Here is a 72,089-nt window from a genome sequence, read left to right on the forward strand (position 1 = left end):
CTTGGAAGGTGAGGGAATAGGCTTCTTCAATGGCAGCTGCATAAAGAAGTACTTTCCTCCCATGCACCCATTACATGAGTCCCCAATGCTAGCACCCCCTGTCCATGTATGAGTAGCCACTATCACTAAGATGTACGCTGAGGATGAGGAAGCAGTAGCACCAGATTACCTAAGCATGATGATCACTGCTAAGCACACATGCACCATCAATGCATTGATCGATGAGGGAGCTGATTTTAATAACTTAACCCATGACTATTGGACCCAAATCGGCAAACTGCAATCGCAGTTGCAACCCATTAATGCTAAGCTTAGCCCTTAGGCCAACCCTACATACTTGTCGGAAAGTGCAAGGTTGTAGTTTCTATCGAGTCTGAAAACATGCCGATAATCTTCTATGTGTTTCCCAACACTAAGAATGCACGCACAAAATCATTGTTAGGATGAACTTTCAAGAAGCAAGCTCATTATAATGTCGACTTACGAGTCATAAGGTATTCGCCTAGAGATAGGTGACATCTGAATAGTTGCATCTTTCAGCAAGGGCAGTGTTACTCCTTCCAAGTCCGCAAAGCCACCGGTAGAGAACCCCACCATCAAGCCTAAGGACGGGGGGTCGTGACTCATCACAACCCACCAAACCTCAAAGCTAGCAACCCGTTGAACCCAACACACTGATGCTAAGAATCCCTAGTTCAAATGGGTACCTAAGCGTCAAGGACTACCACCTTAAAGTAGACACCCACACCCTCGCGGCATTAAGGCCCACACTTGAAACCTAGGAAGCCAAGACAAAGTTGTAAATAGTGACACATGTCCCCAAAATCTTGTTGCAAGCGCAAGGCTACTATGAGGGTAATCCTTAGATTTGGCTACCTAAAGCCAAAACAACCAAAACTGCTACTCAAACGCAATTTTTGAGCTTGGACACATGAAATTGTGAGTTGAAGACACTTAGACCACGAGAGAAGTGGGCCACCAAGTCCATAGAATCGCTAAAACCTAGCTTAGCAATGCCTAAACCAATATGTTGCCCGAAATTGTAGCCTGCTACTAATAAAACAACCAAATCTCGCGCTGATGATACCCCTCAAATCTCAAACATATCTAATAGCACGACAACCACAACTACAACCCAACCCATCGAACATGAGGCCAAGCTACAACCTAAGCAACAAACCAAGTTGCAACCATTAGCTCTGCTCTGCTGAACTCTCTAGTGTTGTCAAACCTCAACCACTTGCCAGGCTTAGATCCTCTTATGAGCGGCGATTCTAACATTGGCCGTACACTTAGCTGAAAATACTAGGGATGACTTGGTTGATTGCTTAAGATGCTTGGATGCTACTTTCATTGCATTGGCTAAAAGCTACGATTGACTAGACTTAGGTCTCTTGGAAGAACCTATAGTAATGAAAGTATGAATACTCCCTTTGCTCATGGGAGGAGTTGGAATTTGCATTCGTTAAGGCTTCTGAAGCAGCTGAGGATTCGATTGAAACTGAGATATCCAAGGAACAAGCAATCAAACAGCATCTCATTATGTCGTATAACAAGAACAGGATCATGGCCACAGACCAAGAAATCGAGAAGTTGAAACAGCTTGTTGACAATGACTCCTACTTCTTACGAAAATGATATGCTCTACGACTGCAATGGGAGCTAGAGGGGTGCCAAATAATGACCAAAGTTGAGCACCAATGCACAATCAAGGCATTGGAATATGACCCAACCTATGTAGCTCCAACTTCATATATGGTGTTGACTACCCTTCGTAATCGACCCTTTGAAGAACACATTAAGGGACATCCTTATTTAGATTGCATCCCCATTGAGGAGGAGTTGCATATTGCTAGCCGAATGGACTCCGGTTGCTTAATGTACACACTTACATTATGCATGTAGGCATCTACCCTTTCGATATGGATAGCTATGCCAATTTAGAATATAATCCAATTTCTATGCCTAGCTCATGCAAAAGAAAAACACTAAGACTATGTGTTGAGGACCCTTCATCCTCTAACCCTTTAATCCGAGGAAGGATTCTTCTCATTTTAGAAGGGGAAGGGGGTAAGGTGAATCAAACCAAACATACAAGAAAAACAATAAAGGAAAAACACACATTGCAAGGGTAGGATGCAACAACTTGTGATTGAGGAAAATGTCAATAAAATTTGAAATCAATAGACTACTGGGAGGAAAAAGTCTACTTTTGCACTCAAGCATTTCAGTTCAGCAAGTATGTAGTTGTTTCTTATTGCTTGTAATTATTTTGAAAAACATTAATGGTGAATATGGCTTTATGAAAGGCACCCATCATGGTAGGCCAAGAAAAGGCTAGCAAATTGCTTTTTTCAGAAGAAGAACAAGCAAAATACAGACTTTCAGTGGAAACATGAGCCTTCAACTAGCATATCTTCAACTTAGAAGACGTGGCCATTGAAGAACCGGATTGTGAGGTAGATCATTGAGCAATGCAATCTACAGAAATATGTGGAAGCAGTAAGCCAGGGGGTGGACTATGTCCACTGTGCAAAGTTCCTGAGGACTTTCCACAAGAACCGCGGCACCGTAACTGTGTATGAGAAAGAGGAAACTTATCAAGTGCAGATTGAACTGACCCCAGAGCTGGTGGAAAAGGCATTGGGTTTGGTGAACAAAGTAGAGAGAAAGCTGAAGAGAGATGTATATGCCTTGCTAGGAATGGATAAGGTAAAGGTCCATGTCAAGAATCGCGTGGTGGGGGACTTTGCTTGAGCTGCTGCGCCAAACACACACTGTATATACAAGAGAAAGCTCACTCAAGAACACAAGGAGAGAGATGGAGGCCAAAACGTTTTCTTGCTAGTTTCTTTTTCTTTTTTCACACATTATACAATGTACACAAAGTATAGATAAGATACAACATAAAGGAAAGTGTCCTTCTAAGTCAAACAATGCATAATTGACTACACTAATCGACTGGCGTTACATTTTTGCTAGCTGTAGGTAGGTGTAACAAACTAAATATAATAAGTAATAAGTCAGTGGCCTTGTGAGTATCATAATGACCACCAACGTGCTAAGTGTAGACGTGTGGACTCATCTAGCTAGGCGGTCCATCATCAATATTTGCACGTGTTGAGCTTGCCATCTCAAAAACTCCCCCTCAAGCTCAACTCTATCTCTGCAACTCCAAGTAAGCTTCGTAACTTTCGAAACTTCTTTGCACCCAATGCCTTTGTGAAAATGTCAGCTCTCTGATCCTGTGTGCTGACGTATACCAAGTCAATCTCTCCTACAAGTACCTTCTCTATCACAAAGTGGTAGTGCACCTCAATGTGTTTTGTCCTAGCATGGAACACTGGATTCCTAGCTAGCTCTATGTTGCTCATATTGTCACAATGAATGACAATTGGACTATCTCCCTGCATGACTTTTGCAGCCATACCACCTCACATGCTGCCATAGCAGCACCTCTATACTCAGCCTATGTACTCGATAAAGCAACTGTAGGTTGCTTTTTGCTGCTCCATGTAACTGTTGCACTACCAAGGGAAAACATGAATCCACTTGTAGATCTTCTGTTTGACATGCTACTAGTGCAATCTGCATCTATGTATCCAAAGACCTGTACGTCCTTACTTGCCTCATAAAAAAGTCCATAATGTAAAGTGGACTTCACATACCTCAATATACGTCTAATTGCATCCAAATGAGGCTTTCTAGGCATCTGCATAAACTGAATGACAAGGCCAACAGCATAGCTCAAGTCTGGCCTTGTGATAGTCATGTAAATCAAACTCCCTACTATCCTCGTGAACATAGTAGGGTCTTCTATCTCATCCCCAACGTCAGCACTCAACTTCACATTTTGCTCCAATGGTACTGAAAGAGGCTTGTATGCTGTCATACCATACTTGGATAACATATCCAAGCCATACTGCCTTTGGGATAGCCATATACCATCATCACATTTGATCATCTCAGTACCAAGAAAGTATCTCAGCTCCTAAATATTTAATCTCAAACTTCTTCTTCAAGAAGTCCTTAACTTCAGCAATCCCATTCTCACTATCACATGTAATAATCAAGTCATCCACATAGATGACTATGATGACCAAACCTGCATCTCCCTTTCTCACATAAAGTGAGTGATTAGCATCAGAAATATAAAATCCAATATTGACAAGATATGCTCCAATATTGTCAGACCATGCTCTAGGTGCTTGCTTGAGCCCATAGAGCGCCTTCTTTAACTTGCACACATATGTAGGATACTCTAAATCCTCATAACCTGCTGGCTAGTCCATATAGACTTCTTCTTGCAATTCACCATGCAAGAAGGCATTCTTAACATCCATTTGCTGCAAACTCCAACCTTTGGATGCTGACAAGGCAATCACACACCTAACAGTTGCTATCCTAGCAACTGGACTGAATGTCTCGTCATAATCTATGCCATATGTTTGAGTATAGCCTTTTGCAACCAGCCTAGCCTTATACCTACTAACTGAACCATCTGCATTATTCTTGACTTTGAAAACCCACTTACAGCCAATAGCTTTCTTACCTTTAGGTAAGGGTATCAAATCCCAAGTCTTATTAGCTTCTAATGTAGCCATCTCCTCATCCATTGCTGCATCCCAATGAGCATGACCAACAACATCCTCAAAACAAGTGGGCTCAACATCCTCAACTAGTTTCACCATATAAGTATAATGGTGAGCTATAACCTTCAAAACCAAATCTTTTAATAGGATATCTGACCTTGCTAGATCTGCGTACCACCGGATCACTCAATGGAGCCTTTACATTACTATGAGCTCTTTGTACACCTGGCGTCCTGACTCAAGGAATGCCAAACTCATAATCCAAACTCTCCGAACCACTAGAATCTCCATCCAATCCCAAATGACTAGTAGATGCATCATTACCATCCAACACTTTCTTCTTTCCTTTGTCCTTCCCTGCAACACTTATAGATCCACCTGAAGATGTGGGGCTACTCCTTAGTCTCCCAAACCAAGGGCTCACTGTAGGTGTAGTACCAGATGATGTTTCTGGTCCACTAAGACTCCGTGATTCTTGTTTATCTTTCTGCACATAGCTGTCCTGATCATTATCATCATCCAAAACATCACCAACAGGTTTATACCAACTTCCCATCTCATCAAAGATAACATCCCTGCTTACTCTGAACTCACTTGTGAGTGACAGGGTTATAATAGTGATACCCTTTCTATTGGAGATGGTGCTATTGTAGCCACAAATCAATGTGAGTCCAAAAGGGAGGCTATAGAGGCTTATGGAAGATGAGCTCCACCACAAGCTTCTCCATGTAAATAGCCTCAAGCTAGATTTGTTGATGTAGCTAGTTCCATTTGAGGTGATCTAGACAAGGCTTTAGGAGGGTGTGGATGTTGAGTCATATTTATTGACGAGACTTAGCACTTAGGAGGGCGTGGATGTGGTGCCAATGCTTTAGGAAGAGGGCCTCAGATTGAGTCAGCAGAGGCATGCTCAAAGTTGGGAAATATTGGCCAACTTCATGATGTTAGAGGTGCAGGTGGAGGTGTTTTCAAAGAGTGGATCATTAGGATTGGGATCACTACCTCCTTGATCTTGGCCTGGATCATCAAGGTTGGGGGATTTGGCTCTCGAGTTCTAGTGTAGTTCTTCCAACCTTGGGGCGCGAGCACTTCATCGATGCTTTGGAGCAAGGCGTGGGTCTATTGAATCTTGGCTGGAATGGGGAATGCTAGCCTTCTTCATATTCTAGGCCACTCTAGCCTATTCTTCCTCTGGAATGTGTTGCGAGAGATGGTCAAATTCTACCTTCTACTCCCAGTTCAGGTCTAATACCACTTGTTGAAGAACTTAGATTTGATCATATGCCTCTATAGTTCATTGCTCTAGCACCTAGTAGTGTTCCACTTCATGAGTTGCCACTTGGGGTAGGTGGAACTAGTGCCTATGGAGAAGTTGAGGAAGTCTGAAGCCAGGGTTGGTGGTGATGTGTCTTTCTTGCTCAGGGTTATGGTGGGCTCCTCATGGTGACTTGTTTACTTTGCCAATGGGCAGGGGCCACTTGGTCTTGCCTCTGCTTGGTCATTTGGGTGGCCAGTCTCACAGATGGATAGGATCTACATAGTAGTGTGGGTAGTCAAGTGGCAAGTTTGAACTTGGCCACTAAGCTAGTGGGAGTGAGATGGGGTGGAACTAATAGGGGTACTATTGACTTGCTATGATGGATAGGATAGAGGGGCCAGGATCAATGGGTGAGCAGGGGGAGTGGTCTGGGTTATCCAGTTTGCTGGGCAAAGGTGGAAGCTGGGAGTAGGAGTTGATCATGGTGGCCCAGAGTTCTCAACGAAGCTTTTTCCATTGCTCTGGCCATTTTTCTTTGTAGTCATGGTGCAATTTCTCAATGATCTCCATTGCGAGTGGGCTCGCGCCATCTGGGTGTTGAGATAGGAAGCTCAACATGTTCAGACATTGATGATGGACCACCTGGCTAGATGGTTTTTCACATCTACACTTAGCACGTTGGTGGTCGTTATGATACTCACATGGACACTAACTTATCACTTATTATATTTAGTTTGTTATGTCTGTCTACAGTTGGCAAAGATATAGTGCCAACAACCGATTAGTGTAGTCGGTTATGCACTGTTTGACTTAGTAGGCCACTTTCCTTTATGTTGTATCTTATCTATACTTTGTGTATATTATATAGTATGTGGAAGAATAAGAAGAAATCAACAAGAAAACGTTTTGGCCTCCATCTCTCTTCTTGTGTTCTTAAGTGAGCTTCCTCTTGTGTATACAATGTGTTTTGGCGCAATAGCTCAAGCAGGTTCCCCCGCCACACGATTCTTGACATAATATCAGAGCTAGCTGTGCCATTGAGAGAGGCTGATTTTGAAGGCTGAAGTGAAGAAAAAGAAGCAAGGTTCGAGAAAGCAATCAACATGTAAGAAGCTCTCCCATTCTTCCACTCTTTCTCTTGGATAGTGCATGTATAGTCACCGGAAGCAGGGGGTAGAGTGAAAATCTCAGATTGCTGTGAGATTTGGTGTCCGAGAAAAGCAATGTATATTTTACAGATAAAATCTTTAGGGTTTGTCACAAATTTTTTGGACATCTAAGACCATTTCTAGCCCCGTTTTAGAGCCACAAGGTTGTGGAGAGCAGTTTCAGGGTATAATGAGATTTCAACTGTATTGATCGAAAGTGAGTGCATAGGTTATAGATTTTGAATCTGTAATTTTTGAAGTGTTTGTGCTAAGAAGCAAACATAAGGTTTATTTGCAAAAAGGTTACAGATTACATGTACTATTGAGCAATCAGTGAAAAAGATTGCTTAGTGTATTGATCTGCACTTATTGTGAAAGGTTGTAGAAGGCTAGCTTACTGTGTCGTGTCATTTTTTGTGATAATGGCATAGAACAGTGAGAATACCATTATTGAGAATATCAACAAGAACAACTACCCTTCATGGAAGTTTTGTGTGATGAAATTCCTCATTGGAAAGGGCATTTATGAGTTTGTTTTAGGTGAAGAAAAGGAGGTAGAGCCGATCTCTCCAACTATAGATGAATTAAAGGCATGAAAAGAATGAAATGCAAAAGACAAAAAGGTGATGTATTGGCTATTTGCAGTCATTGATAATACTATGGTGGAATATATTAGGAATGTAGAAACTTCACATACAGCTTGGACAAATTTTGAGAACATGTTTTTGGGAAATACAAAGACACGAAAGATTCAACTTAAGCAAGAGTTGAATACCTTGAAGAAAGGAAAAATGTATGTCAATGAGTATGTTTTGAAGGTGAGGAGCATTGCAGATGCTTTAGTAGCGATTGATGCAATGCTTGATGATGATGATTTGGTTTCATTCACTTTGAGTGACCTTAATAATGAGAAGGCATGGAAATAATTTGTCACTTTTGTATACGTACGGAAGCCATTTCTAGATTTTGATGAGTTGGTCTCTCTCACGATTACCAAAGAGATCAATATGTAGGGTGACTCATCTAAAAGAAATAGTGAATAGGTCATCCAAGCATTTTACTCAAGTTCAGGAAGGGGGTGTGATAGATCCTCTTTGAGAGACAGTGGTATGGGATGTGCTGGCATAACCAACAAAACATGTTAAATTAACAATTTGGTGAAATGCAAGTTTTAGGAGGCTGAGGAAACTTTAGAGGTTAGGGAGCTCTAGATGAAGAGGTGGATGGCAGAACAGAGGTTTTGAAAATTCTGCTATTGTTTGCCATTATTGTGGTAAAAAAGGTCATATTGCAACCCATTGTTATGCTAAGAAGGATGATATTCACAGTGGTAAATTGCAGTAAGGAAACTATGTATCGTCTTCACGATAGAATGAATACAAAAATGAGTGTCTATTTGTTATGCATCATATGATGAATGCAGTTATAGGAAAAATGGGACACATGATGATGTATGGTATGTCGATTCAAGTGTATCTAATCATATGACCAACCATGTTGAATGGTTTGGAGAGATGCAGGACTTACAAAATCTAGGTTATGTGTAGATGGGTGATGATTCATGCCACCTAATTTCACACATTGGAAAGGTTACCTTGTCCTTGCATGATGGCCAGACAAAGAGTCCTGACAGATGTATTACATGTGCCATCAATCACAAAGGATCTAGTGTCTATTAGCCAAATGGTAGAGCAAGGGTTGTAGGTTCGATTCAATATAAAAGGTTGTTTTGTAGAAGACTTTAATGATAAGTATAGGAGGTTGGTCGTAAAAGGAAGTAGAGTTGGTCGCATGTTCACTTTAGATGTGCTAAAATTCCTGCAATGGATGTTGTTATGTATGCTAAAGGAAAAGGAGTGGTTGTCGACATTGAAATATGATATAAATGTATTGGACATGCAAATGTGCAAAAGCTGAAATCAATGCAATCCAAAGGATTGGTTACAGGGTGGTCTTCTTTTAAAGTTAAGAAATTTCATAAAGTGTGTGAAGCATGCTAGTTTGGTAAGTAGGTGAGATAACCTTTTTTGCATGACAGAGAAGTGAGCAAAAATATAGATGTAGTGCATACATATGTTTGGGGGCCTACACAGAATGTATCTCTTGGTAGCAAAAATATGTTGTCACATTTATTGATGACTGTTCAAGGAAGCTATGGATATATTTCATGAAGGAAAATAGTGATGTATTTGAGCACTTCAAATCTTTCAAGGCAACTATTGAAACTGAAACATGCTTGAAAGTCAAGTGTTTGAGATCAGATGGAGGGGGAGAGTACCTCTCTAATGAGTTTAGTGGCTTCTTGAGGACTCACAGGATAAAAAGGCAATTCACTTGCAGGTATACCCCACAACAAAATGGGATTGTAGAAAGAAAAATAAGGCATATTATAGAAGTTGCATGGGCATTGAAAAGAATATGCCAAAACATTTTTGGTCTGAAGCTATTCATATTGTTGTCTATATTACGAATAGAAGTCCCATAGCTGCAGTTCATGGGATGATCCCCGAAGATTGCTTTGTAGGCAAGAATCTCGATGTATCACACTTGAAGGTATTTGGCTATGTTGCATATGTTCATGTGCCAGATGAGCTATGGAAGAAGCTTGATACAAAGGCTGAAAAATGTATTTTTATTGGATACTCTTTAGAGCAGAAAGGGTATTGTTGTTATAACCCTATCATAGGTGAGTTCAGTGTGAGCATGGATATTATTTTTGATGAGATGAGTAATTGGTATGCACCTACTCGATCTATTATAGATGATGATAATGATCATGATAGCTATGTGGAGAAAGGAAAGCAAGAATAGCAGAGTGTTAATGGACCAGAAACATCATCTGATACTACACCTACAATGAGTCCTTGGTCTGGGAGACTAAGGAGTAGCCCCACATCTTTAGGTGGATCTATAAGTGTTGTAGGCAAAGACAAAGGAAATAAGAAAGTATTGGATGGTAATGATGTATCTACTAGTTATTTGGGACTTGATGGAGATTCTAGTGGTTCAGAGAGTTTGGATGATGAGCTTGGTATTCCTTTAGTCAGGACACTAGATATACAGAGAGCACATAGTAATGTAAAGGCTCCACTGAGTGATTCAATGGTACGTAGGTCTAGTAGGGTTAGATACCCTATTAAAAGATTTGGTTTTGAAGGTTATGCATCTCACCATTATGCTAATATGGTGAAGGTAGTTGAGGATGTTGAGCCCACTTGCTTTGAGGATGCTATTGGTCATACTCATTGGGATGCAGCAATGGATGAGGAGATTGCTGCATTAGAAGCCAATAAGACTTGGGATTTGGTACCCTTGCCTAAGGGTAAGAAAGCTATTAGTTGTAAGTGGGTTTACAAAGTTAAGCATAATGTAGATGGTTCCGTTAGCAGGTATAAGGCTAGGCTGGTTGCAAATGGCTATGCTCAAACATATGGCATAGATTATGAAGAGATATTCAGTCTAGTTGCTAGGATGGCAACTATTAGATGCGTGATTGCCTTGGTAGCAACCAAAGGTTGGAGTTTGCAGAGAAAGTGGATGTTAAGAATGCCTTCTTACATGGTGAATTGCAAGAAGAAGTGTATATGGAGCTAATAGGTTATGAGGATTTTGAGTATCCCACATATGTGTGCAGGTTAAAGAATGCGCTCTATGGGCTGAAGCAAGCACCTAGAGCATGGTCTGACAAGATCAGAGAGTATCTTATCAATGTTGGATTTTTTATTTTAGATGTTGATCACTCACTTTATGAGATGCAAGTTTGGTCATCATAGTCATCTATGTGGATGACTTGATTATTACAGGTGATAGTGACAATGGGATTGCTAAAGTTAAGGACTTCTTGAAGAAGAAGTTTGAGATGAAGGATTTGGGTGAGCTGAGATACTTTCTTGGTATTGAGGTGATCAGATGTGATGATGGTATATGGCTATCCCAAAGGCAGTATGGCTTGGATATGTTATCCAAGTATGGTATGATATCATGTAAGCCTCTTTTAGTACTATTGGAGCAAAATGTGAAGTTGAGTATTGACGTTGGGGATGAGATAGAAGACCCTCCTATGTTTAGGAGGATAGTAGGGAGTTTGATTTACATGACTATCACAAGGCCAGACTTGAGCTCTGTTGTTGGCCTTGTCAGTTAGTTTACGCAGATGCCTAGAAAGTCTCATTTTGATGCAATTAGACATATATTGAGGTATGAGAAGTCCACTTTACATTATGGACTTTTTTATGAGGCAAGTAAGGATGTATAGGTCTTTGGATACATAGATGCAGATTGGACTAGTAACATGTCAGACATAGTAGTGCAGGAGTTACATGGAGCAACAAAAAGCAACCTATAGTTGCTTTATTGAGTATAGAGGCTGAGTATAGAGGTGCTGCTATGGTAGCAAGTGAGGTGGTATGGCTGCAAAAGTTATTAGGTGATTTGGATGTGCATGGAGATGGTCCACTTGTCATTCATTGTGACAAGATGAGCAACATACAACTAGCTCTAGGAATCCACTATTCTATGCTAGGACAAAACACATTGAGGTGCACTACCACTTTGTGAGAGAGAAGGTACTTGCAAGAGAGATTGACTTGGTATATGTCAGCACACAAGATCATATAGTTGACATTTTCACAAAGGCATTGGGTGCAGAGAAGCTTCGAAATTTTTGAAGCTTAATCTGAGTTGCAGAGATAGAGTTGAGCTTGAGGGGGAGTGTTGAGATGGCAAGCTCAACACGTGCAAACATTGATGATGGACCGCCTGTTTGCTAGATGTGTCTGCACATCTACACTTAGCATGTTGGTGGTCATTATGATACTCACATGGCCATTAACTTATCGCTTATTATATTTAGTTTGTTACACCTACCTATAGCTCTAGCAAAGATATAGCGCTAGTCGATTAATGTAGTTCGTTATGCACTATTTGACTTAGTAGGCCACTTTCCTTTATGTTGTATCTTATCTATACTCTGTGTATATTGTATAGTGTGTGGAAAAAGAAGAAGAAGAAATCAACAAGAAAATGTTTTGGCCTCCATCTCTCTTCTTGTGTTCTTGAGTGAGCTTCCTCTTATGTATACAGTGTGTTTTTGGCACAACAGCTCAAGCAAGTCCCCCACCACACGATTCTTGACATTGGGTTCTCCCATCTTGCTGCTTGGGACTAGAGGAAGAAATTCTCCTGCTCTAATCGCTGCACTCTATTTTTGATGTTGTTAACAAAGGATAATTGTGCATGTTAGCATGCATTCAGCCTTTGGTGGTGCTCCGAGAGAGCAATGTCCTTTTGTCAGAGTTACTTGGAGAGAGTGATATTGGCTTGCTTGCGGCGATCCATAAGCACTACTAGGTCCTCTATTGATGTTGTTTCCTTGTCAAGAATCCATTGATTAAGTTTAATCACTGGTGGGCCATCTCCCAATTGAATTCAGGTGGGATGATGATGATGATGAGCTCTTGGGACAAGTTGGCAAGGAGAGGTGTGGCTGCAAGGGATGTTGAGGAAGAAGTGGGGACAAGGGGCTTGGTGTCATGTGTGGTCTCCTCCTCCCTTGGGCATTTGTGCCCCTTCAATTTGGGGAGAGCGAGTTTGGCAAAGGAGGAAAGCTTTTGTGGATCTTGTTACTCTAGTGGCCAACTAGTACATAATATGATTCTCCTATGAAATAGGTTTTCTCCTTTAATTATTGGCATTCTAGAACCTTATGAGAATCCTAAGAGGATAATTATTCTACATGTATGCAAGATAAACACAATCCCAAGTTGTTCTACATGCATGCAAGATAAACATAATCCTAATTGTTTTCAATGGGAGATTTATACCCTAAAGGTAATAACTTTAACTAGAGTTACAATGCCCTAGTTGATTTATTAGATATACATTGCAAATAAAGTTTGTAAATAAAAATCCTTTCAAGATTATAAATTCTTTCTTGTTTCAAAATGAACATCAAAACATTCTTCTCCAATTACAAGGGTTTGTACACAATTAGAAGAACCTAGAATTGGTTTGGCAGGATTGGTGCATTGTTGATGTTTGCTACTATATTTCCTGCTCTCGCACTTGTAGTTCCCAAGTTTCTTATCTTGGGTGCCATCACACATCTCTCCTTATCTTTGGCAGGCTTGAAAGAGAATCACTAATTGAAACCAAGACTATGGAAGTAATGTGACTTTGAGAGTTTCCTTCGCTAAGTATGGAGAAGAAGAGAGAAAGTACTTTGACCTTGATGAAGAAGAGGGGTCCTCCAATGGAACTTAGAAGCTTTCTTGATCTTCTTTTCTTCTTTTAATATCTCTATCTCTCTCTACCCTTCTCTATGCTCTCTCTCTCTCTCTCTCTCTCTCTCTCTCCCCCTCTCTATCTCTATCTATCTCTCTATTTCTCTATCCCTTTATCTCTTTCTCTTTCTATCTTTACTTGTCTCTCTAACTCTCACTCACTCACTCTCCGCCCTCTATCTCTATCTCTATCTCTATCTCTATCTTCAACTTCTTCTCTCTCTGTCTCTCTCTTTGACTCTTCTTCTCTCCCCCTCTATCTCTTCACTAACTCACTCGCTCACTCACTCACTCAAAGTAGCATCTCATTAATAAGCACAAGACTAATGCCAACAACTAATTTCTTTCTTTTAAATCCCCCCAAGCCACCATTTGCACATGATGAGGGGGTGGAATGCATGATATTACATCCTTTTCCTCAGAATCGAGATGCCCTCATCTTGAAAGAGACTCCAGGTATTTCTTACATAGTAGTTCCTTATCAATCTCATGGCACCTTCTGTAGAATAATCTTTCCACTAGATGAGGTATTATTTAAGGGTTTTGCTTCTCATGTTTCTCTCTTTTACATCAAGTACCCTATCAGGTTGAAGCTTAAGGACTCCTTGATTTGGCATTAGAACTTGTTGATCACCAAAAACATGATCAAGATTGGCTACATAACCTTTCAATAGGTCAATATGAAATACATTGTGAACTTTCAAGTGTTTAGGGAGTGGTAACTTCTACACATTTGATCCAAGACACTTGATAACCTTATAGGTGTCACGATATCTTTGACTCAACTTCTTGAACTATCCCAAACACAATGAGCTCTTCTTAAGGTAGACATGTACAAAGACCATATCTCCTTCCTTGAAGATCCACTCTTGCATTTTTAGATCAACATATGATTTCTATCGATCCACTCCTGCATTTTTAGATCAACATATGCTTTCTATCAATCCTTAGTAGCTTGGATAAATTGTATGATGGCCTTAACTTGCTTATGCATTTCTTCTAATATCTTTTTAGAAGCTTCCACCATTAGGGTAGGATCAGAAAAGTTGCAACCTTTGTTAACATATCCACAATCACTAAGATTTATTGTATCCTCTTTGAACTGAGGGTAACCCAACTAGATGGGATTAGCCAATTCATTCCTAATAGGCACTTATAGATTCCTAAGATCATAACCTGAACCTCATAGGATTACCTCCCAGGTTAAATTCCACTTCACTAAATTAGTGTGCAAAAATAACTTATTTTCCATTGGCTAATTCTACTAGGATTTGGATGCAAGTGCAGTGTTTATCCCTAATTTTCTTGCACGCTTTGTTGAAGTGAATGAGTGATTGCTTTCGTAGTCAATCAAAATTTTGTAAGCTTTGCATTGGTAAGTTGTAAGTGTTTGAATCAATGAGAATGGGCAATTTGGCCCCTTTTCGTTGAGGGTAGCATAGACAATTGCTCTTTCCATCTCTAACTCCAATGCAATATCTTCATCTTCCTCCAAATTTTTATGTTACATTGACACCTTTCCCTTTGCCCCTCTAGCCACTTTAGACCAATTTTTGCCTATGAAATAACCCTTGGGAAAAAAACTAGTTAAGCTTTCGAGATTGCCTCTTGGTAGCATTTTTGCATGTCATTGTTACTAGCAGTTGGCACAAAATTTTCAATTACATTTGTCTTGGCCTTCTTCCTTTGGTTACTCTAGTATTGGCCTTGTGCTCTTTTGATGAAGTCGTTTGGTCCTTTGTTTGGAGAACCTCGTTCCCAAAATCTACCACTTCTAGGCTTTGAGTAAAGCTCTTGGATAATTGGCCTTGCCCAAATTAATGTGTCTTGAAGGTTAGATGGATGGATTACCTTAAGGTGTGTATGCAATGGAGAGTTTAATCCAATGCAAAACTTTGACACCTATTGGAAGATATCCATGGGTGGTGCATACTTTAGAAGTGACACAAACTTTGAGTAATAAGCTTCCAAACTTTGGTTTAGTTGATGCAAGGTGAAGAATTCATTCATCTTCATGGTCTAGTAAGTTGGTGGAAGGTATCTCCTACACATAGATTCCTTCAACTTATCCCAGGTGATGGCTAACTCAAAATCTCCTTCATCTTTACACTACTATTTCCACCACATGTGAGCGCCTCTAGTCATCTTTAATTTGGCAATCATAGCTTGATTGGAAGGGGTGGTTCCTAGGGTAGTGAAGTATTCTTCCATTGATTCAATCCAAATTTCTACTTTGGATTCCACACCCTTTCCCTTGCCATCAAACTTAGGTGGTTTGATTTGATTGAGAAGAAACTTTTTCTCTTGTGTGTTAGTAGGGCTAAGAGTAGGCGTAGTACCTTGGGATTTGCAAAAATTTACATGATCAAACTTGCATATAGCATGCTAAGATTCTGTCTCTCACCTAATGCTTACAATACAAGATTCCAAAAATTTAAGTTTAAAAACATGAACTTAGTATAACGAGTACACAATTTTGAAAAGTTAAATAGATATTCTTTTCATTGTTGGTGGCTGCAATAATGCTAGCCAAGTTTATTACATCAAGTGGGGAAAAATATTTATGTATGGCTTGTAGAGAAGTAGATGCTTCCTATGTTTAGGATTCCATAGCCTAAGGTGTTACATTTCTCATATAGAGATCTCAGAATAATGATCAAATATATCCATAGTATAATAGAGTGGCAAGTTGCCATGGACATCCATGAGTCTCTATTGCAAGGGAAAGTTGAGGAGATCTTCTGTATGATAGTCCAATGACTAGAGTGGCCATGCATAAACACTCTCTACTAGAATCACTTTTGTCACCTCATCATAAATCTAGCAGTCCAAACGGATCTACTAGCCACTTGTGAACAAGGTGGCATTTCTTCCACACTTGTAGAATATAAAAGCCTTCACAACCTTCAAGTTCTCCATCCACTGTATCCTCTTCAAATTAGTGTAGATGTAGGTAAGATTATCAATATCAATGTTATAGAGTTGTCCCCATCCCAAACCCATCTTCTTTCTTGATACAATGGTAAAGGATTATATAGTCGGTCCAAGACGTACATAAGTTCTCTTCTCCACATGAAATTAGAGGAATGCATCACGTACATACATAGCTTGCAATACTAAAAAGCATTCCCAAGCATGACCACTCTACCAAAGGTTCATTTTACATTAGTTGTGAGAAAAACCTTCAAAAACCTAACTTAGATGATCAAATTTTTATATATATATTCAACAAACATGCTTATCTTTCTTTACATTTTGAAACCATGAGTGATGTGCTTAACTAAAGAATCTTTAGTGGCACACTTTTTGGTTGTTTCTCAAGAGATATTATGTGAGAAGATATGCCGGGTTATCATCAATATAGATGTTAATAAACTCAATACGCTTGTCCTCAAGCACCTTCCTAATGAAGTGATAGTTCACCTCAATGCTCTTTGTCTTTGCATGAAAGATAGGGTTTCGTGGTCAAACTCTATGGCACCATGACTATCATAATGCAATGTAGGCACCTTTCCTACAATGCCTATGTCTCCTACTAGATTGACTAAGCCATATAGCTTCCTTACCATTCTTAGTATGGTTGCAATATACTTTGCCTCAGTAGTAGATAAATTCATACATGGTTGCAATCAAGATATCCAAGAGACTTTAACACTTATGAAAGTGAAGACAAAACCTTGTAGTGGATCTCCTAGAGTCTACATTGCCTTCAAAATCAGCATATGCATATCCGAGTACACATGCATCCTTCCTTTTGAAGGATATGTAGATATGCCTAGTGCATTCAAGTATCTCCATACTCTTTATTGCCTCTCAATGATTCTGTTAGGGTTTTCCATATACATGCTAATTAATTCCATTACACAAGCAAGAGCTGGATGTAGAGCAACCATGTTGTACATCAACCTACCAACTATGGATGCATATGGAATTTAAACCATTTCAGCCTTCTGCTCATCTAACTTGGGGCTATCCTCTTACTTAAGTTTCAAATATAGTGGCAATGGAACACTTATAGCTTCCCCCCTCTCCATGTTGAAACACCCCAATACCTTGCCAATGTATCTCTTTTGAGATAAATGGAGTATCTTTTTGTCTCAATCTTGCATAATGCATAGATTAAGAATGTGAGTAACATTCCCAAGTCCTTCATATCAAATATGTCATGTAATCTTTTCCTTAAAGCATCCATATCCATATTCGAATTTCCAACAATCAATGTGTCATCCACATTATAAAATCAAGATTATAAGGCTACTATCCCTAGTCTTCTTCATATATAGACACTAATTGGTCTACATAAAGGCATCAAACTTATGATATGATTCTTCGGGAGCCTATTTCAAACCATTTAAACTCTTATGTAGCTTACACACCAATTCCTCCTTGCATTCCACAACAAACCCCTCTGTAGCGCTCAAGCTCAACTGCCAAGACCCAGGGACCGCCTATTGTTCAAGCATTTCAAGCAAGCACTAATGGCTACCTCTCACATAGCCGATGCGCCATCTCCCTCTACAAGTGTAGTGAGCTTATCTTAATTCCCAATTGAGTCACTTCCTCTCTCAAGCACTCCGATAGCTCCATGATTCGTGATGTATGCTTAAGCATCCTCAAGCCTCGTCCTTCAAGCTCCATCCTCCGTAGCCACACATGAGATGATAGAAGAGAAGAGAAGAAGATTAGATGGTGGAGGGATTCACCTCCAAGATCTCTCACCCTCACACACTCTCTCCCTCACTCACTCTCACTCTCTCCCTCAAGCACTCACAAGCAAGTAAGAGAAGAGAAGAGAAGAAGAAGAGTCCACTTTGCTACACACCAAAGAATGAGCTTCTCATTCACTTTTCAACTTTATGTACAAAACCCTAAATCCCTTTTGGGCGGTCATCCCCTTATCCCCTTTTTTTACATGGCCAGCCATGTCCTAGGCCTTTTTCCCCATTCTCCTTCTATCTTCCTAGCTTCCTTCCTACTGCCCATCTACCTTTACAATTTGCACAGATGAGAGCCAATGGCGTGCTTAAAATAAATCATAGTGCACCTTGCGCTCTTTTACAAAAGTATTGACTTGCACTTTTTCTTGTGCGCCTTTCTCTTTGATTTAGGATTTTTTTACACTTCTTGTGTTTCCATGTTTTTCTTGGCATGCCTTCCTCTTCCGTTTCACTTTTTCCTTGGCCTTGTTTTCTACTGCTTTAGATTTTTCAGATTTTCCACCTTGTTCGTCTGAGGGTTAATACTACTCCCCTCCTAGACGAGTGCCAGTCCCATGGCATTGCTGGTGGTGAGTCGAACGGTGTTGTTGGGGTAGCCAAGTGGCTATTTAAGTGTGTATAGAAGCTCTATTGGAAAGTGTATTGGAGGGATTTATGGAACTGGAAGGCCTTTGCATTTGGAATGAACCCTGATGTTGGAGGGATTTATGGAACTGAAAGGCCCTTAAATTGGGAATGAGCCTTGGCGCTAGAGGGATTTATGGACTTGTTGGAGGGATTTATGGAATTGAAAGGTCCTTGAGTTTGGAATGAGCTCTGGTGTTGGAGGGATTTATGGACATGCTGGAGGGATTTATGGAAGTGAAAGGTCATTGAGTTTGGAATGAGCCATGGTGGTAGAGGGATTTATGGACCTGCTAGAGGGATTTATGGAATTGAAAGGTCCTTGAGTTTGGAATGAGACCTAGTGTTGGAGGGATTTATGGACATGTTGGAGGAATTTATGGGATTGAAATTTAATATCATGTTGGACGTATCCCTCTGCTAGCCCTCCATGCTTGTCATCTCCTGCGTTGTTCCAAATGAGCTTCTTCATTTACTTTTTGATTGGGGTAGTCACGTCTGCCCCTTGCTTTGTTGTGCTTGCATGGTGGCACATTGCATAAGATGGGGAGTGCATTTCATGGATGATGGGGTCTTTGGAGCTAGTGGTGGGGGCCTTTGTTTGTACCTGAAAGAAAAAAAAGGTGCACTACTTGGGGGGCATTTCTGCCTTACCATGGAGTGCATGGTGCCCGTGCTTGTGGATTTGGGAGATGGGTCTAACCTTGGGCTAACCTTGGGCAAGCCCGCGGTGGTGTCCCTGTTAGAAATGCGGGATCTAGAGCATGACATAACCGGAAGCTATGGAGGATGGAAGGAGAAGTGTAGACTCATGATGGAATGGACACTGTTTGTTACACAAGTGAATTAGGTTCCAAGATTGAGACTTGGACTCATAAACACAATCTTGTGTATGTGGACAATGACATTGACACTTTACTGAAATGAAAAGATTACTATCATTGCATTAAGAAAGGAAGCAAGTACAATGCTTTATAGGAAAGTAGGAAACTGCAGTAGGCACCATTGTGCATATGGGATAAGTCACCCTGCATGTCCTTGACCCTGAGAATCCATACAAAGAGGCTGTTTGAGTGTGATTGCTGATTCTCAACACCCCTCCTCAATCACAACTAGGAAAGGCACAAAGTGTGTAGAGGCTGTAATGAGAGCCACCTGCAAAGTGTGGGTATACCACAGACATGGCAAAACACCAGAGGCTGTCGCAGAAAAAGCTAAGTGTGGGTACCATAAACATGGTGGACATCCAGAGGCTATAACAGGGGCCTCACAAAGTGTACAGGGACTGTAATGCCAAGTTACATAAGGAGTTTACATAGCTTATGGCAGGAAGCATTAGGGCAAGGAAAAATACAAGGCTATTAAAACAGTCTATCAGAATTATGAGAGTACAAGGACTGATGAGTCTTGTCCTTCCGATCCTGGTGATCTTCATCTTCATCTTCCTTTGCTTCATTTTCTTCTTCTTCTTTGACTGCGACTAGATAGGCCTTTTGGGATCTCTTTCTTGCGTGGCAGAACTTCTCGGTGTGTCCGGTCCTTTTGCAGAAGTCACAAAAGAGCTGATCTTTCTTGCCTTTGTACCTGTTGCCAACATATAATGCATGCTCATCTCTAGAGGTACTTGGTTCTTCTTTAGTTTTTAGCTTCTTTTCTTCTTCTAACAGTGATGCCTGGATATCAACAAGTTCAGGATTTGGCATGTTGATTAAAGTTGTTGATACGTTATTATATTCAGGAGGCAAGCTCTTAAGTAGAACACCGATGCAAACATCTTCATCCATTTTAATGTTGATTCCTGCAAGTTGGGTTAGGAGTCCTTCCATGTAATTAAGATGTGTGGCAAGTGATGTGCTGGACTTCATTTCAAGCCTGAAGAATTCAATTAGGAGACCATACTTTGATGATTTAGATTGTGCACCGAACAGGGTGTCAAGTCTTTTCCATGTATCCTGTGAGGTCTCACAGTTATCCACGTGATGGATATAACTGTCATCTAGCTCCAATTTGATAATGGCCTGGGCTCTGTCATCATTCTTTTGCCAAGTAGTTGCAAGGTCCACATCCCGAGGTTTCTTCTCTTTGCCATTTGTAATGGCCCAGAGACCCTTCTTCATCAGGATGAGCTTGATGCGGGTTTGCCAAGTGTGGAATCCGACTCCTTTGAATCGAGCATTTGGCGAGTCTTTGCCCATGTTAGATTTACGAAAACAGTAGCAAATCAACTTCAGACTTTATTAGATTTGAGCAACAGAAGAATTGATTGAGAGACACAAGTGCTAAAAAGCACTAACTGAGTGTCAATGAATACCAAATCTGCAAAAGTCTTTTACTCCAAGTGATCTTCCCCTTCTTGATTTGATGCTGATGTCTTCAGATCTGAGTGAAATCAGTAAGAGTGTTGTACTCAAGTGTATCAAAGGATACAAGAAAAATAGTATCAAATAACACTTGATAAGTATCAATAGATACTGTTCTTGACGAGCCTGATGTTGATGCTAGATCTTCTTGGACCTTCTTCTTGTTGATTTTGATGTTTTGATTTCTAGCTGAAGGCTGAGTTTTGGAGTAGATAAGTGTAGCAAAACCTTCAGTTGAGTGAGAAGTAAGAGTTGGAAGAGGAGCTTGATGTGGTTGTTGCTTGAGCTACTTGATTTCTTCAACTCTATCAAATCTTCCAAGCACAAATCTCCCTTCCTTGATGATTTGATGGGAAAGTTGATCAGTTCAAAGTGGCAAGGGTTTTGCTGACTCCAGAGAAGTGAGAAATTCAAGTGAAATGAAAGCTTGAAGTAGAAAAGCTATGGCTTCCCTTTAGGGTTTGCAGGATGCAGCCTGGTTTTTCAGCTCGTGCAGCTCGTAGACGTAACCATTTTGCATAATACTTGATGGGAAGGAAGCTTGGGTAATGAGCTTCAATTGCCCTATGCACACGGACCAGCTCACAGCACGCAGAGGCAGCGCGAACTGTACGACCGGAATATGGCGCAGAATGGGCAGCGACTTCCAATTTGTGCAATGCTGAAGCTACGATTTACCAATGTCGGCCTTTGATGTGACGAGGAGCTGCGCTAGGACCATAGGAAAGTTTCTCCAGAAGGAAGCGTGGGGAAATATGGGCTGTAGAAGTAGATCAAGAAGCTCCAAGTGAGCTGGGTACTGTCTGGCTATGGCAGACAAGAGTGAGGATGAAGTATGAAGTTGGAAATAGAGTCATACACCAATCTTGAGCTGTCCAGAGATGAAGAGGAGCTGAAAGAGCAGAGAGGAGACCTGAGACATGCTAAGCCATGCTCAGTTGTGCTCTGATACCATGTTAGAAATGCGGGATCTAGAGCATGACATAACCGGAAGCTATGGAGGATGGAAGGAGAAGTGTAGACTCATGATGGAATGGACACTGTTTGTTACACAAGTGAATTAGGTTCCAAGATTGAGACTTGGACTCATAAACACAATCTTGTGTATGTGGACAATGACATTGACACTTTACTGAAATGAAAAGAGTACTATCATTGCATTAAGAAAGGAAGCAAGTACAATGCTTTATAGGAAAGTAGGAAACTGCAGTAGGCACCATTGTGCATATGGGATAAGTCACCCTGCATGTCCTTGACCCTGAGAATCCATACAAAGAGGCTGTTTGAGTGTGATTGCTGATTCTCAACAGTCCCACACTTGAGGACCCAGTTTGTGCATAAGGGAGGTACGGTGCAGGGGGCTTAGGGTGATAGGTCTACCCATAGGCAAGTGTTATCTTCCTAGGAGTGTCTTGCCCTTGATGTGCCCTACATAGTCACGACAGAAGTTAATCTTCGTCATCGAAATGAGGTGTAGAAGGGGACTTAATAGATTTGTTAAGAAACTGGCAGCTTTGGAGATATCCCTTGAGGTTTAGGCAGACCTAAAGGGTGGTGGTGGAGAGGAATGGGTGATTGCAGTGGATGAAGCAACTATCATTCATGTCCTCTAGAAGGGCTAAGCAAAAATAAGAAAATAGAGTAGCTCGCATCATTAGTTGGGCCATCGCACAACTATCTATAGCATTAGGATCAAAATGGAGTATGGGAAAGTTGGGCTCCTGCAGGGTGGGGTCTTACCTAAGGAGTATCCTAAGCAGTCTAAGATAATTACAAGTAGTAATAAAGGTGGGGTCAGGGCATGAAGAGAATTCGTTAGTGAATTGGATTAGAGTATCATACAAGTACTCTAATGTGAAGACGAGGGCCTCTTCATATGTAGTACAATGAGGATTATAGATTATAGGGAAATCGTAGTGGCCATGGATATTGGAGTCAAAATCCACCGCCACCCTTTGAGGGTAAGGCATAAAGGTTGGATCATTTCGCTCAAAGAGTTGAGTGTTGCAAAAGGCCATCTAAGGTGTCCAGGTTGGAGTCGTAGACACTTCTTCTCCATTTAGGTTGACATTCATAGCTGGCCACCAACCTTGGCACTTGAAAAACCTTATTTTGCCAAAATTCAGTATCTTCAATGGCCCATAAGGTGGGATTCTGCTCTCTCTCCTCCAACCCCATTGCTGGCCGAGCTTGCTTTCGATGTTAATCACTTCCTCCACCACCTTGATGGGTAAAACCCTATGCAAGGTGGTGGGGAATTGGAAGTTAAAGTCTAAGGGACTTCTGGAAATTTCTTGCCTCTCTCAGATTACAAGGTCAGCGTGGAAGCTCATTGGGGCATCATCCTCGCATAGTGGGATGGGTGCCTCAGGTGCCCTCACTCCCTTGGCATTCCATTTTCTTCCTGTTTCCTCCACCATTTGTTTTCTTCTTTCTCTCAGTGCTGCCTTTCTTTTTGCGGAGGTGTCTGCGTGTTGCTACTCTTTAGTCCACGGGGAAGGAGGCAGTGGGACAAGCTCTTCTTCATGTGATCTCTTTTCAGAGTTCATATCCACCTCCCTCTCCTGGCTTGGCTATTACTGATCTTCTTTGAGGAACTCGAGTGCGTCCACTTCCTGTGAGGTTAGGCATGTCAATAGGAGATAATGGTGTTGCTCTTCTGTTAAGAATCAGAGACAAAGACAAGGTTTGAAGCCAATAGTATAGAGTTGTGTGCTCTCACACACATCCATTATCCATACTCACACATAACTCAAATGACTGTTAACAACCTAAGGTCTCAAGGACCATTCACAACAAAGACAGCTAATTCCTAACCATTGACTTATTCAATGTTAGCATGTGGTACAGCTGGACATCCTAAGTGTCGGGTACAGTCATACCAAAGATAGAAGATCAAGCTTGAAGTCTTAACACTCCCCCTCAAGCTCAAGACAGTACATGTACACCAAGCAGCTATTTGAAAACACTGAATTTATCTTTACCCAAAGACTTGGTAAAGATATCTGCAACCTGTTCATCAGTCTTCACATGCATAAGATCTACTCTCCTTGCAAGAACCATCTCTCTGATAAAATGGTAGTGTACCTCTATGTGTTTTGTCCTGGCATGGTATACTGGATTCGTTGCCAGGAGTACACTACTGAGATTGTCACATAATAAGGTCACTGGAGCATCCACCTGAATATCCAAATTAGCCATAAGCTTGAGCAGCCATGAAATCTCACATGCTGCCAATGCAGCTCCCATGTACTCTACCTCAGTACTAGACAATGCAACCGTTGGTTGCTTCTTGCTGCTCCAGCTGATCATGCCACTTCCAAAGCCAAAAGCATAACCACTCGTAGATTTGCGATCATATGAGCATCCTAACCAATCTGCATCTGTGTATCCAACCAGTTTCAAGGGCTTATCTCTCATATAGAGCAGCCCATAATCTACAATGGACTTAACATATCTCATAATCCACCTAACAACATCCAAATGTGGCTTCTTGGGCTTTTGCATAAACTGACTTATGAGCCCAACTGCATAACTCAAATCTGGCCTAGTGATGGTCAAGTAGATCAAACTTCCAACCATCTTCCTATACATAGTCACATTCAGCTCCAGTGCTAATGTCCAACTTGACATTCTGATCAAGGGGTGTATCCAGTGGTTTGCATTCAGCCATGCCATACTTTTTCAGCATTTCCATGGCATAATGTTTCTGCATCAGCCATGAACCATTTTCAGCCTTAATTACCTCAATACCCAAAAAATACTTCAATTCACCTAGATCTTTCATGTCAAACTCAGATTTCAGCATCTTCATTACATGTTGTATGCCCAAGTCATCATTACCAGTGATTATCAAATCATCAACATATATGACCAGCACTACCAAGCCACTGTCAATCTTCCTTGTAAATAGGCCGTGAGCACCCTACCAACAGTAAATCCCAACCTCTACAAGTAGTTACTGATCCTAGCATGCCAAGCTCTCGGAGCCTGCTTCAGCCCGTACAGTGCCTTTCTCAGCTTGCATACATAATGCTGAAAATCAGGGTGAACATATCCTTCTGGCTAAACCATATAGACATCCTCTGCTAAGTCACCATTAAGAAAGGCATTCTTCACATCCATCTACTGTAATTTCTAGCCTCTAGCAGCAGAGCCAAAGCAATCACAGTGCATATGGTTGCCATCTTGGCAACATGGTTGAATGTTTCCTTATAATCAAGTCCATACTGTTGGGCATACCCCTTAGCAACCAGCCTAGCTTTGTACCTTTCCACACTGCTATCCGACTTGCATTTGATTTTGTAGACCCATTTGCAGCCAATGGTCATTTTTCCTTCAGGTAGTGGCACAAGATCCCATGTCTTATTTTCAGCCAAGGCATTCATTTCTTCATCCATAGCTGCACATGAGTTCTCATCTTCCACTGCTTCAGCATATGTACCTGGTTCTTTGATCTCCATCACTTTTGTCATGTAAGCATAATGCTTTGCAGTGTAGCCATTATATGTCAACCTGTCAACACGGTATCTGACCCTCTGTGAGCGTCTAGGCTGTGGTGCACTGCTCAATTCCTCTCATGAGGCGAAATGTACTTGCTCTGCCTTGCGCCATGCGTATAGACAGTCGGAATAACAAGTTCACTGTCTAAAGTGTCAGCAGACTCATATCCAGAAGTCATTCTACTAGGTGTCATCATCCCAGATACATCCCTAGTAACTTTCTCTTTTCCTTTGCTGTCCACGACATCATATCTCCCCCTCACTGACATACTGGTGTCAGTGGACATTGAGCTCCTCAATCTCTCTGTCCATGGGGATATTGTCTGACTACTAGGTCCTATCATAGCACTGCTTTGCTGCATATCAACTGTAGATACATGAGTAGAAGGCATATCTGATGGCACTGTAGCTGGTGATACATACTAAGAATCCATCTCATAAAAAGTAACATCCCTGCTCACCAAGGTCTCCCTGGTAGAGGGATCATAGCATTTGTATGCCTTCTTCTCCTGCGAATATCCAATGAAACTTTTTCCTTTTTTCATCTGGAATATGCACGTAAGCTAGATAGCCAAAGACTTTCATGTGATTTACATCCACCTTATAGCCATACAGCTTCTCAAACGGTGTCATCTCATGAATACCTGCAATGGGAGTCCGATTCAAGATATACATAGCTGTCATAACAGCCTCAGCCCAATAATAGAGCGGCATCTTCTTCTCATTCATCATGGCATGAGCAGCTTCCATTAAGACCCTGTTCTTTCTTTCAGCTACCCCATTCTGCTGAGGAGTGTAGCTGCAGGTAAGCTGCCTACGTATGCCATTTTCAGCCAAAAAGTTGTCAAACTCATTTGACACATACTCCCCACCGCTATCTGATCTCAAGCAAGAGATATAACAGTCAAATTCCTTTTCAACCTGCTTTTTAAACTGTTGAAAAACAGCAAACACCTCATCCTTTGTCTTCAGAATGTAAACCCAAGTATAGCGACTGTAATCATCAATGAATGTCACATAATACTTCGAGCCTCCCATGGATGCATTATGGGCTGGCCCCCAAACATTAGAGTGCACTAATTGCAACAGACGTGTACTCTGCCTTACATGCCTGCCAAATGGCAACCTTGACTGCTTACCAAACTGGCAAGCATCGAACACATGACCAATATCTGAATATTGGAACTTGGGTAAACCTGTAACAAGCTATTTTTTCTGCATAATTTGCAGCCTTTGCAAATTTACATGCCCCACTCTCTTGTGCCAAATTTCCAAATCTTTGATAGTGCCAGAACCATGGGCAAACATAGCTGAATTCAGCTCTGGCAAGGTAGCATCAAAAGTAAACATTCTGCCATTTCTTTGGCCACGAGCTATCAACTTGCATCCATTGCCAAACTCTTCAATAAAGCAACCATGTTTTTTGAATCTAACCTGCAAGTTCTGCTCCGTCATCTGCCACGAACAGATAGTAAGTTCTTCGTAATCGAAGGAACATGCAATACATCATGCAAATTTTTCTTTTTGCCATCATGAACCACAAGAGGCACTTTGCCTTTATGATCAATGCTATGCTGCGTGTCATCACTTGTATAGACATAGCCATGTTTTTCAGCCACCATATCAGTGAACCAATCACCGTGAGGAGTCATGTAGTTCGATGCCCCTGAATCAATGTACCAAACTGCATCATCATTGCATTTTTTAGCAACTTTGCCTTTTACATACTGCATGGCAAACAATCTATCTCTTGAAGTATCATCTGCCTGACTAGATGTAGCAAAATGTCCATGTTGTTTGCCTTTTTGATTGCCCTACTTCTTCCAGCAGTCCTTGGCAATATGCCCATACTTCCCGCAGTAATGACAATCCTTATCCTTGTTCAGATTGTCAGATGGAAACTGCTGTTGCCAGGAGCCTCTACCTCTAGGGCTAGATCCCCCCCTGCCTCTAAAGTTTCTACCACCTCTTGCATTCGATACATGCTGGTTGTTATTGCCATAGGATGCATTTTGTTGGCCTCCTTCTCCAGATCCATAGCCTCTACCACGGTTTCCATGGCCGCGTTGATTAGAATAGAAAACTGTATCCTTGTTTTTAGAACTGCTAGATCCTGTAGCCAAGCCAAGCTTAACCTCTTCATGGATAACCAATGCAACCAGCTCATTGAAATCAGGCATTTCAGCCCGCACAGACACAGAAGTGTCAAAATACTTATACTCAAGCCCCAAGCCATTCAAAGTCACAGCAACCATGTCTTCATCTTCAACCTATGAACCAACAGATGCCAATTGATCTGCAATGGTCTTAACCTCTGTGACATAGTCCTGTATAGATCTGCTCTTCCTCTCCATGTTGTTGAACTTCTGCTTCAACTGTATCTTCTTGGCACTTGTGGTTGTGCCATAATACTTGGCCAAAATGTCCCATGCATTCTTAGGAGAGCTACGATGTAATTGTCTCTGATCGATCTGGGAGCTCAGGTTTAGCTTCTGCTCCAGTCACCAACTCCCAATAGCCTTTTCCTATTAAGAAGTTCTCCATGCGGAACTTCCATATGGCATAATTGTTACTGTCAAGCTTTTCCCCCACTATCTGGGTTATGTTGTCTGTCCTTTCTGCATTTGCCATATTCTAGACTCTGCCTGACTACCTGCAAGCCAAAGTCTTCCAAATAGTTCAGTTTCAGCCTGCAACTTTTCATGATAGTTTCCAGCACTTTATGTGCTTAGACAATCAGTTCTTTAGCCTGAAAACAACAGTACAATCACCTCCTGACAGTTGGCAATGAGTTAGGTATTGCAGCTTGCATATACGGACTGCATTCAATGCAAAACTAGCATGTATTTGAGTAACCTATTCATGTACAGACAAGCAGTCTATAGGCTGAAAATGACAGTAAACAATAGCTCCTTTTTGAGCTCAACATAGAGGGTACATGTCCCAAAAACACTTACAGTAGTTCAGAGATCTATCCCTGCATATGGGGTTCCAAGCATGTCAATCTGACACTGAATACATCATGTACTACAAGTACAAGTCCAGAGTATTCTACTTGCAAATTTCAATCAGCCAAGAACAGGTCAAAGATGATGTATTTTAGTCCACAATACCCTCAAGGTATCATATCCATATGCCACAACAAATGGAAGCCAATGCATAACCCTGCCAATACCCAAGAGTATCCTGTCTTCAGGAGTAAGTGGCATACAAAGTATTCACTATTTATAAATAGCCAAGACAATTGTAGTACATCTAATTCCAGTTGTAACCATTTGCATTCAACTCCCTTCTCAGTGCTGAAGGCATTTATAAGAGATATACCATGTCATGAAGTACATAACCCTTCAAGCCCAAGTAGTGGACCAAGTAGTGCTTGTTGTCCACAAATTCTTGACAATTTCCAACCAAGATAAATGCTTCAAATCTGAGTATACTTGATAAGTAATCTTCAGCTTACAAGCAAAACATCCAAGACATATGTCTGCATTAGCATGTATGTACTTCAGTAGACCCTTTTTGGGCATATCTATGAGCTCAAGGCTCTTTCCAAAGTCATGTACCTGCTGAATACTCTCTGTCTACACCAGTTTGGGACAGATTTCAAATCTGCAGTCAACTCTCACAGCTCATATCTCATTCCCAGTCAAGCATTAGCATGCCACAAGTCTTTAGCAGCCTTGCCAAGGCTTGTTTATAAGCCATAGATTAGTTTGTGACCAGGCATTAGCATGAAGTACAACCAATGCATTCAGCCTGCATACAGGCACAGTTCACACAGCCTGTCAGGCTCTTCCAACAGCACGCGGTGAAGATAATGATGATTATCAAGCACTCAAATGTGCTCAATGAAGCCTATCCAATGTGTCAACCAAGTCACAGATCCCTCTTCAAGCAATGGCAAGTCACAATGGTAATGCCTACCTTGTAGCATAGACAATGAAGGAAAATGACAGTCAGTCCTTTGTTCTCTTCAACCTTGGCAGTTCATTCTTTAGGTCTTCTTCCCGCATGCACTCCACAGAGCCCAGTCATGGGTGCTCTGATACCATGTTAAGAATTAGAGATAGAGACAAGGGTTGAAGCCAATAGTGTAGAGCTGTGTGCTCTCACACACATCCATTATCCATACTCACACATAACTCAAATGACTGTTAACAACCTAAGGTCTCAAGGACCATTCACAACAAAGATAGCTAAGTCCTAACCACTGACTTATTCAATGTCAGCATGTGGTACAATTGGACATCCTAAGTGTCGGGTATAGTCATACCAAAGATAGAAGATCGAGCTTGAAGTCTTCACATCTTCCAGGCTTGGGCCAACTTCACTAGGTTGTGGCGGCATCTGCAGTCTTACTTTTAGTGCCCTATGAGCCATTCCCAATTTCTTTTTCATTGCCTCTATGGACTCTCCCTCCTCTCCCTAGGTGATGTCCAATAGGGTATCTAGGAAGGTGCGTTGCTGGGTTTGGAAGCTCATTTGGGCGGCTTCCACTCTGCTTTCAGCAAATTAACCTTTCTTTTTTGACTTGAGCAAGATGGCATGCCAAGACTTTGACTCTTTTTTCATACTGATTAGCCCATTCTTTTGCCCTCCTGTTCATATCTTCAAGGCTTTTCCTCTGCCTCTAAGGTAGCACTATCAGCCTTCGTTCTTGATCTTGCATTTTTGTCCTTAGCTTTTACTACTCTTCTTGTGCTGAGGTAGCCTCTTGGGTTAGTTTCTCCACCTCTCTTTCGTACCGGCAACCTCTTTCCTCCCTTAGCTCCTCTAGCTCTTCTATGGCTTTAGTGATTTTTTCCATTTCACCTTGTAGATATTCGTAGTGTGCCACAATCTCTTCATTATGCCATTGTAGGCATCGTATGGCCTTGGTTTCTTCATTCACTCATGCCTACCATTTTGCTTCTATCTCTTCCTTAGCTTGTAGCTACTCCTTCATCTCGTGAACTTTCCTTTGGGCCATGGCTATTTGGCATGTTCTCTCCAACTGGGATGTAGGCATGGCCTCTTTTTTTGCTTCAAGCTCTGCTATCGCGATTTTCTTCTCCTCCTTGGCTTTCTCTAATTGAGAGAGGAGATCCTTGACATACTCGTTGTATTCTTCAGATGGCCTCTCTGTTGCGGGGACAGAGGTTGTGGAGCTTGCCACCTTTTGCGTCTAAGGGTCTTGCCTTGACTCGCGGTGTCTGCTGTAGCTGGCCTTTTGGTTCCTACCAGAGGGGTTTCTTCTCCTACTCCTTGGCCCACTTCTTTATTCATGAAGTACTAGACCCAAGCCATTAAGTTACTAGCATCCACCTGGGTCATAGAACTGGGAGTTGAGATGGCGACGGTAGTGGTCGGCGTTAGGAGAGTGGGAATGGGGGTGATTGGGGTCTTGCCCTTGCATTCTTGCACTGTTGAGCTTGGCCCTTCATTTTTGATTGGGCTTGCAGGTTTCGACTCGTCTTGCCAGGACTACTGCTCAATGGACCTGTGCATGGCGAGGGCCATGTCTTCTTCCTCTTTTTTCTACAACTCCTCTTCCTCTTCCTCCTCTTCCTGCTTTCTCTTTCTTTCCTCCTCGGCCTTTTTGGACTCCCTACGGGCCTTCTGCAAGTCGCCTTCTCTTGTTTTCTCCTCTCCTCTTCCCACTTTCTTAGTGCAATTTTCTTCTTTATCTTCTTAGCCTTCCCTCGGGTAGTCTACTCTTCTTGTTCCCTATCTTCTTCTTCCTCACTTAATGTCCTCTCACTAGACTGCACCTCCTGTTCTTCGTGGTGAGGTGGCGACTTGCTTGGCATTTCATCTACTCCTTCTTCTGCTTCTTCTTGCCTTTGTCCCAAGGCTTCCCTAATGATTGCTGTGAGTACCCCACTGAATCCGATGGTTGCAGCTTTTGAAGATGAAGCTTTCCTTTTAGCCTTGGTGGCAGGAGATTCTCCTCCAGCAGGCTGTCATCTCGTCGCCAAAGCTATTGCTTAGGTCTCAATAGTCTTCCTCACAAAACCATTGAGATTCACCTCATCTAGCGACCTTGGTGCGATGCTCTCTAGCTAGCAGGGGGACGTTGATGTGGCTCATGATGATGTTGTACCTCTGACTAGAGAACAACATGTGCACCATCTTGGCTTGGAGTTGGACTTTGGGATCTGGGATATTTGCCAAGCTGATGCCATTGTTGGTATGGACCTTTTCCTTATCCATTCCTAGCAAGGCATATACATCCCTCTTTAGCTTCCTCTCTACTTTATTTGCCAAGCCCAACGCCTTTTCCACCAGCTCTGGGGTTCCTTATCCCTCATGCACAATTATGGTGCCGTGGTTCCTGTGGAAAGTCCTCAAGAACTCTGCACAGTGGAAGTAGTCCACCCCCTGGCTTACTACTTCCACGTATTTCTGCAGATTACATTGCTCGATGATCTGTCTCACAGCCTGCTCTTCAATGGCCACATCTTCTAGGTTGAAGATATATTGGCTGGTTGAAGGCTCATGTTTCCATTGAAAGCCCATATTTTGCTTGTTCTTCTTCGGAAAAATGAAAAATTTCAACCTTTTCTTGGCGTGCCATGAAGGGTGCATGTCATGAAGCCATATTCACCATTAGTGTTTTTTAGAATAATTACAAGCAACAAGAATCGACTACATACTTGTTGAACTGAAATGCTTGAGTGTAGAAGTGTTGAGTGTTGAAATGACTTGTTTTTTGGCTGATTTTTGTTGTTTTTGAGAGCTGAATGGTTGATTTTATGAGATGATTGATTGATTTAGAAGTGGTTTGAGAATGTTTTGGATGATATTGATTGTGTTTTGGAAGATCATGATGTTTGTTGGTGGTTCTGTGATGTTCTGATAGATTCTGATTGGTTCTGTATACCTTTTGTTTTGTTCTGTTTTGCTTTGTTTTGGTCTATTTTGTTCTGATTATCTTCTGTGAAGAGGAAAAGAGTATTGATTGATGAAGATTGAGATATTGTGAAAGTTTATTGAATGGTTTGTGAGAGTTTTGAGTGGTTTGAGAATGAGTTATGTGGTTTTGATGACCTTCTGTAACCTTCTGTAGGTCTTCTGTAGAGCTTCTGCTTCTGTTCTGTTCTGTACTGTAGCTGTTCTGGTACTGTTCTGTAGACTATTCTGTATGCTTCTGTAAGTGTTCTGTGGAATGTATGTGTGACTTTGGGAAAGTTTTCTAGCCTTGGAAAGAGGTGAATACAAGTGCAAAAGAGCTGAAAGAAGTGGAAGAAGTAGCTGCTGAAGACTCAAGTGAAGACTAGAGTGAAGTGACAGTAGTGAGCTATGAAAGGACACTGTAGTGGCTCTGTGACTCTTCATATCAGACATACCTCTTGGGAGGGGTATCCACGACCTAAGAGTGATTATTGAGAGTAATTTTTGAGAGATTGTAGTGAGGATATGATGTATTATTGATAGAGAGAGAGAGAGAGAGAGAGTCAGAGATAGCTAATTCTACTAAAACAGAGTGATTGTATATGAGAGATTGAGAGAGAAGACTATGAAGATATTGAAGATGAATACTATGTGATGTATTTCCATTCAAAGATAGTGTATTCCTTTGCTTTATTTGTTCTATTGATGGATTTTATGAAGATATTGAAGAATATGGCTGATTCTATTAAAATCTGTGGGAGATCTACATGATGCTGCATGAAGATTTGTTGTGCCTGGTGTTCTTTTCTTCATTGTGATCATATGAAACATGATAAAAAAGCTTTTTGATGTTACAATATATATTTTCTTGCAAGAGAATTCCCTTTTCCTTGGTGTTCCTCTTGGGGCTCCATGTTTTTGGTGCGCAGCCGGGGAAAACTTGCCATCAACAAGCACCAAAAGAGGCTGAAAATGAAGGAAATGGCATTGCCAAGAAGAGAAGAATTCAATGGATGTTTGTAAAGTTCCTTCTTCCACTGAAGAGTTGGAGTTTCTCATCATCAAAGCCACTTTCCACAAGAAGTTTATCCCACAATGGTGGAAACACATCACCATCATGATGCATGCTCTATGTGGTGGACAGTTTCCTCTTCCTATTGAAGCAGCAGAAACTTGCATCTTGGTGGCAAACTGTTTGGGAATAAACTGAAGAGCAGAAACAGAGAGAATGACCATCCATGGAAGATTTGGCATTCATTGAGAAGTTTCCAGATAACATCAAGTGGGAGATTGTGAAGAAGCTTCAGGAGTCTTGGTCTGTAGAGGTTCACAAAGACAAGAAGGAAAAGAGTTGGAATTTGTTCGTGGATGCTCAACAGCAAGATACATGGGATGCTTGGTGTACTGATAATCTTCTGTTTGTTCAATTAGCAACCTACTGGAAGTTGGTAGACAGAGTGTTTTTCACAACATACACTGTTGAAACCATCAGAAGTTGGCATTACTATGATGATGGCACCACCACAATGCTCAGACGTATGCATTTTGACACCTTTAGAACCGAATACCTTCCTCTGTGCAGTGGCATGAAAGCAGAATTCAGGGACGTTGAAAAGAAAGAAGTAGAAGAAATGTTGGCAAGAGAGTCCTCCAAAGACTAAAGCCTTCTGTTAATCCTCTGTGGAGCACTAACAACATAGTGGAGCCAACCCCCTGATGAATGACACAATAAAGAGGCAAGCGTTAGAACGAGTCCAGAGGTACGTGAGAAGAGAGAAAGCAAGAATCAGAGCCGAGAGCGAGCTCGCAGCAGAAGCCGCCTTTGATGCCCTTGCGGAACTCTTTACAGAAGTCCCAATGGCACATCAAGCCCTTCCTCCTCCTGCTGGAGGTCCACTTCCAAGCCAGATCCGTCCTGGAAATATTGATGACAGACCAGCGAATGTAGTCCCATTGCCCGTTTTTAAGGGAGAGTACAATGAAGACCCCGATCTTCATGTAGCAGAGTTTATGGTAGCGTGTGTGGCTAACAATGCTAGAACCCCTGAGCATTGGTTAGCAATATTCCCCACCACTTTCAAGGGCGCGGCGTTTCAGTGGTATGAGAGACAAGCAGCAGGAACTTTTGGCACATGGGACGACCTGAAGTTGGCCTTCCTCACTAAATTCAAGCGTGAAGGTTTTGAAGAGCGGATGAGAGAGGAATTTATGAACCTAAGTCAGTCCTCTGGAGAAAGAGTGGAAGCCTATGTCTCACGAATGGAATCCATCCTGAAGAGATGGACTAACCATAATCTAGATGATGGCATTCAGAGGGGGGTGTTTCTCAGAGGATTACAACCAGAAGTCCGTAAGTTTGTGGAGCTGCAAAGACCAGCCACACTACAAGCTGCAACAGAAGGTGCAAGACTGTACGATGAAGTGGAAGCTCGATTAGCGATGAATACAGGAAGAGGAGTCCTACCTCCTCTGATGCCAGGAATGATGTATCCACCAAATGCAGTTCCAGGGACTGTTCCCTATCCCTACCAACAGATGCCCCCGATCTCACAATACAGTGCACCAAATCCACAGTGGCCGCAATCCCTGCCTCAAATGATGGTTCAACCACAACAACAATGGTCCCAACCAATTTCCTCAATGCCAAATCAGCAGCAACAGTGGAATCCTACCAACTGGAGCCAACAGCCAACAGGAGCTCTGAATCAGAACAGTGAAGTTCAGTCTTCCACCAGAAGAACAGAACAGAACAGAGCCTAACAGTGCCGTACAGAGCACTATAGTGCCACAGAGAGTTACAGAGACAGTTACAGAGACATGACCAGAGGTCCAGGAGACAGAAGAGGAGGAAGTGCCACAAGTGGCAGAAGAAGTTCCTGTAATTCCTCTGTTGGAAGAAAAAGGGAAAATGAAAATGGGTGTTGCCCCATTCCCTAACCGGTTAGAGAAGCCAGTGGATCCTATTAAGGAATACGATCTGGTTAGAGATTTAGATACCTTTAGACCAAAGCTCACATTCCGACAATTATTAATGTTGTCTCCCAGTTGTCGGAAAAGGTTCAAAAGTATACTGACAAGACGACGTGGTTTAAGGATTGCTCCCTCAACAGCAACAATGCCCAACAAGGCTCCAGAGCCTGTAACATAAGTGGATGTGGCTAATGCTTTCCTAGATCCAGGTACTCCAGAGATTGGCGTGTGGATAGAAGGCTGCTTCATTGCAAATGCACTGATTGATGGAGGCTCATCAGTGAACATTATGACGGATGTGACAATGAAGGATCTAGGCCTACAAGGTGTGCAACCCACCCAATGGCTCATCAGACTGGCGGATCAGAGTAGAATCAAGCCTTTGGGCATTCTTCCCTATGTGAAGACTACAGTGGCTGGAAAAGATTATTGGCTAACCTATTTGGTGGTGAAGCCAAACTCTTATGGTACATCTTATCCTCTGTTACTGGGCAGACCATGGCTTTTTGAAGCCCGAGTAAGGACGGATTGGTTCAAAGGAACTTTGACCTTGGGTAGAGGACCCAACAAAGTGGTGCTGAAACTGTATGGTTCTCAAAAAGGACATGGATCCACCTCCTTGGAATTATCTTCTGACTCCCCTAATGAGGTTACGGATGGAACATCAACAGACGAAGATGCTGTCAACAGATCCTTCCCCAGAAAACAGTGGCACATTCCTTAACAGTGGAAATTGTAAGTCGACTTCCAAAAGATGCAAAGCCATTATCAATGGGTGAATACTTCCTGCTTGAACCAGGCATGACTTCTGAAATCACTTCTGACAGTGAGATAGAAGCATGGATGTACTGCTCTCCCTGTTACATGGCCACAGCAGAAGCAGAAGCAGAAGCAGAGACAGAGGCAGAAGAGGAAACAGAGAATCTATTCTTCTGTTACAGAGCTCCTACAGAGACAGAAGCAGAAGCAGAAGCAGAAACAGAGACAGAGACAGAAGAGGATGAATATGATATGGACGAAGAAGGTGATGAAAGTGAGCCAGAAGAGTCTATCCCACCTGAAGAGGATACATTTGAAGAAGAAGTTCCAGAAGCATCAGAAGCAGATGAGCTCATGCTATGGGACAGAATGGTGATGGTACCATTTGGTCTGGTAAATGGATCTTCTTATATGCAAAACCTTTATAAGAAATGGATTAAGAAGAACAAGCCGTCTTTCAAGAGTGGCTCCTGCAGTCCTAACCCACCCTTGCCGAAGAAAGATGATGATGATGCACCGTGCCAACAAGCACCAATCCAACTCACCCAACAGGCATCAGAGGGTCCATGTTATGTGACGTTCCTGGATGTGTCATCTTCAGAAGAGGAGTCTTCAAGCCAAGAGGTGATTAATTTTGAAACCAAACCCGAAACAGCTCTAATCCCATTCCAACATCTTAAGGAGCAACCTAAGTCTCCACCAAAAGAAGAAGTTGGTTCTAGTGGGACATCAGAAGAGGACACTACTCCCTTGAAGGAGTCGGATTTGTATCCAGAAGCAGTCCGCGGGACCTTCATCCGTGAAGTAGAAGGTGAAAGGCAGTTAACCTTTGTGGATGCAGAAGGCACTAAACGCCACTTGAAGGTGGGTAGCAATCTCCCAGAAGAGGGGTTGTCAACCTTGTACAACTTGTTGAAAGAAAATTTGGACGTGTTTGCGTGGTCCTACAAAGACCTAGAGGGGATTGATCCCACAATATGTCAACATCATATTGACTTGGAGCCTGATGCCAAGCCAGTACGGCAACGACAGAGGCGAATGAACCCGAATTATTCCACATTGGTGAAAGCGAAGCTGCTGAAGCTTTTGGAAGCCGAGTTCATCTATCCAGTGGCAAATAGTGAATGGGTTTCACCCATCGTGGTTGTACCCAAGAAGAATGGCAAATTGCGAATATGTGTGGATTTTCGAAAGCTTAATTCCAAGATGAAGAATGATCATTTTCCTATCCCTTTCACAGACCAACTGTTGGACACAGTGGCAGGACATGAACTTTATTCTCTTCTGGATGGATTCAGTGGATACAACCAAGTCCAAATCGCAGAAGAAGACCAATCCAAAACAACCTTCACCACAGAATGGGGGACCTACGCTTACCGAGTGATGCCATTTGGGCTCTGCAATGCCCCTGCTACTTTCCAGCGAGTCATGATGGCCGCATTTCAAAATCATCTGCACGACTTCATTGAGGTATATTTGGATGACTTTTGTGTCTATAGTTTGATCAGTGAACACTGGGGACATTTGGAGCAATGCTTTGATCGATGCCGGGAGTATGGGATTTCCCTCAACCCCGACAAATGCATCTTTGGGGTCTCTTCTGGAGTTCTGTTGGGCCACATTGTCTCTGCACAAGGGATATCAACAGACCCTGCAAAGATTGAAAAGATCGCAGCTCTGGCAGCACCCACCAACCTCAAACAGTTGAGGGGATTCCTAGGCCATGTGGGTTACTACAGGAGGTTCATAGCCCACTTTGCAACAAAGGCAACCTCCTTGCACAAGCTCCTGAGGAAAGATGCAGAGTTTACTTGGACGGAAGAATGTGACAAAGCCTTCCACATTCTGAAGCAGTGTCTGATAGAGGCACCCATTCTGCAACCTCCTGATTGGACGAAAGAGTTCCACGTACACACTGATACATCTATTGAAGGCTTAGGCGCAGTCCTATGCCAGAAGGGCCCCTCAAAGCTGGATCAACCAATCTATTACGCAAGCCGAAAAGTCACTGATAGGGAACGGAACTATACAGTGACCGAGCTGGAGTGCTTGGCAATGGTGTTTGCCCTGGAGAAGTTTCGCCATTACCTCCTATCTACCCACTTTAAATTTTATGTGGATCATGAGGCCCTGTCCTTCTTGATGAACAAAGCAGATGTGAAAGGACGAATGATGAGATGGCTCCTTCTATTCCAGGAGTTCGACTTTGAGGTGATTACTAAGCCTGGTCGTTCCCATGTTCTGGCTGATCATCTGTCGCGTATCCCACAAACTGCAGACGAGGAGCAGGATGATCTAGACCTCCCTGATGCTTCCCTATTCTTGGTAGAGACTGTAACTCCCTGGTATGCAGACATTGCCAATCTGCTGGCAACCCAACAGTACCCTCCTGGTATTTCTAGTCGGGAAAGGAAGAAGCTCATGCTAGAATCAGCCCCCTACACCCTGCTAGGCGGTGCACTGTACAAGAAAGGCAAAGATGAAGTGCTCAGAAGATGTGTTGCAGGAGATGAGATTGGGATTGTTCTGAAGGCTTGCCACGACGAGCCATGTGGAGGTCACTTTGCAGGAGAAGCTACAGCCAGGAAGGCTCTGCTAGCGGGATATTGGTGGCCTACCATCCACAAAGATTCCTATGATTACTGTAAAAGATGTGATGCTTGTCAAAGAATGGGGAAACCCACGAAGACAAGTGCCATGCCACTGCAACCTATCCTTCCTTTGAAGCCGTTTGAGAAGTGGGGCATTGACTTCGTAGGTCCAATCGATCCTCCTACCAGAAGGAAACAGAACAGATACATCCTCGTATGTACGGATTATGTTACAAAGTGGTGTGAAGCTAAAGCCCTAAAGCGGGACGATGGTAACAGCGTGGCCCTGTTCATGTCCGAGAATATCATCACCCGTTTTGGTAGTCCCTTAGAGCTGGTAAGTGATAGAGGCACTCATTTCCTCAACAAAGTCATGGAAGAGTTGACAGAGTTGTATAAGATCCGCCATCGCAAGTCCACTCCTTATTACCCTAGAGCCAACGGCCCAGTCGAAGTCACCAATCGCATCCTCTGCTCGATTCTGACAAGAACAATTGCCGCACATCGTCGTGATTGGGATGATTGACTTACAGAGGCCCTCTGGGCGTACAGAACCTCCCATAAAGCAGCAACGGGACAGACACCTTTCCAGTTGGTGTATGGAACAGAAGCTGTTTTTCCTGTTGAATTGGAACTACCCTCTTTGAGAGTGGCTATCAAAGAGCGTTTGGGGGATGATGATTCACTGCAACGCCGTCTCCTGCACTTGGAATGTTTGGACGAAATTCGCAGGATGGCTCTACAGTGCATGGAAGCCACGCAAGCTCGACGTAAGGCTTATCATGACAGTTTCATCAAGCATAAGGAGTTCAAAGAAGGTGATTTGGTCCTAGCCTATGATTCACACTTTCGCAAGTTTCCTGGCAAGCTCCAGCAGCGGTGGATGGGCCCCTATAAGGTACTTGCAGTCAACCCTAATGGTTCTGTCCAAGTGCAAACCGTTGATGCCTCTGATGACCCCTTTCTGATCAATGGATATCGCCTGAAGAAGTACTTCCCTCCTTGGGGATCTTAACAATTACGGACACTTGATCCTTTCCCTCGTTGGCGCATCACTGTACTTCTTATGATGCTACTTCTGATAGCCGTTCTTCAATCACTCCTGATGAAGTGGATGCAACCCTCTGTCCCCTTAAACCCCCCTTCCAGCCTTAATCTCTTATCCTCTATTTTCCATCAGCGACAGTGGCGAGGTGGGTTCTGACAAATGGTAGTTCTACCATTCCCTTGCTCAATTCGAAAAGAAAAAAAAGAAAAAAAGAAAAGAAAAGAAAGCAAAGAAAGAAAGAAATAAAAAGAAAAAAAAACAAAACGTATCGGTCATGGGAGAAAAGGACTTAGGTCCCTGTCATGCCGACCTATTCTTCGAGAAAAGGTGGAAACACCCTCGGGAATAGGGGAAAATAAGAAAAAGAAAAAGAAAACAAAGAAGAAAAAAAAAACAAATCTGTTATGAGAGAAAAGGAAGCAATTCCCTGTCATAGCAGGCCTCGTTCCAAGAAAAGGTGGTAAACACCCTTGGGCGAGAGGCTGGCTGTGGAAAAGGTGGTAACACCCAGCAGTCCAGAAAGTGGATTCATTGATTGATATCCCTAGGATCCAATTCCGAAGCTACCTCCCTTGGTACGCTGTGTCCTGGGTCTCTCTGTAAAGTGACTACCTGTCCTCTAGGAGATGACATGTTCCTATCCAATACAATATTTGATTTAATGGCTACCTCCCTGGGTACGCCTCTTCAACAATTGATGAAGCGATCTTCATTGACAACCCCTTGAGTGATGTGAGCTTTCATCCTAACCGGATGGGGAAGTGAGTATGGTTGCCCTCTGTATCTATCAACAACGAGTGAGACAGAGGGTGGGGTGAGAGACCAGTCTTTTCCCTTCAAATCAAATGAGAGGTGAGAAGTATGAATGAAGTGTTGCACGCACGGGATGGGCCTCTCAATGCACAAAGCACAATTTGTTTCTGTGCACTACACTATAAGGCTCCCTTGCCTTCCTTCTTGCACCGTATGCCGGCACAGGGCGGGATGTACAGTTGCACCATCAAATGCGCACAAGGCATACAACCTTTGCACAAGTGACTGTGAGGATTACATCAATGGGTTTCAGGAAAAGGCTGCCCTCCTGTATCTATCAACAGAGCGTGAGACAGAGGGTGGGATGAGTGTGACTGGAGTTTCTTCAACCAATTACCGAGAGGTGAGATTGAGGGACGTTACGACACTTGGAGTCAGGTATGTTCCACTTTCCCTGTGCACCCACGGGATGGGTCTTTACCGTCATCACAAGACACGTCACCCTGTTCTGTACACTGCACTGCCTTCCTCCTTGCACCTATGCCAGACGGGTTGGACGCACTAATGCACCATCAACTGTGCACCCTGGCATACTCCTTCTGCACCATTCCCCCTTGTCGATTCCTCAACCGGGTATGAGATATGGGTTTTAATCATTCTTCCTCGAGTGATATTAGTCATGGGGCGAGTGACTGTTCTTTCATTTCGTTTGAGTGACTGTGAGTTGAGTGTAGTATCCCTCATCATCGACGAATTTCCTGTGATTCCTTCCATCAGCTACCTCCCTGGGTGCTGCCGCGTGGTCCCTGCCATGACGGACGTGTGCCAAGAAGATGCCTTGGTCCCTCCAGCGCCGACAACCACACTGGACGTGCCGTCGACACTCAACCTTGATTCTTGACGAAACGGGCCAAGTTTTTCTAACCCTACACTTCGGGTTCTTCGTGACGTTCATGTTTTAAGTGTGGGGATGTTAGTGGATGGTCTGCGGCGTGGTCCTAGGTCCCTGTTGCTCGGTTAACCCTATCCATTGAGGTCTTAAGTGTGGGGACGCGTCCCTGCGCGTCTACATTGCATATCCTCTGCATATGCCTTACCCTGCTCATGCATGTATGTCTTGCCTTGCTTTTATCCTAATGGGATCCCTTCCCACCCACCCGGTTATGTTCCACCCACCTTTGGGGTTGTTCCTTTGCCGTTTCTTGTTATTCCCTGATTTTGAGGTCCTACCATGTGAATGCATCCTACGTTCACTGAAGTCCAAATCCAAATTTATAGCCCTGTTCCTCCCTTTGAACTGATCATTTTTCCTTTTTACCTACCTTTGTCCTGGTGCATGGTTTTTGAGTTATTAATTTTTGAAGCATTTTGCACAATTTAGCCGGTTTTCCATGTGAACGTACTTTTCTTGCTTCGGAACCATGATCTGACGTCATAGCCCTGACCACCACTTTTCCCCTGACATTTTTCCTTTTTATTCCGCATCATTCCGCTACACGGTTTGTCCGTTATTAATTTTCTGGTTTTTTAAGACTTTTTCATGCGTATTTTTGACATTTTTCCATGTGAACCTGCCCTATTTGCATCGAAATTCCAATTTGATTTGACAGTCGTGTCCCCTATGCCTTCCCCCACCTTTTTCCTTTTTCCTCCACCCTTTTTCAACTTCTGGATTTTTACTTATTAATTTTTAAATGAGTTTTCGGGCGTATTTTTGGAGTTTTTCGCATAGGAACCCCTTCTATTTCCACCGAAACTGTGTTTTCACGTGATAACCCTGTGCCACTCCTCCCTGCGGACATTTTTCCTTCTTACTGCATGTCATTCCGGTGACCGGTTTGTCCGATATTAATTTCCGATCCCATTTTCAGGTTTGTTTTTTGGGTTTTTCCCATGTGAACGCGTCTTATCTCCGTCGGAATTATGTTTTGATGTGATAGGATTGTTGGGCATATCTTTCTACACAGTTTTCCTTTTTTCTGCACCTCATTCCGATGCACGGATGTTTCGATATTAATTTTTAATTGCGTTTTTTGGTTCGTTTTTTGGGTTTTTTGCATGTGACTGCCCTTTCCCCCCCCCGGAACCCCCATCCCGTATTTTCCTTATTTTCCGCCTGCCGTCTTGCCCACTTTTTGTTGTTACGCTATTTCGTTTTGACGTCCGGATTGGGAGTTATTAATTTTTCTTTATTTTTACGTGTATTCGCGCGCCCGTCTTGCGCGTGAACGCGCCCTTTTTTCGATTTTACGTATCTCCACGTGCCCCGGTCGTGTCCGCATGACCCATATCGTCATCCCGGTGCCATTTCAATCCCGTCACGGCAAATTTTTTTACCCCGCCCCGCGCACATGCGCGGGACGTGGGTACGCGCCCTTGTCCCTTACCCCCCTATTTTCCTTGTCCCTACCCACCCCTTACCCTCTTGACCCCTACCCAACCCATGGCCCCCCCATGGGCCCCCTCCCCTATTACCCCCAACTGCCCACCCCTTCCCCCCAACCCCCTCCCTCTCCCTCTTCTTTCTGCGTCCTCCTCCCTCTTCCTCCTCCATCTCCTTCCTCCATTCCCTCCCTCCCTTTCTTCCTCCTTTCCTCCTCCTCCCTCTCCTCCTGCTCCTTTCCTCCCCTCCTCCTACTCCTCCTTCCCCTTCTTCTTCCCCTTATTCCTCCCTCTCCCGCCTCCTCCCACCTTCTTCTTCTTATTCCTCCCTCTCTCCTCCTTACGCTTGCGCCCTCCCTTCTTCTCCCACCCCCACGCCTTTCCCCTCCCTCTTTCCTCCTACCTCCCCTCCTCGCTGTTGCCTCCCCGTGCTCCTCCCCTCCCGCCTGTCTGCGCGCGATGCCGCCTCGCCCTCCACGGCGCCCTCCAGCAGCCGACTGCCGCCTCTCGACCGCCCTCGACCTCGTCCGTAGCGCCGCCCTCTGCGCCCGTTGCCGCCTCTGAACACGCCGCCGGAAGTGCCCGCGCCCCGCGCCCGGAGCTCGCCGCCGTCTGGAGCCCGCCGCAGCCGTCGCTGCCGTTTCCCGACCGTACCGCCGCCCTCCTCCCCTTCCTCCTCCTCCTACTCTTCCACCACCTCCTTCCTCACTACCTCAGGTTAGTTGGCCTAACTAACCCTAGCTAACTAACCTAACCTTAGTTACTTGTTACTAACCCTAGTTAGATTAGTCTATTAACCCTAGTTAGTTAACTAACCTAGTTAGTTTACTAACCCTAACCCTGGTTAACTAACCTAACCCCACCCCCTAACCCTAAATTAACCCTAACTAGGCTTACTAACCCTAACCCTGGTTAACTAACCCTAACCCCACCCACTAACCACCTAACCATAGTTAGGTTAGTTGACTAACCTAGTTGACTAACCTAGTTGACTAACCTACCCTGACTAACCTACCCTGATTAACCTAACCTGACTTGATTTAGTTAGACTAACATGACTTACCCACACTAACCAGACTTAACTGACTTCTTTCTAACTGACTTATTTGATTAACATGATTTATGTGATTTAATTAATTTCTAACTTATTTTTTCCATAAAAAAAATTCAGAAAAAATTCTAAAAATTCCTTTTGTTTTTTTCCAATTTTTGGGAGTTTGTCCGCTGGAAATTACCTACCCTAAAATTTTTGCAAATTCAATATTTCCTAATTTAACCCCCAAATTGCCAATAAATGTAGAAAATTCATTTAAAAATAGTACAAAATTCTTAAAAAAATTCTAAACAATTCTCACACATTCCCCTCACCTCCCTTGCTCATTTTCCATTTATTCAACCATAAATAATCACAACTTAATACCAACAAAAACAAAAAAGAAAAGAAAAAATACAATAAAATTTAAAAAAAAATAAAATAAACAAATAAAAAAATAAACTTAAACAACCAACACAAACCAAATCCACACATCTGCTAAGGTGTTGTCGTTGTTGTTTCATCAGTGATCTTTACTTTTCCTTTACTGGATTCACTTCTTTTGGGAGACTCTTCCGTGCGCATTTCTGCATTACATACACACCCCTTCCAGGTATTTATTTTATGTGCTTTATTTATTTTCATTTCCCCCTTAATCACAAATTAATTGTTAAAATGAACCCTTTAATTCACCCACAGTTTCCACGCGCATTCGCGCTCAACACACATACTTTTTAATTAAAATAAACCAGCCATTCACTTAGCATGCGCTACGTGTGCTACAGAGACACTTTAAATTTTTTAATTAAAAAGAACCAGCCGTCACATGAGCACGCGCTGGCAAAAAGGCGCTCCACATCACCTTAATTTGTAATCAATGAATTGCATTTAGAGACCCAGTCGGGAATCAAAGTCCGGGAATCGAATAACTGCACCGCTTCACCTAATAATGGGTAATTTAATTTCTAATAAGGAACCGCCGTTTTCTTGCTAAGGTTTATCACCTAATAAAAATTCACCCATTTTTAATAATTTATTAAAATCAACCCTTCATTAAATTCATTCCCCCCTCACTGCACTTACTTCCCCTTTTTAATGAACCGTTTCGTGGGATGGGTATGCGCAGTCATTAAAGTTGTTTTCCATGGTCCAGTCTTGGTTTATCACAGATATAGTTTTGATATGTGTCGGATGTGGTATTATTTTGGTTTCCTGTCTTAGTTACGGTTACGGGTACGGTATGCAGTTTTTTTTTCTTTTGTTACCTGATACGGGGTTCTGGGTGTTTGTCTGATGCATCGCATGAAGCTTTCGGTCGCATTTGTCTCAAGGTCATGCCTAAATTTTTCTAGGATGTGGTTTGCTTGGGGTTCGTAGGTCGTGTCACGTTTTATTGGTTGTTCTCTTATCCTTGGTTTTTGTCTGTTGCTTTGCAGGCATTCTCCTTGATTGTCTGTGTTTGTGGTGTGTGTGTAACCATCTGAATGGCGCCTTCTCATGCTCCTCCCCCTATCCAGTACGTCCCATTAGTTAGTAGGAATTACTCTTCCCTACTTACTTTTGAGCCTCTCACGAAGGCGGGACTTGCTGCTTTTGTGGCCACTCCTTTTCCCTTGCTTCCAGAGGATCCGTCGTTATGTGATGAGTTCCTGGCCTCTTACAGCAAGAAGACAGGCGTAGTCCAGGGCATGTCTATGACTTTGACATCTCGAGGCTTAGGGAAGGCTCTGTCTTTACCCTTCAAAGGAGAACCTTTTGTGACCACTCGTCAGCTCTTCTCTAATGAAGAGATTCTCAAGCTGTTGCAAAAGCAGACAAGGGAAATCCTCGATGTTAAGAAGGTGATCAACTCTTCAGGAGTTTCCTTTTCTATGATCACTGATCCCGTATGGAAGACGATGTGTCAGTTCCTTCAGGACAGGTTTATGCCTGCCAAAACGCCATCCCACTATTTGTCCAAAGAGCTTTTTACAGCTTCCAGGATGGTGTTGAAAGGAGTTGCTATTGATTGGAGCACATACCTCACTAAAATGGATCAGCATTTTGTTAAAGTCACCAGGGGTAATGTTACCAATGTTACCTACGTATCATATTTGTCTGCCTTCTTGACCTATTCAGGTTTACAGAAGACTATGCCTCCACCTCCTTCATCAGATCCAGTACCTCCTCCTCCACCTTCAGAAGAGTCAAAACCCATTGACATAGAGGATGATGATTCTCCGCCTCCCCTGGTCATACAACGCAAACGCTTGAAGCGGGTAGCGGATAAAGCCCCTTCTGTACTTCCCTCAGTGCCTATCCCTGCTACCTCTGGCAGTGCACTCCCTGGGTATCTCACTTGCAATAACCTGTTCAGAGCACATCGAGAAGGATCCTTGGAGATCTCAGTTCCTTCCCTGAACAGTCTTGTCTCAGGAGATGCAATTCCTTTCCTCTGCAAGGATATTCAAAGTTCCATTGAGTTGTCCGTGACAGCCTGTGTTCAACAGCTATACGCATCTTTCTATGAAGAGCTCATGCAGTCTAAGGACCAGTTGCATAAGGCAACATCTGAGTTAGCTTCTGCTAAGGATACCCTAGCAGATTTATTTAAGCAAATGGAATAGCAAACCCAACTGGTTGCCACCCAAAGCGATGAGATTTCTTCATTGAAGACCCAGTTACTCGAGGCTCAATCCCAGGTTACTAGCCTTTCAGAGGAGAAGGAGAGGATGTCCAGAGAAGCGAAAGAATTCCACGCTATCTTAGATGAAAAACTTTTAGCTTTACAGATTGCTAATGACACAGTGGCCAACCAAGCCTCCCAAATCCAGCAGTTGCAAGATCAACTTGCAAAGTCCCGCTCTGTTCCTCCAAGCCCTCCTGTTCCATTGATTCCTTCTCTTTCACAGCAGGACTTGGCTGCTCTTTAGAGACAGGCTACTTTGTGCCCTCTATTCCAAGATAAAGTGGAAAGATTGCAGTCCAGAATGGACTTGTTATGGTCTACCTTTGAATAGTTTCAGGAATATGTTCTACCAGACCATTCTTTCTTTGTCCACTACAACTTATAGAAGTTGGTCTTCTACATGAAGCTTTCCACGATGGATTTACCTTTTCCAAAGGATGGCTGGAGTGGGGCTTGGTCTGCTGAGTTGTTGACAGAGGTAGTCAGAATGGTCTTTGAAGATTCTGTCACACCAGATACCATGTTGATGTCATACATGTATCTCCGAGGAGACTTGTTAATTCCAGATAAGGTGGATATGGCATGGTATGTGGGGGATGTGGTCTTACAGGCTGTTCTGTATGTCAATCATTTGGAGTTGCGCATAGCCGATATGTTCCCAAGTTATTCCTCCAAAGTAGCTGATTGTCATGATAATTCGTGGCATCCCATGATTGATTCGGTGGTCCTCAATCAAAGACAAAACACAACTCCTACCTTTGCCCAGAGTACTAACCAACAGAGGATGGATCTCTTAACCTATCTTTCCAAACATAATCCATTTGATGCTACCTTCTTTGATGCCTATCATAGACGATCTCTTTTAGGACCTTCTGTTCCTACACTCCTCTATTACCAACAAATGGCTCACCGCTATGCTATATATTTTTCCCTTTGTCAGTCTAATTCCACCATTATTCTACCCATTCTTTTCCAACCTTCATCTTTCCCTCAAATTCCTATTTTTACTTACTGTTCCTTTATTGAGGATAGGGTATTTTCCCCTTCTCCACCCTGTCCTTCTCCCTCCATTAATGTACCCTCCACATTTCCTATTTATCAGTTAACACCGTTCCTTAGTGATTCCTTACAAATTTCTGCCACTCCTTCTTTAACCTTTTCTTCCTTTTATGATTTTTCCTATCCTTCCCTACATCCACTTTCCCTTATTCCACTACCCTCTCCTAACACTTCCATATCTCAACCACCTCAGTTGGTTAGTGACTGTGACGGGTTTGATAATCAGATTTCCAGAAGAAGGGGATGGAGTTCGGATGATTGCCTTACAGGACCGCAGATTAATTGGCCAGTAATTCCAGGAGAATGGACAGCTTCCAGTCAAGCTTATCAGAACTATGTTCATTTTGCCCAACAGTATTCACAGTTTGCAGATCCCTCAGTGAGATTAACTGCTCACTTTGCTTGGTACCTGGCATATATGCATAGGCACTCTCATAATGATTCAAAGCCTATTCCAAAGTTGTGCATTAATGTCAATGTTAGCATTGATTCCCAACAGCTGGAGATATTGTATTTTCATGCCCTTTGTTTGCCTAGCAGATACTTGGTCCTGTTGGAAAGGATGTGATGTCTCCAATTTTTTCAAAATCCTCCCAAAAACTTTGTAGATGAATCCTTATCTATGGATCGATTCCGACAACATCAATCTTTTAAGAGGGATCATCTTCATTGATACCTTTCCAATGTATGGTGGAAGCTTTTAATGCAAAACTCTCTTTTTGAAGGAGTCATTCAGATGGTTGTGTTGTGTATTAGTGTTTGTGTTGTGAGTTTATTTATGTCAAACGAACGTGGTGGTTTTCTATTGGATTTCGTGTACGAGCTATGTTTTGGAAAATTGTGGTGTTGGATTCGTGGATGGAGAATTGAAGCAGATGCAGATGAAGAAGAAGCCAAGTCTTATATCCTTTACAAATTTGTTGTGATTTTCTTGTTTGATAAGAAGTGTTAATGTCTAAAGGGTTTTCCTTTCTTTGAATTTTTCTATCAGAAACAGGTTATAAGTTGGGGTCGTGGTGGATGGATTCTTTTTTAGGAGATATTGAAGATCAAAAGTTGAACTTGTATTCCCTTTTTCCTGGGTCGCGAGGACGCTTCCTTATTAAGTGTGGGGATATGTTGAGTGTTGAAATGACTTGTTTTTTGGCTGATTTTTGTTGTTTTTGAGAGCTGAATGGTTGATTTTATGAGATGATTGATTGATTTAGAAGTGGTTTGAGAATGTTTTGGATGATATTGATTGTGTTTTGGAAGATCATGATGTTTGTTGGTGGTTCTGTGATGTTCTGATAAATTCTGATTGGTTATGTATACCTTCTGTTTTGTTCTGTTTTGCTTTGTTTTGGTCTGTTTTGTTCTGATTATCTTCTATGAAGAGGAATGGAGTATTGATTGATGAAGATTGAGATATTGTGAAAGTTTATTGAATGGTTTGTGAGAGTTTGGAGTGGCTTGAGAATGAGTTATGTGGTTTTGATGGCCTTCTGTAACCTTCTGTAGGTCTTCTGTAGAGCTTCTGCTTCTGTTCTGTTCTGTACTGTAGCTGTTCTCGTACAGTTCTGTAGACAGTTCTGTATGCTTCTGTAAGTGTTCTGTGGAATGTATGTGTGACTTTGGGAAAGTTTTCTAGCCTTGGAAAGAGGTGAATACAAGTGCAAAAGAGCTGAAAGAAGTGGAAGAAGTAGCTGCTGAAGACTCAAGTGAAGACTAGAGTGAAGTGACAGTAGTGAGCTATGAAAGGACACTGTAGTGGCTCTGGTGACTCTTCATATCAGACATACCTCTTGGGAGGGGTATCCACGACCTAAGAGTGATTATTGAGAGTAATTTTTGAGAGATTGTAGTGAGGATATGATGTATTATTGATAGAGAGAGAGAGAGAGAGTCAGAGATAGCTAATTCTACTAAAACAGAGTGATTGTATATGAGAGATTGAGAGAGAAGACTATGAAGATATTGAAGATGAATACTATGTGATGTATTTCCATTCAAAGATGGTGTATTCCTTTGCTTTATTTGTTCTATTGATGGATTTTATGAAGATATTGAAGAATATGGTTGATTCTATTAAAATCCGTGGGAGATCTACATGATGCTGCATGAAGATTTGTTGTGCCTGGTGTTCTTTTCTTCATTGTGATCATATGAAACATGATAAACAAGCTTGTTGATGTTACAAGATAGATTTTCTTGCAAGAGAATTCCCTTTTCCTTGGTGTTCCTCTTGGGGCTCCAAGAAGTAGACCCCTTTTTTTTGTAGTCTATTGATTTCAAATTTTATTGAAAATTTTCTCAAATACAAGTTGTTGCATCCTACCCTTGCAATGTGTGCTTTTCTTTTATTGTTTTCCTTATGTGTTTGGTTTGATTCACCTTACCCCCTCCCCCTTTTGAAATGAGAAGAACCCTTTCTAGGATTAAAAGGTTAGAGGATGAAGGGTCTTTAGCATATAATTTTAGTTTTTACTTGCGCATGAGCCAGGCATAGAAATTGGGATTATATTTTAAATTAGCATAGCTATCCATATCGAAAGGGAGGATGCCTACATGTGTAATGTAAGTGAGGACATCAAGCAAGAAGTCTTCGGAGTCCACTCGGCTAGCAACATGCAACTCCTCCTCAGTGAGGATGCGATCTAAATAAGGATGTCCCTTAATGTGTTCTTCGGTGATGAATGGTAGTCAACACCCTATATAAAGTTGGGCCTACATAGGTTGAGTCGTATTCTAATGCCTTGATTCGCATCGTTGTTCAGCGTGGGTCATTATTTGGCATCCCTTTAGCTCCCATTGCACTCGTAGAGCATACCATTTTCACAAAAAGGAGTTGTTAGCAAGATGTTTGAACTTCTTAATCTCATGGTTTGTGGCCATGATCGTGTTCGTGCTATACGACATAATGAGACATTGTTTAATTGCTTGTTCCTTGGATATCTCAGTTGCAATTAATGCCTCAACTACTTCAAAAGCCTTAACGAATATAAATTCTGACTCCTCCCAAGAGTAAGGGAGTGTTCGTAATTTTGTTGCTAGAGGTTCTTTCAAGAGGCCTAAGTCTAGTTGATCGTAGCTTTTAGCCAATGTCTTGAAAGTAGCATCCAAGCATCAGAGGCAAGCAACCAAGTTGTCCCTAATATTTTCAGCTAGGTCCACGGCCAAGGTTAGATTTGATCGTCACTCATAAGAGGGTCTAAGCTTGGCAGGTGGTTGAGGTTTGCCAGTGCTAGAGAGTCTAGCAGCTAATGTTTGTTTCTTGGTTTGCTCTTGAGGTTGTAGCTTGGCCTTATATTCAATGGGCTTGGTTGTAGTTGTGGTTGACATGCCACTAGGTGCTTCTGAGATCTGAGGGGCATCATCGGGACTAGATGTGGTCGGTTTGTTAGTAGAGCAGGTTGCAGTTTTGGGTGATAGATTGGTTTATGCCTTGCTGAGCTAGGCTTTGGAGGCTTCATGGAGTTAACATCCTGATTCTCTTGTGGTTTGAGTGTTTCTGACGGGATGTTTCATGTGGTCAAGCTTGAGGGTGGCGTTTGAGTAGGGCCTTTGGTTGTTTGGGCTTTAGATAGGCAAATCCAGGTGTTACCCATATAATAGCCTTCCACTTGCAATAAGGTCTTGGGGACCCATCGCGACTTGACCCCACATTGATGTTTATGGTTTCTTCTTGGCTTCATAGGTTTCGAGTGTGGGTCATTAGCCTTGTGAGGCCATGGGTTTCTGTTCCTAGGTGGCACTCACTATTTAGGTACCCATCTGAACTGGGGTTCATGGGCTTTAGCATTGGTTTCAGTGGGTTGCTAGCATTGAGGCTTGTGTCCTAACAACGACGTCGTGCCTGCATCTTTAGTGTTGGGTAGCACATAGAAGATTATCGGCATGCTTTCAAATTCGATAGAAATAGAAACCTTGCACTTTCTCAAAAGTGGAAGGTTGCTATTTCTATCGAATCTAAAAGCGATGTCGTGCCTACATATTTAGTGTTGGGTAACACATAGAAGATTACCAGCATGGTTTCAGATTCGGTAGAAATAGCAACCTTGCAGTTTTCCAAAAGTGTGTAGGGTTGGCCTCCATAAGGGCTAAGCTTAGTATTAGTGGGTTGCAATTGCAGTTTGCCAATTTGGGTCCAATGGTCGTGGGTTAAGACATTTAAATCAGCTCCCTCATTGATCAAATCATTGATGATGCATGTGTGCTTGACAGTGACCATCATTCTTAGGTAAGCTGGTTCTACTGGTTCCTCATCCTCATTGTCCATCTCAGTGATAGTGGCTACTCGTACGTGGACAGGAGGTGCAAGCATTGGGGGCTCATGCAATGGGTGTGTGGGAGGGAAGTACCTCTTTATGCGACTTCCATTGAAAAAGCCTATGCCCTCAACTTCCAAGGTTTCCAGCTCTATACTGCGAGTTCAACTGATGGTTCAAACCCTAAAGGAGTCTAACCCTCGAAACTACACTTTTTGCTTGTGTCCTTTGACTGAGTACATCAGCACTAAGTCTCCCTATTCAAAGTTGCGCTACTTGACATGCTTGTCAAACCAACGTTTGCGTCTTGCCTTTTTGCATATTAGCGCATGGATGGCTAGAAGCTGGGTTTCCGATAAGTGTTCGAGTTCAATCAAGAATTTTGTCCATTCTTGCTTCCCATCCCATCTCTGTTGAAGGGCTATCTTGAGGCTTGGTATGAAGAATTCCTAGGGAAGGATTGCCTCTGTACCATATGTCAATCTAAAGGGATTCTATCCTATAGCCATCTTGTAAGCTATGAGGTAGGCCCACATTCCGCCATCAACTTGTTATCCCAATCACTGCGTGAAGTTAAGATGACTTTTGTCAAGATGTTTATCAATATTTTATTTGTGGATTCAGCTTGATCGTTTGCTTGAGGGTATAAGGCAAGGATTTCCAATGGACGATTAGAAAGGAGGATAGAAGGTGAGTTATCACTTCGTTGATGGTGTGTGCCTTGATCTCTAACTAGTTCGATGGGGCAGCCGAATCGTGAGATCACTTGCTTCCATAGGAACTTAGCACTGGTCCTAGCGTCATTCTTTCTCATAGCTTATGCTTCTGCCCATTTTGTTAGATAATCGGTGGCCAAAATGATGTATTTGGCTTGTGAATATTGTGCCGTAGGACTAATGGTTCGATGAAGTCAATCCCCCATTTTTCGAAGGGTTGTCGTGTGATAATTGGGGTTAGCTCCATGTGATCCTTACGAATTGAAACTTTAGTTTGTTGGCACTTTCATCACAATGCTTCACAAACCATGTCTCATCTCAAAAGAGGGTAGGCCACCACTGCTAGGATTGCAACAATTTGTGGGCTGTTGCGTCTCCACTGAAATGTCCTCCTGGGATTCCACCATGTGCCTCTGTCAATATGCCATGCATCTCATGCTCACACATGTATTTGTGCAGTAACCTGTCTTGCCCCAGCTTGTAAAGTTGGCCTGCTATCACAACTGATATGGTTGGATCTTTAGGATGAGTCGCCTAAGTCGGGATTTTTCTATTGGTCGTTCCAGTAGTCTGTGCTCAAGCACTTGAACTATGTCATCTACCCAATACGGCATCATGTCAGGTCTAAACAAATCTTTTTCACTGGATAAGTGGAATAGATGCACATCTAGCAGTTCATCTACAATGCCTTGTCCAGCCGCTTCTCCCATGGGGATATGAGATAGATGGTCCGCCATGTAATGCTGCTTCTCTTCAAAATCCAAAGGCAGAAGAAGCCATCTGGTGATGCGTCCTGTAGTGCATGGTTTGTTAACAAGATACAACAAGGCTTAATGGTCGAAAAAGAAAGTAAAATGCATAGCCAAAAGATAATGTCAAAATTTCCTTATGGCAAACACCATGACCAAGCCCTCTCTCTCCATTATCGAGTAATTATTTCAGTCTTAGTGAGATGTCTGCTAGCAAAGCTCACTAGGTAATCTAGGTCATGTTCAACAGGTTGGCACAGCACACCTCCTACAACGAATTTCGAAGCATCGATGTGCACATGAAAGGTGAGTGCCCAATCTAGGGCTCATAGAATTGGTGTTGTGGTCAGAGCCTTTTTTAGTTCCTCATATGCATGTTGGCATTCATTAGTCCATTCAAATATAATCAACTATTTGTATAGAGGTTTACCAATCAATGCATAGCTCAATACGAACCGTTGATAATACCCAGTGTGTCCTAAGAAGCACTGAACACCCTTGAAATCAGTTGGGAATGGAAGATCGACAATGATCTTGATCTTCGAGAAGTCTGTGGCAATGCTATTCTTTGACACCATGTTTCCCAGGATACATCCATGCTTCACCCAAAATTGGCACTTCAAGGGGTTCAAGGAGAGACGATATAGTCGACATCATTCAAAGACCACAAGGAGTCTGTCTAAGTGTTCTCGCCAAGTAGAATGAAAACACAAGTCATCCACAAAGACCTCTAACTCCTTCCTCAGCATGTCTTTGAATATTATACATATCAGACATTGGAAGGTGACTGGTGCATTAGTTAACCCAAAAGGCATGACCATGTAGGAAAAGATGCCCCATTTCATGGAAAATGTAGTTTTATGCCTATCGTTAGGATGTACTTGCACCAGATTTATCTAGAGAAGCCTCCGGGAAACTGTAGGTCTCTTTTCTAGCCACTCTCTCGAGCATGTGCTCAGTGTATGGCAGCGGGTAGTTATCTCTCTTTGTGGCTGTGTTTAACTTCTTGTAATTGACACACACTCTAGTCTGTCCATTCTTCTTTAACACGATGATTATGGGGGAAACCCAATTCATGTGTTCAATTTCATAGATGAATCCTACTCTCATTAGCTTGTCGATTTCTTCCTTGGCAGCATGGGCGTGCTTAGGATTCATGGGTCGCTGCTTGACTGGTGTTGCGTTAGGTATCATGGGTATGTTGTGAGTCACCACACTTCGGTCTACCCCTTTCAGCTCTTTTAGGGACCAAGAAAAGATGCCTCTATACTTCCGCAAGAGAGCAATGAGACTTGTTTCCTCTTTCTTGGTCAAGTCATCGACTATAAAGACAGGTCATGGGGTCTCCCCTATCCTAGCTAAGTTGACCTCCTTGACCTTGGTGGGTCCCTCGATTGGTTCGCTTGCTTGCCTGTATCGTTTGGCTCTCAACAAGATCACCACCCTATCTTCCTTTTTGAACTACATGAATCATTTCGGCAAGTCTTATGGTTTTCGCTGTTCTTTTGTCTGCGTTTCTTTAGGTAGCTTATGTCATTCCTTCCTTAATCGTTGGTAACTTAGGTGGACAGGTAGGTCCCCCTTGGTGCGTCTAGTCTTGGGGGGTTGAGGAATTTAAGGATCACTATCTAAGAGCTGACTTCCAATTCAAAATCAAACTCTCTGTCTTCGCTAGGCTTCTTCTCTTCTTTTCTCTTCTCTTCTCTTGTGCGCATGGCTATGGAGGATGGAGCTTGGAGATGGAGGAGGATTGAGGATGCTTGAGCTAGCATTGAGAATCATGGAGCTACCAAGGTGTGCAAGAGAGGAGGCTACTCGCATTGGCATCAAGGTAAGCTCACTACACTCGTAGGATCAACGGCGCGTTGGCTAGGTGAGAGATAGCCATTAGAGCTCATTTGAAATGCTTGAAGCAATAAGCGGTCCGTGGGTCTTGGTGGTTGAGCGAAAGCTCCCACATTTTGGTTCCGTTGCCAGGACCAATGGATTCAAGCTTGAGCACTTGCGCGCCTCATATCGAGCATCGAAGTAGGGGATTCATCCCTGAAATGGAGCTTGAGATAGGTAGGAAGTTTGGGTGTTTTTGATCTTCAAAACAAGTAAGTATTTTGGGATATTTTGGTTATTTGATGATTGGAAAGCATGGAGAATCTATTTCAGTTTTTTGCCTTCGATTTTTGTTGCATTTAGCGTAGGTTAGAATTAGGAAATCGAACCGGAGAAGAGTAGGATTTACTGTTTCAAAACACGGCAAAACAGGGCAAAAATCATGCAAAATGGATAAAATGCTTGCTAGTGATGCCTAAGATCGACAAGTGAGTGATTGGGGGCATCAATGCCACACTTGGGAAGGGGTATAAGAGCCAGGAGGCCAAGGGAGAGCTCATTTGCGCCATTTCAGTGATGAGAGAGAGAGAGAGAGAGAGAGCTCTAGACCCGTATTGATTTGATCGCATTACCGACGCACTCACCGGCCCGTTCAGGTATACAAATCTCTCCCTCTACTCCCCTAGATAGGATATGGAAGTGCATGGCCATGGTGCTAGCCTATATCTGGTGAATCAATCAAAATCGTGTTCACGCGGGTTACGCGTGCCACATTCGGCCTGTCCGAGTGGCCTTTCTTGGGTCGAGTCCCAGAATCGGCCCTCGGCCCTTGTCACTCGGCCCACTCGGCCAACCCTAGCCGGCTCTCGGCTGTCCGAATCCAAACCGTCTGAGTGAACCCATTCCGCCTGTCCGAGTCAACATTTTTTGCCACGTGGCACATTCGACCTCGGCCTGTTCGAATGACCCGTCCAAGCCTCAAATTTGGCCCTCTGCCACTTTCCACATTCGGTCCTCCGCCCAAGTGCCATTCGGCCCGTCCGAGTCACCTTGTCCGAATTCGCCATTTGGCCCGTTCGAGTCACCTTGTCCGCATTCCCCATTCGGCCATCCGAATCAAAACAATCCGAGTCTAACCCTCAAATTTGGCCCTCGGCCCTGTGCCTCGGCCCGTCCGAGTGACCTACTTGGACCCTGCAATTCGGACCAGTTGGTCCGAGTGCAAATTTTTATCAAAATTTTCAAAAATTTGACCTGACCCGGCAAATACGCAGCAACGCAAACTGTCGAAACCCTTCGGGCGCTCAGAACTTGATTCTGGCACACGTAATAGGAGAAATCGTAGTGTGCAGCCACTTGTAGCTAGAAGTGGGCAGTTGCGAGACCCAAGGACTTAGACACGAACTCCTAAGCTGTAAAACCTGATTGACCGAAAACGAACAAGGCGACATATGAGAAAACCCTAAACCCTGACAAAACGTCTAGAAAATGGATCTACAAGCCTATCAGGCCCGAAACAAGCAAGAGTGCGTGAGACGCTGAGGAATTGCTTGCTGCCCTCACATTGAATTTCCGCACTTGAAGTACACTTAAGAAAGCTGAAAGCCTAATTGAGCACAAGTGCATGAGAAACGACACACGCATTGAGTGATCATAAATTGAGGTTTGTATTCAATAACCAAAGGAACTCACTCAGATAAACCACTCAAGGAACCCACCAATAGGAGAGGACCCAAGACATAGACAAACCATCAAAGTGCAGATCAGGACCAAGCAAGGGGTGCCAATGACGTGGATTTAACAAATCTCCTGAACCTGATCGACAGCTTGGTGGAGCAAGACAACTCAACAATTCAGTAGTTGGTAAGCAGTTACGATGCACAAGCCTAGTATGAGCACCGCGATAGGACTGCAGACGCTATCATCGCAGATCTAGAAGATGAGAGAAAGCTAGCCCGCAAAGCATTGCAAAGCATAACCGAATACAATAGGGATTAGCAGGCTAGAAGCCAATGGCAAAGTGCGGAGTTGCGAGGTGCAGCGAGTGCTAAACTTAGCAGGTAGGAACCAAACAGATCACGAGAGAGCCCTAGAGGGGGACTTGACGTTGAGTGAGCTTCTCATGAAGCGACTGTTAGATAACACTGTTGCAGAACAAAGTGCCGTGGCACTAGCGACATTGCTACTCGCAGGACTAGGGGCGAACTAAGGCTCAAAGAGCCAATCGAAAATACCGATCGTTGCAAGCAACTTGATAAGTACCAACCCTATGACGACCCATACAGCTTTGTTGAGCAGTTTGAGCAAGTCTGCGAAGCCAACGGTCTCAACGACCTAACTCAATGCTTGCAAGCGTTCGGGCTTTGCCTAGGCGGCAAGGGTAGGACGTGGTATACGAGCCTAGATGCTGTGGGAGCTTTCGCTCAACCGCCAAGACCCATGGACTGCTTATTGTTTCAAGTGTTCCAAGCGAGCTCTCATGGCTATCTCTCACCTAGCCGACGCGCCGTCGATCCTACAAATGCAGTGAACTTACCTTGATGCTCGATCGAGTACCCTCCTCTCTCTCACACTCCGATAGCTCCAGATTCTCAATGCTAGCTCAAGCATCCTCAAGCCTCCTCCATCTCCAAGCTCCATCCTCCATAGCCGCGCGCGCAAGAGAAGAGAAGAGAAGAGAAGAGAAGTAGAGGAGAGGAGATGGTGAAGAGCTTCACCCTCTTGATCCCTCACTCCCACACACACTCACTCCCTCACACTCTCACACTCCCTCTCTCAAGAGCATACACAAGCAAGAAGGAGAGAAGAAGAGAGGAAGAAGAAGACTAGTTTTGCCACACCAAAGAATGAGCTCTTCATTCACTTTTCAACCTTATATACAAAACCCTACTTCCCTTTTGGGTGGTCATCCCCTTTTTCCCTTTTTTACATGGCCGGTCATAGCCTAGGCCCTGTTTTCCATTGTCCTTTTATCTTCCTTGTTTCCTTTTCACTACCCTTCTATATTTACAAATTGCACGCGGCACTCTTTTACAAGATTTTAGGGTGCGCTTTTTATGCGCCTTTCCCTTTTCGTGTTTGCCTTGGCCTTTTAAGGTTGTCCTTGCGCTTTTGGCCTTTTCTCTTTTTTTTCCTTCCGTCAGGCTACCTTTTTTCCGCCTTTGCCCTGCGTCTTTTCCACTTTCTTTTGCTCTCTTCGTGTTGGGGTTAACATTACCCCCCTCCTAGATGAGTGCCAGTACCATGACACTCATTGGCGTAGGTAGCAGGTGGTAGCATGCACTGAAGACTCGGGGGATAGGGGCGCCTGGGGCATGTACTGGTGACCGGTTCGCGTGGGGGTTTGTTGGGGATGCTGCGTAGGATGATCTTTCTGGCTTGTCGGATGCTGGGTGGGCAATTAGCATTGGACGTTGATGAAGAACGAATGCCACTTGTGCTGTGGTCGTCAACACCTGCAATTGAAAACCTGTCAGGTGGTCTCTCCCTAAGGGTAGTGCTAGTCTTCTGTATTGTGCACAAGACATTTTTTAGTAGTTTGGGAGATAGGTCGAACTCTAAGCAAGCTGAGAGTATTGTCCTGCACTTGAGGACCCAAACTGTGAATTAGTTCTGTGTAGGTATTATGTGAGTGCGGTGCTTGTGCATACTTAGATATTACTTAGCTAGAAGACTGGTCGGCGTGGGGCCTTGTAGAGCAAGGAGCTAGGTTGGTGAAAAAAATTGTGTTAATGAGAAGATGAAGTACACCTTTGACGCCGCCTTCTTGGAGACATCGTTAGGGGTTTGCCATTGTCGTCAAAGCTTTGCTTTCTTTCTTTCTTTTTTCTCCTTTTTTTTTTTTGGAATGAGGTGGGTACATGGAGGCAGCGGTACAAGGGATAACGGGAGTTCTACTCCTCATCATCCGAATGGTGGGTAAGGGTGGGCGGAGGGCGGGGGGCCTTGTTAAGGAATTTTCGATTAGCAAGTAGCCCTTAATGTGGAGGCGGGTTTTGAGAGTGATGGTGGAGAGAAAGGGGTGGTTGCACTATGTGAATTTGCTGTCATTCATGTCTTCCAGCAGTGCACCACAGAAGGATGGCAAAAGAGTAGCATGCATCATGAGACGAGTCATGGTGGTGCTGTCTATGGCATTGGGGTCAAAATAGAGGGGTGGAAGGTGGCATTCTTGGGATGCGGGTTCCTAGTGTACTAGGATTCTAATTAACCTAAGGTAGTTAGAGGTGGTGATGAATGTTGGGTCGGGGCAAGAGGTGAATTCGTTAAGGAATTTATCTATAGAGCTGTACAAGTCAGGAAGGGTGAAGAGAAGAGCGTTCCTATGGGAAGTGGTATTGGCATTATAAATGACGGGGAAGTCGAACCTGTCGTGGATGGACGGGTTAAAGTTGACTCCTACCCTTCGAGGATACGGCATAAAGGTGGGATCGTTCCTCTCTGAAGGGAGGGTGTTGCAAAATGGCATCCACGCTTCCAGGTTGACGTCAAAAATGCGCCGCCTCCAGGTGGGTTGGCAATTATAGCCTTCCACTGTGCGAGGTACCTGGAGGACTTTGTCTTGCCAAAACTCGCGGTCCTCGGCTCCCCAAGAAGTTGGGTGGGCCTCATGCTCTGCTAACCATTTGGCCTTGAGCCTGGTCCCCATGGCGATGACATCCTCCACTAACTGAATGGGCAGCACCCTATTCAAGGCGGTGGGAAACTCAAAGCATAGATCAAAGGGGTCTCGACTATACTCCTGCTGTTCCCAGATAATCATTTTAGCGCGGTATTCAGCGGGGGAGTCTTGGGTGCGCAGTGGGAAAGGGGCAGGCTGTCAAGATTGTGGGAGAGAAGGAAGGAGTCTCACTTGTAGCTTTCTTGCTTGCACAATGGGGGAATACACACAAGGGTGGAGGCTGAAAACAGTTTTCCTCTTCTTAGTTGTGTAAGCCAAAAGAACTCTCATACAAAGAAATAGAAGAACCCTATATATGGGTCTCAAACCAAACTCAACTAACTAAGGTGGCATACTAACTGAGCCATGAACTAGAGTAGATAAGGATAGCTATCATGTAGCTATTATTCATGGGCGGTGTACCAACCGCATCTGCAACTGACACGTCGGTGACATAAATGCATAACGGTCACCCTGGCATATCACGAGTGGAGCTCGATATCTCAACACTTCCCCTCGAGCTCAATCCCAATTCCTGCACACCAAGCAGGTCTCTAAACTTGCGCAACTTCTCTGCACCCAATGCCTTCGTGAATATGTCAGCTACCTGATCCTCTGTGCTGACATAAACTAGATCAATAAGACCTAGTAAAACCCTCTCCCGCACATAGTGATAATGCACCTCAATGTGCTTTGTTCTAGCATGATAGACTGGGTTATTTTCCAAGTGTATACTGCTCATGTTGTCACAATAAATGACAACTGGCCCATCTGTAGGCTGATGCATATCATAAAGTAGCTTATGCAACCAAGCTACCTCACATGCAGCCATTGCTGCACCCATGTACTCAGCCTCTGTGCTCAATAAGGCAACTGTAGGCTGTTTCTTGCTGCTCCAAGTGACTGCAGCACTCCCAAAAGAGAACACATATCCACTGGTAGAACGTCTATCGGAAATGCTACCAGCCCAATCAGTATCAGTGTATCCATGCAACTGTATCTGAACCCCAGTCTCATAAAATAGTCCATACTGCAATGTGGACTTCACATACCTGAGTATGCGTCTAGCCGCATCCAAATGCGATTTCCTTGGAGCCTGCATAAACTGACTTACCAATCCAACAGCATAGCTCAAATCTGGCCTGGTAATAGTCATATAAATCAAGCTTCCTACTATGCGTCTGTACATAGTAGGGTCTTCCAGAAGCTCACCTGCATCTGCGCTCAGCTTCACATTCTGCTCCAAAGGAACTAAAATAGGCTTGCAGCCTGTCATCCCATATTTGGACAGCATGTCCAATCCATACTGCCTCTGCAAGAGCTGTATCCCACTTGGTGATCTAATCACCTCAATGCCCAAGAAATAACGCAGCTCTCCCAAATCCTTCATCTCAAACTTCTGCTTCAATAGCATTTTCACATGAAGGATATCTTCATCACTGTCACCTGTCATAATAAAATCATCAACATAAATGACAAGTAGCATAATACCTTTCTCTGTTTTTCTCACATAAAGTGAGAAATCTGCCTTGGAAATCTGAAAGCCAATAGTGACAAGATACTGTCCTATCTTGTCAGACCATGCTCTAGGTGCTTGCTTCAAGCCATACAAGGCTTTCTTCAACCTGCAAACAAACTCAGGATGAACAGCATGCACATAACCTGGTGGCTGCTCCATATATACCTCTTCTTGCAAATCACCATGCAAGAATGCATTCTTTACATCCATCTGATGTAAAGACCATCCCTTTGATGCAGCCATAGCAATGACTACTCTTACGGTTGCCATCCTTGCAACCGGACTGAATGTTTCTTCATAGTCAATGCCATATGTTTGTGCATACCCCTTGACTACTAATCTTGCCTTGTATCTGTTCATAGAACCATCTGCATTGTGCTTCACCTTATAAACCCACTTACAGCCAATTGCATTCTTACCTTTAGGCAAAGGTACCAATACCCATGTAGCATTTTCTTCCAAGGCATCCATTTCTTCATCCATGGCTTTCTCCCATTTTTCTTTTCCCATGGCTTGCTCAAAAGAAGTGGGTTCTGGTTCCTGTATCACCTTGACTATATATGCATAGTGAATGGCTGTAAATCCATCATATTTCAGCCTATCCACAGGATACCTAACTCTGGTAGACCTGCGCAAAGTGGGTTCACTCCCAGGTGCTCTCAAAACATCCCTGGTCTTCCTTACTCCAGGTGTAACAATAGAAGGAATATCCAACTCATCATCAATGCTCTGTTCTGAGCCACTGGATTCACCATCCATATAAGAATGACCTGCATTCACATCAAACATGGGCTGATCAACCTTCTTTTTTCCTTTTCGTGATACCTGCATACCACTATCTGCATTGCTTTGAGAAGATTCTCCTGATCTCAATCTGCCTGTCCATGGCGAAGAATGTGAACCACTGCTAGAGGACGCTCCAGGTCCACTAATATTTTGTGACTGCTGCTGTGAATTCTGTGCAGCATTACCATTTAGTGTATCTACATCATGAATCACATTTACTGGTTTATACCAGCTACTCATCTCATAAAAAACAACATCTCTGCTCACTGTAAACTTACGAGTAGAAGGGTTATAGCATCTATATCCTTTTTGCTGCAGAGAGTAACCAATAAAGATGCACTTCTCAGCTTTTGGATCCAACTTGGATCTCAACTCATCTGGAACATGTACATAGGCAATGCAACCAAAAATTTTCAAATGAGAAATATCTGGTTTCCTACCAGTATACCTCTCCTCTGGAGTCATTCCATGTATTGCTGCAGTGGGAGTCCTGTTCATTATGTAGACTGCTGTAGCAACTGCTTCAACCCAATAAAAATCTGGCAAGTCTTTTTCGTTGAGCATGGCACGAGATACCTCTCCAATATGCTTGTTTTTTCTTTCTGCAATTCCATTTTGTTGTGGGGTATGACTGCATGAATATTGCTGCTTTATGCCATGCTCCTGTAGGAACCTTGCAAACTCATTTGAGAGGTACTCTCCCCCTCCATCTGACCTTAGGCATTTTATTTGCAGACCTGTTTCTTTTTCAGCCATAGCTTTAAGAGTTTTGAAATGCCTAAAAACTTCACTTTTCTTTTTCATAAAATACACCCAAACTTTTCTGCTATAGTCATCAATAAAAGTGACAAAATAATGACAGCCTCCAAGAGATGCAGCTTTAGTAGTCCACACATCAGAGTGGATTAATTCCAATGGCTTCTCACTCTCTTGAACATGTCTAGGAAATGGTTTCCTTGCCTGTTTTCCAAACTGACAGGCTTCACATACCTTATGCATTTCTGCAACCTTGAATTTGGGCAAACCCGCAACAATATTTTGGGCCTGCATTGATTTAAGTCGCTGTACATTAACATGACCAATGCGTTTATGCCAGATATCAATATCTGCAACTACACCGGTCCCATGTGCAAACATTGCTGCACTCAATTCAGACATGTCTGCATCCAATGTAAACATTCTGCCCTTCTTCTTTCCTTTTGCTATCAAGCGACCTTTATTTTTCATATCCTCAACAAAGCATCCATGAGGATTAAATCGGACCTGCAAGCCCTACTCAACCATTTGACCAACAGAAACCAGATTCTTGGTGATATTCGGGACATGAAATACATCGGAGAGGTATTTCCTTTTCCCATCCTGCATAGACAAAGGAATTTTTCCAATCTGCACAATAGGATGTGCAGTATCATCACCAGTCTCCACAAATCTTGGTTTTTCCATTTTTCTTGCATCCTCCATCCATTCTGCATGACCTGTCATGTGGTTTGATGCACCTGAGTCAACATACCATACATCATTGCTTTCTTCTGTACTTGTCACAGAATTGTTCATGTGCTGCACCATAAACAAGTTCTCATTTCTGTCATCACCCTGTCTACTAGAAGATGCATAATTTCCTTGTTGCAGTTTTCCATTCATGATGTCATTCTGCTTTTTATAGTAGTCTTTAGCCATATGACCCATTTTACCACAATAGTAGCATTCAACATTACTGTTTGCATTTTGGCCTCTTTGCCATCCACCACGACCTCTTTGGCTCCCCCTGCCTCTAGAGTTACCACGTCCTCCTCCATAGGACTGGTTTTCTTGAGTTTGCTGCATATTCTGATTTCTACCACGGCCTCCAAATCGGCCTCCTCTACCTCTGCCTCTACCTCTTCCAGCATTTGAGTAGAAGACACCTTCTTTTGAAGTTCCTCCTGAAGAAGATGCACCACCATTTCTTTGCTCCTCAGAAATTAGAAGAGCAATCAGCTCCTCAAAATCAGGAAATCTTTCACGAACTGAAATGGATGTCCGAAACTGTGCATAATCCTTTCCTAGACCATTCAAGGTCACAGAAACTAAATCATCATCTTCCACTGGTGACCCAATGGAAGCAAGTGCATCTGCAATCTTCTTCACCTTCATGTGGTAGTCGTTGATGCTCATATTTTCTCTTTGCACATTGTGCAACTCTTGCTTGAGCTGCATTTTCTTGGCTTGTGTATTTGTGCTATACATTTTTGACAAAGTATCCCATGCCTCCTTTGGCGTACTTGCATCCTGAATATGCACAATCATAGAATCTGAAATGCTGATAGACAGCCAATACATAACTTTCCTGGCTCTCTCATGCCATGCTTTAAATGCCTGCATTTGCTGTTGATTGGGAACATCAGGAAGAACTAGTTCTTCTTCATTTCCTGCAACAAATTTCCAATATCCTTTTCCCATAAGGAAATTCGTCATTCTAAACTTCCATGCTTGGAAGTTGTTCTTGTGAAGCTTTTCAGTGACAATCTGTGAAAGAGAATCAGACGCCATTACAGAACACTGCAAAAAATTCTGTCACTGCAAAAAACACAGCTTCACCCTCACAAGGGCAAATCTGCAAAACTGGCGAAAGTGGTATTTGACCACACAGTCACTTCCTAGTGACAATTTTTCATAAACAAGAACCAAGGATGATTTTGAAACTCCCAATGTCTCTGCGCACAAGCATACGATGCAATTTCTACAATAACTTTTCACCGACCTGTAGAACAGTGGTCGCACAGCATAAAACAGGGCCTTTTCCTGAGTGCGTGCAGAAAACTTCCGCCTCCAAAACAGGCCCCAAAATGGCCTCAAATCAAAAAAACAGGGTCGCCTAGGGCTAAAGCCCTGTCCCGCAGCATATACTGCCCTGTTGCTTCACCGCGAAGGGCGTCTCAACCTGAGACAATGCACTCTTGCAATTTCCGGCTGTGCTACCTGCAGAGATCTGCTCCCAAAACAGAAAATGAAAGCAACACTGCTCCTCTTACCAGAACACCGTGAGCTTGGCTTGCTTTCTTGAGCTCCTTACCACGAACAAGGCTCTGATACCATGTCAAGATTGTGGGAGAGAAGGAAGGAGTCTCACTTGTAGCTTTCTTGCTTGCACAATGGGGGAATACACACAAGGGTGGAGGCTGAAAACAGTTTTCCTCTTCTTAGTTGTGTAAGCCAAAAGAACTCTCATACAAAGAAATAGAAGAACCCTATATATGGGTCTCAAACCAAACTCAACTAACTAAGGTGGCATACTAACTGAGCCATGAACTAGAGTAGATAAGGATAGCTATCATGTAGCTATTATTCATGGGCGGTGTACCAACCGCATCTGCAACTGACACGTCGGTGACATAAATGCACAACGGTCACCCTGGCATATCACGAGTGGAGCTCGATATCTCAACATAGGCTGTTTCTGGGCAGGTCTGGCCTTCAGCTTTCTTCTTGCCTTCTCCACCGTCTCCTTCCTTCGGGTGGTGTGGGCCGCTCTTCGCTCGGTAGATGTGCCATGGGGTGGCACTTCGGTTTGTTGGGGTTGGGGGGGTGGTGGGACATATACCTCTCCTTGAGGCCCTAGGTCAAGCTCTGGCTCACCCCCTTCCGCTTGCTCGTCCTCCTGTGTTTTCTCCTCAGTGAACCCAAGGTCGTCTATCTCCTGTGTTGTCAATCCTACTTGTGCCAGATATTTTCTTTGTTCTTCTAGGCTCTGCGGCGGGCCTCCTAGCGGCAGTGGTATGTGCAGGCCTGTCGTGAGGGCCCTGCGTGCAATGGTTAGCTTTCTCTGCAGCTGATCATTGGACTCATCTATTTCTGATTGGGTGGTGTGGAGCAGCGTGTTGATAAAAGTGCGTTGCTGAGCTATCATAGCGAGCTGGGCTGCCTCTGCCTGGTTTTCAGCCATCACCCTGTCTCCCTCGGCCTTGTCCAGCCAGCGTGCTAAGTCCCGCACTCTCTGCTCGTTATGATTGGACCATTCTTTTGCCTGTCTCTCCATATCTTCCAGGCTTTCCTCCTGTTGGAGGGTCATTGCCATAAATTGTTGTTGCTGGGCTTCAAGCTCATGGCGCAAGCGGGACGGCTCTCGGTGCTCCTCTGCGATCTGCTCATTGAGTTGGTCCAGCCTTGCCTGCAACCTGCGCACCTGTTCTGCCCTTAACTGATCTAGCTCTGCAACCTCTTGTTAATTTTCTCAAGCTGACTTTGCGCCTCCAAGTTGGCTGCAGATAACTGGTCATTCTTGCGCTGAAGGTGGGCAGTTGTTTCCCTCTCCCTGGTGAGATGCTCCATTAGGATTTTCCTTCTTCCCTCCCAGGCAGCGTTGCGCTCCTTCAGGTCTTTTAGCTCCTCCGCCTCCTTGGTGCTGGCCTCCTCCCTAAGCACAGCGATTTCCTTTTGATATTCTGTTATCTGCCTCACTCTGTCTAGCTAGAGGGCGGCTTGTGATTTGCGTTCCGCTGCCAGCTCCTCCACCGCTATCCTCCTTTCTTGCCTGGCCGTTTGCAATTGTGTGAGTAGCTCCTTCACGTAGTCATCATAGTGGTTTGCTGGAGGTAGGGAGTGGGACATGATCGTAGTGGTGGCAATCTCCTCCACTTTTTGTCTTTTCACTTCTGGCCCTAGCTCCAGCTTGACCATAGCTACCCTTTTGGCACCTGAAACTGGGGTGGCCCCGACCGCTTCCCTTGCCAACTCTCTTTCCACCAAGATTTGCAACCAGGTGACCATGTTGCTTTCATCGATCTTTGGGGTGTGCCCCAGGGCAGCGGTGGTAGGGGGTGTCACCCTGAGGGGGGTGGCATGCATGGGTGGTATGAGGAGAGGGGAGACTGGCCTGACTGGGTCTTTTCCTTTCCCTTCTGCTGCAGGAGGCAGCTGCACAGGTTCTGGCATACCAGTGCTGGGGCTGGGTGCTTCAGGTTGGTATGGACTGCCTGCTCCTTCCACGTCTTTTCTCCGCTGTTCCTCGATGGAGCGATGGGTCGTCAGCTCCAAATTTTCTTCTTCCCTCCTCCTCAGCTCCTCCTCAGCCCTCTTTCTTCTTTCCTCCTCTTCCCTTACCGACTCTCTTTGGGCCCATTCGAGCTCTTCCTTCTCTTTTCTCCTTCGCTCCTCCTCTCTCTTTCCGTGCAGGGCTTTAGTCCGTTGCTCCGCCTTCCTTTTTGGTGCAGCCTGGGGTTCTCCCTCCTCGTTAGTGTCCGTTTCTGTTTCATCAGACTGTTCTTCCGCCTGAGGCTGGGACTGCAACGATGATTCGCCACCTTTTCCGTCATCTCCCTGTCTGTCCTCTCCCACTCGTCCCTGCCCTATTGCCTCGTGGATGATCGCGGTGAGGGCACCTCCAAAACCTATGGTGGAGGCCTTGGAGGATGAGGGTTTGCGGGTTGATCAAGGTGAAGGGGATTCTCCTGCTACGGCCCTTCCTCCTATTGCTAGGGCCTTCATCGAGGCCTCAATTGTCCTTCTCACGAACCTGTTGAGGTTCACCTCATCCAGTGCTTGAGCAGCGATGCTTTCGAGTAGAGGCACATTGATTCTGGACATGATGCTATTGTACCGCTGACTTGAAAATAGGGTATGCATCATTTTCTCCTGCAATTGAATCTCTGGATCAGGGATGTCTACCAGGTTGACTCCGTCGTTGGTGTGGACCTTCACTTTGTCCATTCCCAACATGGCATAGACGTCCCTTTTTGGTTTCTTCTCCACCTTGTTCGGAAGCCCCAGTGCCCTTTCTATCAGCTCAGGGGTCAGTTCAACCTGCACGTGTCTGGTGGCTTCAATGTCCCGCACCGTGATGGTGCCCCTGTTTTTGTTGAAGGTGCGCAGGAACTCGACACCCACAGGGTGTAGTTTATCCTCTGGCCCACTGCGTCGAGATACCTTTGTAAGTGGCATTGCTCTATAATCCGTCGTACCGCTGGTTCCTCAATAACCACGTCTTCCAAGTTGAATATGTGGCGGAGCTTCAGCTGATTGAATGCTCTGTTTTCCACAGTGAGGCCGTACCGCACCTGTTCTTCCTCCGAGAAGGGGAGTTTGCCAGCTTTGTCTTGACCTGCCATGGTCACCACCTGTACATTCAGTCAATTAACTTTTTAGTATTTTTGGCAACCAATTTGTTGGATGACCATAGCAGATTTTATTGTTCATAAGTGTGATTTTTTCTTTCAAGCTTCTATCACCTATTTCTGTATGGCATTTCAATTTGGAGCCTTTTCATGCTTGGTTCACTTTTTAGTTTTAACTTTCATGCTTGGTTTACTTTTTATTTTTAACCCCGTTTACTGCCCCATCCCCCTTGTGGAAAATAAAAATCCATCCCAGGATTGGAGGTTGTGGGCCCAAGGCGTTCATGTTTATTTGTGGAGGAGCCAATCGTAGAAGTTGGGGTTATATTCTAAGTGTGCAGAGTAGTCTAGGTCACAGGGTCGGATGCCTACGTGGGTGATGTATGTGAGGACATCGGTGAGGAAATCACCGAAGTTGACCCGACTTGCGATGTGGAGCTCTTCTTCTATCAAGATGCGGTCGAGATAGGGGTGCCCTAAGATATGATCCGACCTCGAAGAGTGGTTAACACTCGATACGAGGTGGGTGCGACGTATGTGGGATCATACTCGGCCGTTTTGATGGCTCGACGTTATTCGGCATTGGTCATTATGCGGCATCCCTCAACTGCCCATTTCAATCGAAGAGCGTACCACTGCTTCAAGAAGGGTGATTTCGTGTCCGCCAGGTGGAACAACCTTGCTGTTTCTTGGCTAGTGAGGTCGGACGTCGTGCGTGTGTCAAATGATGGGATGAGGCGTTGCTTAATGGCTTGCTCTTTGGAGACCTCGCGAGCGAGCAGCTCAGCGGCAGAGCAAGAAGCTTGTGCAAAGGCGAATTCAAAAGTCTCCCAAGAGCAAGGCATAGTGCGCATGCTAGTTGCAAGGGGTTCTGCTAATAGTCCCAAGTCCATGCGGTCATAGCTGAGGGCCAGTGCAACAAAGGTGGCATCGAGTTGTTTGATGCAGTCCACGACATCATCCCCGTGTCCTCTGCGAGGTCAGCGGCCAGCATTAGGAATGACTTCCATTCATAGGAAGGCTTAAGGTAGCGGGTGGTTGGGGTTTGCTGGAGCTGGAGGTTTTGACAGTACAGAGCTGCAGACAGCGGGGGGCTTGTTTGAGTCAGCAACCTAGGCATTGGTTGGGTTTGATCTTAGGGGCTATGCTACTGCGGTCAGCGGGGTTGTTGAGCTGCGGGTTGGGTTGGTTGGGTAATGTCTCATGTGGTGATGGCCGTTGCTTGGGTCGTTGGGCGTGTGTGACGCCCGTGGGTTGACTCGCAGAGGAGTCGGATGACTGGAGTGGACCCTGCGATTCGTGGTCTTGAGGTGTCGAGGGACAAGGCCTTGAGGTTGACATAGAACCAGGGCCTGTGATAGTTGGGATTTTGGGGATCCACAACGAGGCATTCCCCTCATAGTAGCCTTGTGTAAGCAGGAGGACTTTAGGGACCCATATTTGTTTAATCACGCGGCACTTGTGATGATGGCGTCTTGGTTTCCTAGGTTTAGGTTTGTAGGTGTTCCGTGGACACGCGCGTCTGGTTCTAGGCCGGTCTCGAGGCTTCTTAGGCACCCATTGCAAGCGAGTCTGTTGGGGTTTTTCTTTGGGTGCGGCGGGCCGCGGTGCGTGGGGATCTAGGTGTGGTAGATATGCACGGCCCTCCTCCTTAGTCCTAGGTGCGGCTATTTCTATCGGTGGCCCCATGAGCGGTGCTGGGGTTACGAGGCCCTTGCTGAAAGTCGTGACAATAGGCACACTCCCGATTGTTAGGTGGATGCGTTGCGACTCATAATCAACATTGCAACGGGTCTGCTTTTTAAAAGTTCGCTTGAGCAATGACTCTGTGCTTGCATTCCTGGCATTGGGTAAGACATAAAACAGCATGGGAATAGTTTCAGTCTCGATAGAAACGGCAACTCTGCACGTGCCGAGGATCGGGTAGGATTGGGCCCCATATGGGTTCAATCTGGCTGTTGTGGGATGAAGCATTGGTGCGCCAAGTTGGGTCTAATGCTCATGCGTCAAAATGTTAAAATCCGCCCCCTCGTCAATCAGGGCATTGAAGGAGCACGTCTGCTTGGCCATGATCGTGATGCGGAGGTAGGCGGGTTCTATAGGCTCCTCGTCATTCTCGCAGATTTTTGTAAGTGTGGCCACTCGTATGTTAACGGGCGTTTCCACCATTGGTTGTTCATGCAGCGGATGAGTGGGCGGATAGTACTTCTTGATTCGACTGCCGTTGAAGAAACCCATTCCCTCACCATCCAGTGTTTCCAGCTCGACATTACCAGTTCGATTGATTGTGTGGACTTTAAAGGGTCTGAGACCTCTGAATTTCATCTTTTGCTTGTGTCCTTTAACTGAGTAGAGGAGCACTAGGTCACCCGGCTCAAACTCTCGTTGCTTGACATGTTTGTCAAACCAGCTTTTGCGTCTGGCTTTCTCACAGATAAGCGCATGGGTGGCTAGGAGACGAACCTCTGACAGGCGTTCTAGCTCAACCAAGTGTTGCGTCCATGCTTCCCTCCCTTCCCATCATTCTTGGAGTGCTATCCGCAGGCTAGGGATGAAGAATTCTAATGGGAGAATAGCTTCAGTCCCATAGGTTAGCCTAAAAGGCATTTGTTCGACGGCCGTCTTATAAGCTGTTCAGTAGGCCCACAAGGCTGCCATCAACTTGTTATCCCAAACACTTCGTGAGGCTGAGACTACTTTGGTTAGGACAGTGATGAGAATTTTGTTGGTTGATTCAGCCTGGCCATTAGCCTGAGGGTAGTATGGTGAGGATTTGCGATGGATGATGAGGAAGGTGGATAGGAGATGGGCTATCACTTCGTTGATGAAGTGCGTTCCCTGGTCGCTAACCAGTTCGATGGGGCAACCAAAACGCGAGATTACTTGCTCCCATAAAAACTTGGCAGTCGTCCTAGCATCGTTTTTCCGCATGGCCCTCGCCTCCGCCCGTTTGGTGAGGTAATCCGTGGCCACCACGATGTATCTAGCTTGTGAATATTGTGCCATGGGGCTGATGGGTCCTATGAAGTCAATCCCCCATTTTTCGAAAGGTTGGCTAGCGATAACCGAGGTTAACTCCATCTGATCTTTATGGACTGGGACCTTTGTCCATTGGCACTCGTCGCAATGTTTGACAAATTGTGAGGCATCGTGGAAGAGTGTGGGCCACCATAGCTGGGACTGCAACACCTTTCGTGCTGTAGTGTCCCCGCTAAAGTGTCCTCCTGCAATACCGTTGTGCGCCTTTGAGAGCACATTGTGCATCTCATGCTCACATATGCATCTACATAGCAGACCATCTTGCCCCAGCCTATAGAGCTGGCCTGCAATCAACTGATAGGGCTGGATTTTCACGATTAAGCGCCTAAGCCGTGCACATTCTATTGGTCGTTCGGGCAGCCCATGCTCGAGCACTTGGACTATGTCGTCTGCCCAATATGGTGTTAGATCGGCCCTGAATAGTTATCTTTCGCTTGATACGTGGAATAAGTGGCTGTCGGGTAACTCGTCCATGATGCCTTGTCCAGCAGCTTCTCCTGTGGGTATACGGGACAGATGGTCAGCCATGTAATGTTGTTTTCCCTTCCGTACCACCACTGAGAAGTCAAACTCCAGGAGCAGGAGAAGCCATCGGGCTATACGTCCTATAGCGCAAGGTTTGTTGACTAGATAGAGCAGGGCTTGATGGGTCTACGAAGAAGGTGAAGGGGGTGGCTAGTAGGTAATGCCGGAACTTCTTTACGGCGAATACCATGGCTAATCCCTCCCTTTCCGTTGTCGAATAATTCATCTCTATCTCAGTGAGCTGCCTGCTAGCAAAACTCACTGGGTAGTCTAAGTTATGCTCACCAGGTTGGCACAGCACTACCCCCACGGC

The sequence above is a fragment of the Lygodium microphyllum genome, chromosome 9 (assembly GCF_053477565.2).
Source record: "Lygodium microphyllum isolate KBCC chromosome 9, Lygodium_microphyllum_v1.1.10, whole genome shotgun sequence".
In the NCBI taxonomy this organism is placed as follows: Eukaryota; Viridiplantae; Streptophyta; class Polypodiopsida; order Schizaeales; family Lygodiaceae; genus Lygodium; species Lygodium microphyllum.